The sequence below is a fragment of the Xenopus laevis genome, chromosome 7L (genome assembly GCF_017654675.1).
Source record: "Xenopus laevis strain J_2021 chromosome 7L, Xenopus_laevis_v10.1, whole genome shotgun sequence".
NCBI lineage: Eukaryota > Metazoa > Chordata > Amphibia > Anura > Pipidae > Xenopus > Xenopus laevis.
This window is the reverse complement of record NC_054383.1, coordinates 33,186,798-33,252,379: the sequence shown is the minus strand read 5'-3', so window position 1 is coordinate 33,252,379 and position 65,582 is coordinate 33,186,798. Positions and strand designations below refer to the sequence as shown.

General features: G+C 38.9%; 2 protein-coding genes across 2 annotated transcripts; one reads left to right on the top strand and one right to left on the bottom strand.

Annotated features, from left to right (window-relative positions):
- Window positions 1-29,871: 29,871 nt before the first annotated feature.
- On the top strand, window positions 29,872-39,867 carry ankrd1.L (ankyrin repeat domain 1 (cardiac muscle) L homeolog). Its single transcript, NM_001096167.1, is given in 9 exon segments — window positions 29,872-29,959; window positions 31,479-31,658; window positions 32,517-32,654; window positions 32,739-32,846; window positions 33,562-33,660; window positions 35,456-35,554; window positions 36,012-36,110; window positions 37,720-37,818; window positions 39,536-39,867. Coding segments are annotated over 9 exon segments (957 nt in total). The 5' UTR covers window positions 29,872-29,935; the 3' UTR covers window positions 39,647-39,867.
- Window positions 39,868-40,938: 1,071 nt separating this feature from the next.
- rpp30.L (ribonuclease P/MRP 30kDa subunit L homeolog) lies at window positions 40,939-63,428 on the bottom strand. The gene is given in 12 exon segments (NM_001094578.1): window positions 40,939-41,376; window positions 41,523-41,602; window positions 42,455-42,492; window positions 44,813-44,842; window positions 45,897-46,013; window positions 47,704-47,793; window positions 48,749-48,820; window positions 49,265-49,339; window positions 51,776-51,832; window positions 53,163-53,218; window positions 53,830-53,912; window positions 63,306-63,428. Coding segments are annotated over 11 exon segments (798 nt in total). The 5' UTR covers window position 53,912; window positions 63,306-63,428; the 3' UTR covers window positions 40,939-41,275.
- Between the last annotated feature and the right edge of the window lie 2,154 nt (window positions 63,429-65,582).

Sequence of the window (65,582 nt, the reverse complement as noted above, 5' to 3'; positions counted from 1 at the left end):
TTTTTGCATTCAGAGTTTAATAAATAACCCCCTAGGGGTCCACAGAGAATTTGGCTTTACTAATCTGCTGCTTCCACTGAACAATTCTGCTGGATAAGAATGGAGGCAACATCTTATTGCTGGACTTATGTTCAATTACTGTCCAGTGGAAACGATTTATAGAAAACAATGAATATAGGGCTCATTTATGAAAGTGCAATGTGGAAAGTCCAGTGGCATTGTGCATGATTTACTAATAATGCAGTATTTCCTCCCACAATTCTATTGTTGTTGCCACACCTGGGGGCAGATTTACTAAAGGGCGAATTGTCGCCATTGACTACTTCACGCCCATCACTACACTTCGCCAGTCGCAAATGCACTCAGACTATGCTAATACACTAAAATGCGGATTTTCATCATGGGCTCCAAACGCTGGCGACTTTTCTATGGCGTTACTTCGGCAATGCGAGCATTTGATAGTGAAGATACACTAGTGTTCATTTCTACCTATCGAAACTTCGCTAGGGATCTTGCGCTGAGGTCAATTTGCATAGGGTGGGAAATTTTACATTGTATGGACGTCTTTATGTTAAATGTTGGTGCATATACTTACAAATTACACTTTTAAAAACACACATCCAGTGAACGGTAACAACGGTAACAATTAGTAAAATCCGCATTTAGTGACACAGACAGAGTAGTGTCCGTCCACCAGAGCGAAAACTCGTCTAGAGTGTGAATGAGCGCTAGCGCCAGTCTCTTTCGCTAGTGTATTGGTGCCTGGGGTAGCTCCAGGGTTCCCAAGCATTAACAATTGCACAACATTATAGTATAATAAAGTAACCCCTACAACTGCATTCAGGTTTTTAAATACCCCCCCATATGTTAAATACTGCACAGATGCACACTTGCTGGCTATGAACCGACAACAGTTTGTTTGAAAGGTTAAAAAAGCTAAGGGAATCATAAAGTTTACTATTCTTTAACATTAATTTTGGTATTTCTGCTGCAGCCCTGAATTGTATGGCTATGACAATGTACACTTAGGGGCCCAATTACTATGGGTTGAAGTGAATTATTGGATTCAAAAACTTTGAATTTCGAAGTAATTTTTGGGTACTTCGACCATCAAATAGGCTAAAATTCGATGCGAATTGGAAAAACTTCAAAAATGCGGCCATTCGAAAATCGAGTGATGTCTCTTTAAAAAACTTCGACTTCAACACTTCGCCACCTTAAACCTGCCAAATTGCTGTTTAGCCTATGGGGGACCTCCTAGAACCTCTCTGAGTTTTTGGCTAAGTTTTTAGAAGTCGACGTTTTTTTTGTACGATCCTTCGAAATTCGACCCTTAGTAAATGTGCCCCTTAATTAATAGGTATGGCCAACTTCTCTGATTGCTTTTAAGTTAAGATGGTAGGGGTTATGTTGGTTTTAAATATGTGACAGCAGTGATGTTGGCCTATAATTAAGTACCGGAGGGTACGAAACGCATAAGGTGGGTCGTCATGATGTCAGTATAAAAAATGTTTTTAATATGGAATTTTTATGAAGTTTGAACTACAGGATGACTTTTATTATAAGTGGTGATTTGTTCCCTAGGAACAAGGGTGTCTGGCCCTTTTTGGACTGGCAGCTATATTCCCCTAAGAGATAATATTTGTTAGCTAATTTGTGTGCCATGTTCAACCTGCTTGGAAAAGTTTAGCCTTGGACAGGTAGTAATGACTAGTGACTTGTCAAACTGGATCCTGTACATTATGTAGAGAGTATGATTACCACTTTCCACCTTCCCTATTTCACAAAAGTTGTTGTTTGCTGAAACTGCAGCCAGTCACTTGCCTAACTGTATATATAAATACAATTTGTTGCTCTGACTGCTCTTCAATATGAAACAAGATCTGTGTGAGGCTTAAATAATGGAGGAAAAATTTGCCAAAAGTGGTTAAAGGTACTGCAGCCAAGTTCTTGAATGCTGAAGAAGCAGTGGGGGAGCTAGGAATATACAAATAATTATAGAATATGTATACCAACATGGAGGAGCACTCCCACCAATGAATGTTAAAGGAAAACTATACCTCCAAAATGAATACTTAAGCAACAGTTTATATCATATTAAGTGACATATTAAAGAATCTTACCAAACTGGCATATACATATAAGTAAATATTGCCCATTTACATCTCTTGTCTTGAACCACCATTTCTTGATGGTCTGTGTGCTGCCTCAGAGATCACCTGACCAGAAATACTGCAACTCGAAGGCGCAGATTTATCAAGGGTCGAATTTCGAAGTGGAAAATACTTCGAAATTCGACCATCGAATAGAATCCTCCAACATTCAAATTCGGAGGATTTTATTCATCATACCCATCGTATTCCGATCGTACAATCGTACTCCGTTCGTACTTCGAACCGTACAATTCTAACGATTTTATGGTACAATTTTCCTTCGAATATGAAAAACTTAGAAAATTACTCTGTAAGGTCGAAGTATTGAAGTCGAAGTTTTTTTTAAGAGATTATCGAATGGTCGAATAGTCGAACGATTTTTACTTCGAATCGAAGTCGAAGTAAATTCAAAGTCGTAGTATCCTATTCGATGGTCGAAGTATACAAAAAATTACTTCGAATTTTTTAACTTCGAAAATTCCCTCGAATTCACTTCGACCCTTGATAAATCTGCCCCTAACTGTAACAGGAAGAAGTGTGGAAGCAAAAGACAGAACGCAGTCTGTTAATTGGCTCATGTGACCTAACAAATATAGTTTGTTTGGTATGTTTGTGTGCACAGTGAATCGTATGATCCCAGGGGGCGGCCCTTATTTTTTAAAATGGCAATTTTCTATTTATGATTACCCAATAGCACATACTACTAAAAAAGTATATTATTATGAAAATGTTTATTTACATGAAACAGGGTTTTACATATCAGCTGTTTTATGCAATATCTTTTTATAGAGACCTACATTGTTTGAGGGTATAGTTTTCCTTTAATTCACCAGGGGGAATAGGACTATACAACAATATGAAAATACATTTATTTAAAGAAAACAAAAAAAACAGTTCCATCATTTTGGTCAGATTTCAAAAACAAACATCGGAAATGTTTTTATGAATGCCTTTATGTGCTACTGCATGTTATGAGCTTTATCGTATTATAATACTGTAGAGCCATGAATATCTTGTAAATTATATCCTTATAAACGGTGACTAGTGATGTCATCAGTTATAAACGGTGAGTAGTGATGTCATTTTTGTCACATGACTCACTAAAACTTGTGTATTATAATAAATAAAGTACCCCTTGTTGGAAAATATGAGGATATTAGAAGTTACCTATGACCTGTATTCATATATTAGGGATGCACCGAATCCACTATTTGGGATTCGGCCGAATCCCCGAATCCTTGGTGAAAGATTCGGCCGAATACCGAACCGAATCCTAATTTGCATATGCAAATTAGGGTCAGAAAAGGAAAAAGTGGAAAAAAATCGTATTTTGTGATGAAAATTCACGTGAATTCCCTACCCATCCCTAATTTATATATGCAAATTAGGTTCGACCAGGCAGAAGGATCGGCCGAATCCGAATTCTGCTGAAAAAGGCCGAATACTGGCCGAATCCTGAATCGAATCCTGGATTCGGTGCATCTCTATTTTAAATGGTCATGGAACTCCTTGGTGACTTATAATATCCTTATATTTTACAATAGGGGATACTTTATTCACTATAATACGAGTACTACAGTCAATATTTTCTATTTATTGCTCTGCTTTTTGTATGTAGCTGCTTTAACTGGAACAGAGAATCACAGGATGACAACAGGGTCTATATTCAAGGACCAGTTTATTCGTAAACTGTAATAAACAGGATACAAACCCTACAAAGCACAAAAATATTAATTGATGGTACAAAAGTAGTTGGTTTCAGGTCAAAAACAGGCTCTGTGCTGAATGCCTTTAAATTCCATTGTTGAAAAGTGTGTATTAGATTCCTATTCAACCCACTGTGAAGAATGCACAATGACTCCCTTGTGACTTGGAAATGGAGACATGAGCACAAGATGTAATTCTGGAAATTAGACATCCATTATGAATATCTAACAGCTGGAGCTACAAATAACTTCAAGCGTTACATCTCTACATTCTCATTCCTTACTTCATACATGGGATAGAGTTGCAGCAATTTATATGAGGTCTCTTACACATAGGCTTTTCTGTCTTGCAAGTAGACAGATTGTTTTTTGCACCTGGTGGCCTCTTCAATGTTTTACTCAACCCGCCGCATGATTATACTGTTTGATCTTTTTCCTAGAAATAAGCCTGGTCACACAGATAATAACTGGAAGCAATTATCAATGATTAACACTCTAGCTCTTATAGGAACAGGTGAAAAACAACACGAAATACCTGAAGCAGCTCTTAAACTTTAACATGCTAACTAGGTTTCTTCAGATTCAAGGAAACATGTTGTATTGCCCTTTTTATATTCTACAGAAAATGACTTCTGCATCACATCTAAATGTCAATCAGCTGCCACACCAAACACCAGTACAAGTATCAGACCTGTTATCCAGAATGCTTGGGACCTGGGGTCATTTGGATCACCGCACTTCTACTAGTCTACTAAAATAATTTAATAATAATTGAATGATTGATTATATCTTAGTTAGCATAAAATACATGGTATTGTTCTATTAGTACTGAGAGAAAGGAAATAATGTTTAAAATGTGTAATTATTTGATCAAAATGAAGTCTATGGGGCAGATTTACTAAATGGTGAATTGTCGCCAGCGACTGATTTGCACACTTAGCAGCACTTTGCAGGGCACAAATTTATCCCCTCTACGCTAATTCACTAAAATGCGAAGTTGCGTCCTGGGTGCCGAGCGCTGACGACTTTACCCTAGCTATACTTCTTCAGTGCGAGCATTCCATAGCGAAGATTCGCTAGCGTCCATTTATGCCTAGCGAAAAGTCGCTTGTGATCTTACGGTTGGGCCGATTTGAATAGGGCAAGTACATTAAAGTTGTATGGACGTCTTTATTCGAGATGTTGGTGCAAATGCTTGAAGTGGCCACTTTTTACTACAAATGTCCAAGGAACCTGAATAAAGACAAAAGAGATCCTCTAATGCCCTACCCATGAACCCATGCCCCTCAAATGTCTGGGGAAAAATGCTAAGCCAAAAAAGTTTAATAAATAGGACATTTGCAGGCAATTCCGCTTAAAAAAAGGTCAAGTTTCCAGCGTTTTTACAACTTTAACGCATTTCCGGCAGACAGGATATGATGTCACTGATATAAGATTGAGGAAGATCAAGCTTTGTTTTAGCAGTTTGCCTGGTCTGGTCAAAACAAGGAAGTAAAAAATGTTTTCCCCTTGCCACCCCTAATTTGCATATGAAAATTAGGATTCGGTTTGATATTCGGCCAAATCTTTCACGAAGGATTCGGCGGTTCGGCCGAATCCAAAATAGTGGATTCGGTGCATCCCTAGTTTAGGCATCATTACATCTCTTCCTACCACCTCCCATTGTGTTCAGAGTGAATTGCCTGATACTTTTCAGGAGATTATCACCTAATAATTTGCATTGCAGTGGTTTCAGGTGACAAATAATGTACCTAAAATTGTCAGTGGTGGTGCTGCTGCATTGCACTAAATGAGAGGCAGCAGGGGGAAAATATGTTGATTTCAAACACATAAGGCCCATCGCTCAAAGGGCATTTAGATTGTTTATGTCTTTGGATCACCGACCTCCACATACCTTAACAATGCCTGAACATCAACAACACATTTGAAATTAAAGTCAATGGAAGGTGGCTGTTGGCAGAGAAGGTCATTTTAAAAACTAAAGTGGAACGTTTGTAAAGTTCAAAGTAATTTAAACCAATGCAAGTCACATGGCTCTATGTTCAAACCTTAAATACCTGCCACCGTAAAAATAAACCAAGTTTACTGGAACATGTAGTTTAGAATCCAGAGAACCACCAAGTCATTCCACCTTTCATACCCTTTTATTGAGCTCACATTTTGCACTCTTGTTTCAGATGATTATGCAACTAAAAATGTTTCCAAATCATAATAACTGTAACCAAAATATATGACAAATTGTGTTAAAAGAGAACTAAAGCTTTCCTAAAGAAGTAGGCTAGACATGTTGTTGTCTGGGGGCCTACCGGCTCCCAGCGGAGTAGTCAGGACCAAGGAGGAAGCTATATTGTTAAAGTCCAAAATCGTATTACAAAAGAGTTCAGGCAAAATCGTATACAAGTCCAAGCAAGAGTTCAAAGGCAAGCAGAATGGTTACAGAAACAAAGTCCAGGCAGGGATCAAAGTCCAATAATCAATCAATAGGAATTATAGAGCACCCAGGAACGTTATGAAACAAATCCTATATTTGGGCATTGAATCGGCGTCCTGGGCGTCCTCTTATTCGAATTTGGAGCCGGTTCGTGATGTCATTGCACCAGTGCTGCTACCCACGTGGGACTGAAGGCCACCGCCTTCAGGATGCGTTGCCTGGCGCTCCTGACAGTACCCCCCATGGAGGCCACTGGACCACTAAGCCTAGGTTTCAGAGGAAACAGATGGTAAAACCAAGCGAGTAGCATGTACATCAGAGTGTTTTTCACAAGAATATTCTCCGGGACCGAAGCCCTTCCATTGGATCAGAAATTGTAGAGACCCTCTGGAGATTGAGTCAAGGATTTTTTCCACTTGGTTCTCTTGTTGTTCATCCACGGAGAAAGAAGCGGGAGGAGATTGTTCCAAAGAGAAGCGATTAGCAATTGTCGATTTCACCAGAGATACGTGGAATACATTGGGAATTCGAATCTCACGGGGAAGCTGAAGTCTAACAGCTACGGGATTAACAATCTCCACAATGGAGAATGGACCAACAAATTTTGGACCCAACTCTTAAGCGAATGTTCCTAGTGGACAACCACACCTTATCACCAACATTGTATGGAGCGAAGGACCTGCGTCTCCGATCAGCAAAAGTCTTGTGCACAAGAGCACTCTTTTCCAAACTTGATTTGATCACAGCCCAAATAGCAGACATGTAGGCTGCATGATGAAGAGTGATACCTAAGTCTTTACATAAGGAACGCCAGAACTTAGCTGTAAATTGAGATCCCCTCTCTGAGACTATCTCAGCTGGGAAGCCATGCAACTGGAAAATAAATTGGATGAAGAGCTGGGATAGTTCCACCGCTGAGGGAAGTTTTCGCAAAGGGATGAAATGTGTCATTTTGCTGAAGCGGTCAATAACTACCCAGATCACAGTGTTCCCTCTTGAGGGCAGAAGCTCTACAATGAAGTCCATTGCTAAGTGAGTCCATGGACGAGAGGGGGTGGGTAGAGGTTGTAATAACCCGCTAGGGCGAGTATGGCTAGCTTTGGAAGTGGCACAAATAGTACAGGCAGCAACAACGTTTTTGACGTCTTTACAGATAGTTGGCCACCAGACTAGGCATTGTAACAGCTCAAGAGTCTTTTCAGGACCAGGATGTCCAGCTTGCTTGGAACAATGAGTCTGGTGTAGGATGGGCAGGCGAAGCTCAGAGGGTACAAACGCCATCCCAATGGGGGTATTGGTAGGAGTGGAAAACTGGCCAGCCAGGATTTGTTCGGCTAATTGAGGGAAAAGTGATGCAATAATTTTGGCAGGAGGAATAATTGGTTCTTGCCTTTCAGGGAGACGATCCACCAGAGTGAAACTTTGGGATAGTGCATCAGCTTTCCGATTCTTGGAGCCAGGGCGATAAGTCAAGACGGAGTTAAAGCGGAAAAAGAAGAGAGCCCACCATCTCCTGTCGGGGATTCAGCCTCTTGAGAGATTGTATGAATTCTAAGTTTTTATAGTCAGTATAGATAGTGACCGGAATCGAAGATCCTTCTAGAAGGTGACGCCACTCTTTGAGAGCTAGCTTTACTGCCAAGAGTTCACGATTCCCAACGTCGTAATTCTGCTCTGCAGGAGAGATTTTTTTTGGAGAAGTAAGCACATGGATGTAATTTCCCATCAGCAGGATGTCTTTGGGACAAGATAGCACCGACTCCAACCTCGGATGCATCCACCTCAATGAAGAAGGGTAACGCAAGATTAGGATATCGGAGGACAGAGGCGGAGGTGAAAGCATCCTTCAGGGACTGGAATGCTTCAATAGCTATGAGCTAGGTTTACCCCGTTGTTGGATGAGAGTAAGGATGGGGGCAATGCGGGAGGAGATCCCCTTGATGAACTGTCGGTAGTAATTTGCAAACCAGATAAATCTTTGTATTGCCTTGGTGCTAAAAAGAATGGGCCACTGGATCGTGGACACTTTGGCAGGATCCATCTCAAAACCCTCTGGGGAGATGAAATAGTCGGGGAAAGGAATCTTGGCCACTTCGAAGACACATTTCTCAAGCTTGGCAAAGAGAGAGTTCCTCCTCAGACGAGAGAGTACCTCCTTCACCTGGGAGTGATGACTTTCCAAGTCCTTGGAGAAAATCAAGATGTCATTGAGGTACACCACCATGAATCTACCTAAGAGGTCCTGAAAAATGTTGTTCACAAACTCCTGGAAGATGGGGGGGGGCATTGCAAAGGCCAAAAGGCATCACAAGGTATTCGTAATGCCCATCCCGAGTGTTGAATGCCGACAATCGTAGCGACGATGAGAAGGAAGGAATTCTGCAGACTTTTTACAGAAGACATCAGAGAACTCCTTGTAGAAGGATGGCAGTGCTTTCAGATCTGTCCAAGAGATAGTCACCTGGTGGAGGGGAGTAGCAGAAAGACAATGCTCTTGACAGAATGGACTCCAACAAGAGATCTGCCCAGAAGACCAATCGATGGAGGGGTTACGTAGGCAAAGCCAGGGCAGACCCAAAACGACAGGAACGGAAGGGCAGGAAATAATCAGGAACGACAACTTTTCTTTATGTAATGTCCCAACCTGCACAGGCAATTCCCCTGTCGTTATGGAGATTATCTCAGACGTTAGTGGCCTGTTGTCAATTGCCGTCACCCGTAGAGGAGAAGTCAATGGATACAGGGGAATCTCCATATATTTGGCAAAAAGAGCGTCCATGAAATTCCCGGCAGTGCCGGAATCAATGAAGGCAAAGCTGACAATAGTCTTAGTGGCCAGACGAATCTGTAATGGCAGAAGAAACCGGTGAGAGTTCTCAGAAGATTTAGGAGTAACGCCCCCAACATGTGTCACCCTGGATTTACCTTGAGGGAGAGAACTCTTTGGCTTCACAGGACGGGAATTGGCAAAGTGGAATTGTCCGTCACAGTACAGACACAGACCTGTCACACACCTTCAAAGTTTCTCTTGCTCGGAGAGACGAGCCCTTCCAACTTGCATGGGCTCCTCCGGAGGAATAACAGAAGGCTGCTGGGAAGGTGAATGCAACAGAGGTCTTTGGAAGCATGGTGCCAGTGGAGGTAAGAATTTCTTATTGCGCTCCTTGACAGCTTGGTGCTCACTAAGACGAGTGCCCACTTTAAGTGTGAGAGCAATCAAATCCTCCAGTAGTTCAGGTAAATCCCTGGAGACTAGATCATCTTTAAGCCGAGTCGACTGGCCTTGGTAAAACACTGCCTTGTATGCTTCGTCATTCCAAGAAGTCTCCACCATTAAGGTTCTAAAGTCAATAGAGTACTCACTGGCACTGAGACTTTCCTCATGGATTTGCAGAAGGCAAGATGAGGCATAAGTGACCCGACCTGGGGCATCAAATACAGTTCGGAAACGCCTGGAGGAATTCTTTAACTTCAAACAGCACAAAGAATTCTTCTCCCAGAGAGGTGTTGCCCACTCAAGCGGTTTACCCTCCAAATGTGACATCACATAACCCACTTTTGCCTGCTCAGAAGTGTATTGTGAGGGTTGAAATTCAAATTGAATAAGATACAGTAGACATAGAATATAAATGTCACAATATGAAGTTGATTAGTAATTAATACAGATAATTACTACAGCAGCACAGAAACCAGTGCAATTAGCATCAGAATTTAATAATCAGCCTGTAGCATCAGCTTATATTACAGGCCAAACTCATTTTCTGATTGATAATTTGTGACGACCCCTAAGCTTAGCTTCTCAACAGCTGCTCAGAGCCCACTGAGTATGTGAGTGTCACAGACACTTTCCAAGATGGTGACCCCCTGTGACTTCCCCTCCTCATAAACATAAACGTAGAAAGAAAAGTAGATCTGATTTCCTGCAAAAGACTTCTTGGCCCATAGAAAACACATTTTTCCAGCCAGCTGCATCTAATGTAGCAGATACTAATCTCATTGTGTGACATTACCTACAACATATAATAAAAAAAAAAAAAATCATTGTGAATTTCCTAACAATCAGTATTGCCCAACTAACACCTCCCATCTAGATTTACTCCTTTCAGCTTTATTGAAACGGAAACCCCCATACTCATTGTGAAATTTCGAGGTAACTTTTACCGCCCCCACTTATCGGATAATCTTGTGTGCATGAATCAACTGGAATGTCTCATTCTTATGTACAATATAACCACAATACTTCCCATCAACTCAAACCAGATGTCAGATTCCATGCTTTGATAACAGGATGATGGAACACAAACGTATTTATGAGACCATATTAAACCATATTAAAAAGTGAGTTATTTATGAGTACTCAAGATACAAGATACGGGCACATAATAAACCCTCTTAGGCTACTGTCACACTGGGCAGAAATGCTCATCTAAGCCTGTTTTGGTGTCTGTATTAACAGGCACTACAAAGCACAGATGAGAAACAATCCAATATGCCTTAGCCTTAGGGGCAGATTTATTAAAAGGCAAAGTGACTAACGTTAGCGAAAATTCACCAGCGTGACGTAATTTTGTTACTTCGTCGATTAACTAATGGGCGCAGGCATAACTTCACTAGCGAAGGAGATAGACTCTAGTGGTAATTCGCTCCCTTACACCTGGCGAAGTTGCGCTCTGGCGAAGGGACATAACTACGCAAATTCACTAAGGTGCGGATTTTACTGAACGTTACCTCTTGCGCCAGACTTGCCTTCACCACCTCACACCAGGCGAAGTGCAATAGAGTAGATAGGACTTCCTCAAAAAATTGTTGAAAATTTCCCAAAAACGCTGGCGACTTTTCATTTTTCAGGGTGATAGGCTGCAAAAGATCATAAATTTTTTTCTGGGGTACCCGGTTTCCCTCCCCTACATTTCCTAACATATGGCACATAAACTATACACTGGGATCATGTGCAGGGCAATATAACAATTCTATTTTCTTTTATTAAGGTTCCCTGGGCTTGTGTAATGTAATGTATTTGCTGCAACATATACGTCCATTCAACTTTAACTTCCCATGGTATGTAAATTAGACAAAGCTAGCACAACTTCAATTCGCTTGACGCAGTAACGCTATCGCTACTTCATCAGCGTTCGGCACCCTGGACGTAACTTCGGATTTTAGTGAATTAGCATTGTCTTGGCAAATTTAGGTGAATTGTTGCGATGTGAGCGAAGCCGTCGCTGGCGAATTTTGGAGGTTAGTGAATTTGCCCCTAGTGATCATTTACCTTGCACTTGCATCTGGGTAATTGTTGCAGCTCAAATGGGATTAAAGACCTAGTCCAAGGGGAAGAGTATCATCTGCAGGCACAAACAGCAGCAGTCCTACATCAGGGGGTCCCGGGTCCCGTAGATTTCTATTTTTAAGGGGGGCCAGGCTGTGCTGAATTTCCTTGGATTATCTTGCCCCCCTTTACCACCTTCTTACCTATTACCATGTTTGAATTCCTTGGTGGCCTTTGGCTAATCCAATTGGTTGTGTTCCATGCCTACATATGAGGTCAGTGCACATAGGTAGTAACCTTATAAGACTGTCCGTGGCCTGCCACATGCAGAAAGGCATTTTGTCATCGTTGGAGCAGAACATCACTGACAGGGAGGAAGAAGCCACCTCCGTTGAGCAGGATGAAGAAGCCGCTGCTCAACAGGACAAAAAAAAAAATCACCTCTGAAGTGGAAGAAACGGCCATTGACAAGGAGGAAGCTGCCTCCCGCCCAGTTTTAAAGTCCCACTAAATCATTCTCTCTCTCTATAAACCTGTTCCACCTGTTTATTTTAGGTTTAGTATATATTTGGATGAGTTAAAAATGGATACTGAAAAGGATACAAATATACCGTACCATAAAGCAAGAGCTAAGAGAACTCAAATGTTGACCGTCCTTGGAAGGCTTCAAACTCATTTTTAAAACACAGGTGTGTGTTGAATATATTCAAGCGGGGATCCTAAATAAAGTCATTTGCTAATCGTATGAAATAAAATAAACTTTTGTCTAGCATGCTCATGAACAAATCCTTTCTATAAAGTATTCCATGACTTCATTTCTCAAAAATGAGTGTCCTCTACTGTATCTCGACTGCTAGACAAACAAGTGCATTAGCAAAACTTTTGCCAAAGGAACAATCAAAGGAAACCCAAAACCCAGGATTAATCTTTTTTTCCTGTTAGAATGATTTGGTGTGCTGTAAAAGTCTTTTTTTTTTTTTTTTGCACAAGAGAGACTTATTTGAAAGTCCCAAAAAAGGAAGCCTTTGGAAATATTGTCTGGAAACAGAATTACTGTTCTTAGCATACAGCAGTTATTATTTGATAGAAGGTTTAAGAACTGGAAACTTATACCAGATGATAAAATGTAATATTCAGCCTGTCAGTGGCCTACAGAAGCAAAAGGATAATGCAATGTTTAAGCACCACTTACTGGAAAAATAAGGGACTTAAAGACACTGGTGAGATGTGTGATATGTTTCCAGGCCAATAGGGGTAACCCGAATTTCTGTGACATATTTATTATACAGAGCAGACAGCTCACATTACCTGCTGGAAAGGACTATGCATAGAGGCTTTTAAAAGGGGGAAGTGTAGAACTCCTAAAAGAAAACACAAAAAGGAAAGTAGACATCAGTAGTTTAAAATACATACAGGTTTTCAACTCATAATTCACTGGTTTAAGCATCTGGTCTAGATCAGGCTAGTACAGCATCAATAACAATTTCAGTGCAAGTAAAATTAACACATTCATTCATAAAGATACATCTCTCTCTCTCTCTCTCTCTCTCTCTCTCTCTCTCTCTCTCTCTCTCTCTCTCTCTCTCTCTCTATATATTTGCCTTCAACTATTTGTTGCTCCTGAATTCATGGCTCCCATTTTCCCTTTAGTGCAGAGGACACAGTGCAAAGGAAACATGCTGGTGCTATAAACAATGATAATAATGAATCTTGACATTGTATCTATGCTGTATACAGTGCAGACTAAAAATAAGCAGATATCACAATGTAATATAATATTATAATAGGGCAAGACAACCCCAGATCAATCAATCATCCCTGAATTTTCCTTTTCTAAAAATTTTCAGTTGCGTTCTTTACTACTTGTAATTAGTCTGGGCTGTGTTCTGATATTGTATTTATCTAGTTTTAGATATCTAGTTTAGGAGTTTTAGTTTCCTGGAAATCGCCTCTTCTTCGGGCGACTTATCTCCACGAACTGCCTCCCGCCGGCGATTTAGATTCTAGCACTCGGATCGATTCGTTTTCCGAAGACGGCCGAAGTTTCCTCATGAGACCACTTCGGGCGACTTCGGAAAATGAAGCGCACCGATTGCCATCCCGCTGGAGATTACGGTTCTAGCCGGCGGGAGGCAGTTCGGGGATTAGTCGCCCTGAAGAAGAGGAGATTTGTCGCTGGGCGACTAATCTCCCCGAATCTGATCGTGTATCCCTGCCCTAAGGGTTCACAAGTGATGTAAACAATGGATATTAGACAGCGTCGGTGACCACTATGGTCTTAATGCTCCAAAGATATTATAGATAATATCTCATCTGAAAAGCATCAGAACTGCTGCTTTGTATGAAAATTAAGTAAACATTTAGGGGTCCGTTTACTAAAAAGCGGTAAAAATATGCACACAAAATATAGACAAATTTGTTGCCAAATATGTTTTCGCCAGTTTGCTAACCTGCGGTAAATATAAATTTGCGAATTTTCTTGTGCAAAAATATGTTTTCGTCAGTTATCGCTGAAAATAACGCTACGTACACATTAACGCATGGTTTACTAAACAGCGAAATGTGCAAAAGACAAAATTTACGCAAGAATATTCGCAAAATTTTACCGCCACCTATGTAGTGGCATAAAAGTATTTTTTCGCCAGAAAATTCTCAAGGGGCAGGAAACATCCCATAATACTTTTTTTTTTTACCCATCATTCTTTGCTGACAGGAGAGAGATCTGTAGCTATTGCTGGCAGGATGTTTTGGCTTCTGCTTCTATCTGGTGCAACAGCAGCAGTTTCAGCTCAGAGTCGTATTATTGGCAGCGGCATCACAGTCCAACGATTCGTCAGCCTCTACGCTTTTTTGGTTTCATTGTGATTGGCTACATTAAACTGTGCATTTCTATGAAGCAAAGAGATTGACTGGTATCATTTCTTGTTCATATGATTCTATTGGCAGAAAAGTTTATATGATGCAGACATGTTTGATTGGTGTTACTCTGGTGATGTTGTTGGATGGTATAATCATCAGTCAATAAAGTTTATGAGTTTTGAAGATGCATTTCTGGCCATAAATGTCACCGTAAAAAGTGCCATAATAACCGCCATAAAACAAGACTGTTTTATAGCATAAATATTCTCAAAAACGTAATTTGTCGCCAGAAAATTTGCAACTCGCTAACGTAGTTACCACAAGTGATCGCAATGACTTCTGAGCGTATCGCTGTTTAGTAAACTTAGTCGCTGCGAATATTCTGGCGGAAAAAGATTCTCATCTATAACATGCCGAAACTTAAAGTAAAATTTACCGCACTTTAGTAAACGGAACCCTTCATTACATTTCCCTACAGGAGAAGAGTGAGTTTCCAACCCCAGACTTTTCAACTTTACTAAACGCTGCACATAGTTTTATACAAAACATTTTTTGTTTTCAGAAGCTTCGAGAACAGGATATGCCATTACGTCAACTGACAAAGGAAATTCAGGCACATAAGGGAAATAAAAAAGCTGGAGTAATGTATTATATCCACAGTTGCACTGGGGGCCCAGGGCCAACCAGGGCTACTGTCTCAGCCCCCCCCCTCTGCCCTCCATGTGCACATGCAAAAATACTCCATCTAAAACCTGTCAAGGTCATGAAGGAGTCAATGGCAGAGGTCCCTTGAACCATTTGAACATGTTTGTAGCCTTCATGATGTTCAAGTTTTTTTATGAGGGTTTTGCAATTCGAGTAATTCAAGTTTTTTGTTAAATTAGAAACCATTCGAGTTTTGATTCGAAGTCTAAAACAGCTCACATAACTCTAAAATTCCACCTTTAATAAATAACCCCCCTAATGTGTCTAAAAATGAGCACAGGCTGTAGGTGCATTAATTCTGGGGGAAAAAAAAAACAACATTTGATTTGAGGTTCTTAATAAAGACTCATGAAATAAAAATATAAACAAGGTTTAGATCTAGGATGTATTGGTGCAGTTGCATCCATTCCAAATCATATTAAAGACATTATGGAGAAGAAATGTTAACGTACTTTAGTAAATATTTTCAAATATTCTCGAATGAGGGTGGAAGAAGCAAATAAAAAGATATAAATATATTATTTTTTGGAAATAAAGAGTATAGCCAGGGCTGGGTTTCCCAGGGCTGGAACCTCTAAATATTTGCCAAAGTTCAAAGTGATTTAGAGCGGCCCATAAAAATCAGCGCAGCTCCCATTGATTACTATAGGAGCTCAACAACTTTTACCTGTCAAAGTTTTGTATTAGTGATTTTTGTGGTTTTTACACTTCATAAATCTCAATTTTTTTGTGCTTTTTATAATAATGATAAAACCTAGAATTTTTAGAGATTCTTGGAAAAAATCAAAATCCAATTGTTAGTAAATGACCCCCTTAGAGGCTTATTTAATAACAATCTAATTTCTATTTTTTCCATCTTTTAATCTCTAAAAATTTGTGTTTTTTTTATGAAGCTCTAAAACCCCCCAACAAAAACCTCTAATACAAAACATTGCCAAAAGTTGTTGAGGTCCTTTAGAAGTCAGTGGGGGCTGTGCTGATCCTACTGTACTGTTTTATATCAATTCGGACTTATAGAGGTTTTTGGATGTCATTTGGTGGTCGTACGTTTTTATTCTGATCTTTTAATAAATGTAGTGACATTCGTGGTTTTAGAGAAAGTGAGTATAGTTCAAAAAACACAAAAATTCAACCTCCATAAACAGGCCTCCACATATGTGTTAAATGCCAACTGATTTTTTAATAAACTTTAGGAACACTTGCCTGGGGGAGACTCTATGAAAACTATATGTACACATTAAAGGAACAGTAACACCAAAAAATTAAAGTGTAGCAAAGTAATTTAAAGGAGAAGGAAAGGTTAAAACTAAGTAAGTCTTATCAGAAAGGTCCATCTAAATATACCAGTAAACCCTCAAAGTAATGCTGCTCTGAGTCCCCTGTGAAAAGAAACACTGCATTTCTTTCCTTCTATTGTGTACTCATGGGCTTCTGTATCAGACTTCCTGCCTTCAGCTTAAACCTCATTGCCCTGGGCAAGAGCATGCTCAGTTTGCTCCTCTCCCCCCACCCCTCCCTTCTCTACTGTAATCTGAGCCCAGAGCAGGGAGAGACTCAGGCAGGAAGTGATGTCACACCATGTTAATACTGCAGCTCCTATTCTAAACAAACAGAGAGTTTCTAGAGCTTTTTACTCAGGTATGGTAAAACATTCTACAGAATAAATATAGCATTCTAGCTTGCACTATTGTGGCTAATCTATTGGCAATAAAATGCCTCTGTAGCTTTCCTTCTCCTTTAAAATATTATGTATTGTTGACCTGTACTGGTAAAAGAACGGTAGTTTTACTACTTTGTTTCTATTTGTAAAGTAGGATAAGAACAGAAACGGCTTCCCCTGTCAGCTGAGGCTTCACCTCATTACCAATAAAGACAGTACAAGTGAGTTCTGTCTAGTAAATATACATGTATGTTCTTCCTAAATGACAAAAACAACATAATGGCAGCAATGGTCCTCACTCACTTTCTGGCTCAGAGAGCAAGGGAAACATAATTAGGCACCTGACATTTGCACAGATATCCATAACAGGGCAGGCCGCAGGGGCAGCCTCTTGCATGTACTTCAAAATCTGCTCAACAGCTGCAAGAAATATTTACACTTGACATAATAACAAACCCAGTAGCTGCTTCTAATTCTTTAGTGTGCCAACTGTAGAGCATCGCCAAGCAAAGAAATGTGCTCCCTATGGAATATTCAATGGGACAGACATTCTATAAGTGCCCTTGTTATTCTACTCCTGAAATATAAACCCAAAAATCTAGCAAATTTTGTGGTCACAGCCTCATTGCACCCCCCTTAATGTAGTGAGCACAACTTCCCCTTGTTTGTTAGAGTTTATACACTAGCAGTGACCAGCTCCATGTTGCAGCTCCCACCCTTTCAGCTATAGTCAGGTGATCCCACTGGTGTCTAATAAAAGGGCAACCAAGTTTGGGAGTTTTACTTTGAAAGCAGCTAGTAAGTTGCAGGTAAAACTTTGTCCCTGTGTAAAATGTATAATGAAGCAATAACATGACCGGACCAGCTGGGAAACTGACAATATGTCTAGCTCCATGTCAGATTTCAAAATTAAATATAAAAAAATGTGTTCTTTTATTCCATAATATGATTGTTCATATATTTAATTCATTGTATTTTCATGAAAATTCAATAAAAAGAATTTAAAAAAAATAAAAAAAAATAAAAATAAAATGTGTTTGCTCTTTTGAGAAATGGATTTCAGTGCAGAATTCTGCTGGAGCAGCACTACTAACTGATTCATTTTGGAAAAAAACTGGCCAGACCAGGGATGATTTTTACATAGTTTGCCAGCTTAAATATATTTCAATATATGGACAAACAATCCTTGTTTTGTTTAAAGGGTAAGGCATTTTTTTTAATAACTTAAGGCACACATGTTTCAATGTCTTTAATATATTGATAATGGGTGAGAGCAGAGGATCTTTTGCATTTGTCTATGTCATTCCTGTTGGTGTGTGTGCCCTATATGTTACAGCAGTTGATTCAGGAAACCATTTAGCTTTCACCTGGTTGAAAAGTAGTGGTTGTTCCAGAGTTTATCCTACATCAATAGGCACAAATGTGCACAATTCGTAACAGGAGGCTGGAGAAGGGTGGTGGAGCTGCATGTCCCCAGTGCTCCCGAGAAAGCGGATGGAACAGCATGCCACCCCTAATACTTTGCCACCCTAGGCCCGGGCCTTTGTGGCCTCGCCATAAATCCAGGACTGAGTATGCTTGTGAATCTGCCCATTATATTGCAGCCCAAGTTAAGAACCTCTGTATAGCTGAACCTCTGTATAGCTTTCTTATGGTAACCCTACCACTTTGGTCTTTTGCCACCAAAACTCTAATATTTGTACATGTTGCACTGAATCGCAACCCATTGCAAGAAATAAAGAAGCAAAGATTTCATAATAGTCTAGCTCTGACAGATGGAACAAGAATATCCGGCTGAAACACAGGTGCACATTAGTAACATAATTCTCAGGTTAGCAAAGTGTCAAAAATATGTTTGATCGACACGAAGGCTGAGAACAGGGAGGGATATACTGTACTGAAATAAAACATTTACAGGTCATTGTCTCTCTTAATCTTGTAAACACAAAACTCACTACGGCTTCTGGAACTTGTTTTGTGCCCCAGTTTAGTAAAGGAGTAGGGCAATTCCGGATCGCTGAGCAGCAAAGGCTTTGTTTAGATGATTTATAATTATACAATATGTTGATGTACATTAATTTGCATTTATACTCTAAATTCTCCGGCCGCTCCCATAATCCTTACGAAAGAATGAAAGCCATCCACGCGTCTATAATAACCTGAAGAATTTATATAAATACCAGAACGCCCAGTCTCGATGGTAGCAGAATGTTGTACAGTCTTAGCCATTGCTTTGAACAGGAAAATGTAGCGTGTTACTCTTTATCAACGTTTGTAAATTCTAAAATGCAAGCACTCATTTTCGCCACTTTTTCGAGCTCTATGTCAGAGATAGATACGATGTTTGAGAAGGAGACCTTAGCAGAGACCTAAGTAGTCCAAAACACTTGAATTTCAACTAATGTAACCAATAATATGTTTCAATTACTCTAAATTTTTCCTATGGGAATTTTCTCTATGGGATTCATTAATTGAAGGAGAATCTGAGTGGCCAGCCCTAGATAGTCAGATAAATTATTTTATTAAAGGGGATATATAGCTGCATTATAACATTGTAAACCTGCTCTTCTGAGCACTTTTGCAGTATACAATTAGGCCAATAAATCTTTGGACAGAGACAACTTTTTTTTTCTAATTTTGGTTCTTTACATTACCACAATGAATTTTAAATTAATACTAATAGGCCCAGGTGTCAATTTGTTAGCGAAAGAGACCATCCCTAGCGTTCACACTCTATCGCCAGGCAACTTTTCGCTCTGGCGAAAGGTCCTTACTCTGCAAATTCAATAAAGTGTGGATTTTACTGAACGTTACCTCTTTTGCCAGATTTGACTTTGCCACCTCAGTGCTTAAAAGAAGCTACATCTTCCTCAATCTGTCACTTTCGTCGTATCCTGTGTGACAAAAATGCATTAAAATTCAAAAAAACGTTGGTGACTTTTCCTTTTTTTAAGTGGGATTGCCTGCAAAAGTCCTAACAAACTTTTTTTGGGTAACCGGTTTTCTCCAGGCATTTCATAACATATGAACCATTCATTTTACAGTGGGCTCATGTGTAGGGCATTATATCATTTCTTGTGTCTTTATTAAGGTTCCCTGGACATGTGTAATAAAAAGTCACTTCAAGCATTTACACTAACATTTATAGACCTCCATACAACTTTAAATTATCCGCCCTATGCAAATTGACCTAAACGCAAGATCACTAGCGAATTTTCACTAGGCACAAACGAACGCTAGTGCATCTTCGAAATGCTCGCACTGCCGAAGTAACGCGAAAAGTCACCAGCGTTTGGCACCCAGGACGAAACTCTGCATATTAGTGAATTGGTGTAGTTGTAGCGCAATTGCTCCTGGCAATTTGGTGCGAGCTGTGCCAAGCTGATGCTGCCGAAAATTTGCCTGTTAGTAAATCTACCCCTTTGGCTCCTTGCTTTCCTGCACACACACTACAGGCCATCCTTCTTGGATAAACTCCCACCTCCGATACCACCATAACTTAAGATCTGACAGCTTAAAGGGGAAGGAAACCTAGTCGGCGCAAACACCCCACCCCCCCTCCCGTTTGTTGCCCACCCTCCCTCCTCCCCCCTGGCCTAACCGTCCCGCTGGGCAAATGCCCCTAACTTGTTACTTACCCTTCTGCGCAGGTCCAGTCCAGGGAGTTCACCGACGACATCTTCTTCCACGGGATCTTCTTCCTGCTGTGAATGGCGTTTTGGCGCATGCGCAGTAGGATCATTTCGCCGGTACGGATCTACTGCACATGCGCCAAAAGTCATGCGCATGCGCAGTAGATCGTACCGGTGAAATGCTCCTACTGCGCATGTGCCGTTCACAGCAGGAAGAAGATCGCTTGGAAGAAGATGTCGTCTGTGAACTCCGTAGACTGGACCTGTGCAGAAGGGTAAGTAACAAGTTAGGGGCATTTGCCCAGCGGGACGGGTAGGCCAGGGGGGAGGAGGGAGGGTGGGCAACAAACGGGAGGGGGGGTGGGGGGGTTTGCACCAACTAGGTTTCCTTCCCCTTTAAGGGACATTGGTTTATCTGTGATTTTATATATCAATCTACGGAAAGGAATTAACATTGGCATGGAGAAATTATTGAGATCTGGGCCACAATCTTTACAATTACAGTCTCTTTAGCAAGCTGTGCACACACACAAAAGGTCCATTCAATCTAACAGAATATGGAGTATATCTTTGGTATGGTACAGGATATTTTTAGCATGCCTGGAGAAGTAATTAAGTAAGTATTTATTTTTGTACTTTGGCACATTACCCTACAGTGCATTACTGCTTGAGGGCCAAAAGTGAGGTGAATGACAAGTGCTTTAGCAAGGTTGTAGGCATTCGGCTTGATGTGAAACACTCTTTAATTTTGTTTAGAATGACTGCAATAGATACGTCACTTAAATCTGCCAGATATTGAATGTAGAACAGAACTGGCCATACACAGGCTTATAGACATCCATCTGGTGTGTTTCATGGGGGTACTTTTTATGTAACGTTTTGAAATAATCACAATAAAGATTATTAGTTTATTTCCCATTATGGTACATAATATGGCATATTTATAATTATTTTTAACAGGTCAAGATATCTAAGTTTTCATTCAATAATATCTTATCTGTATATATACTGTTAGGACCTGTTATAAGACCTGTTATCCAGAATGCTCGGGACCTGGCTTTTTCCGGATAACGGATCTTTCCATAATTTGGATCTTCACACCTTAAGTCTACTAGAAAATCATGTAAACATTAATTAAACTCAATTGGCTGGTTTTGCTTCCAATAAGGATTAATTATATCTTAGTTGGGATCAAGTACAAGCTACTGTTTTATTATTACAGAGAAAAAAGAAAATCAATTTTTAAAATTTGGATTATTTCATTATAATGGAGTCTATGGGAGACGGCCATTCTGTAATTCAGAGCTTTTTGGATAGCGGGTTTCCGGATAACAGATCTCATACCTGTGTGTGTGTGTGTGTGTGTGTGTATATATATATATATATATATATATATATATATATATATATATATATAGTATCGTATATGTAGGAGTGGGACCACAGAGTTGTGTGATTTATGGAGAGAGAAAAAGGTAATGGTTTGTGTCAATTAACAAAATATTGGAAGGGGAGTGAATCCGCATAGTGTACAATGAGTTTTTCGATATCCATGAAGAATATTTGAGGGTTTCTTATAAATCTCTTTGTTGCAAGGCTAGACTTGTTAAGGTGATGGTTCCACGTGACAAGGTCTTAATACACTGTGAGGACACGAGCTAGAAATCCTGTTGATATTTTGGCTATATTTAAAATACAAGAAAAATACAAATGAAAAATACAAATGAAAGAGTTCCATGGACAGATAAAAGCACAAGTCTATGGGCAAAGAGTACATTATTTATTATAATAAAGTATGGGATCTGTTATCCGGAAACAAGTTATCCAGAAAGTTCCCGAATTACAGAATGGCCGTCTCCCATAGACGCCATTTTATCCACATTTTTAAAAATTATTTCCTTATAACAAAACCGTACCTTGTACTTCATCCCAACTAAGATAGAATTAATCCTTATTGAAAGCAGAACCAGCCTATTGGGTTTATTTAATGTTTTCATGATTTTCTATTAGATTAAAGGTATGAAGATCCAAATATCAGAAAGATTTGTTATCTGGAAAGCCCCAGGTTTAGAGCATTCTGGATAAAAAGGTCCCTGTATGCAAGTTTTAGTGTGCTGTGACAAATAACCCCACTAAGCACAGACTATATTTGATGACATTCTAATGCTTTAAAATATGCCGGCTTGAACAAACTCAACCCCCAACATAACGGATCGGGTAGAGACGCATGGAAACAACTGCTAAGTGCCCATTTTGCATGTTTTTTAATCTACGATTATTGATTAAAAAACTTTTTTACACTATATGAAGCCCATCTCTCATAGCATATCCGGATTGAACCTTGCATAACAAGGATAAAAGAATCCCTAGATAGGCGCAAAATAATCTTAAACGTTTGTGAGTACCCACCTTGCCCTGATGGTGACCCCTTAGAAACTATGGTGAACGCTGGAGTGGGTTTCACAAATAATTGACTACTCACACAAAGAGGTGGCTAAATTCGATATAACCTATTACACTATATTCCTATCTTCTTTTCTTTCTGTTGTCTTTCCCTGGGCTTCCTTGCGAAGCGCTGTTTCACAGATTTTTAAAGTGTTAGAATTTTACACCGGTTGGAGAACGGGATAGAAACGGCCAAACTTCTGGAAACCTTAAAGGTATACTGTCATGGGAAAAAACATTTTCTTCAAATTGAATCAGTTAATAGTGCTGCTCCAGCAGAATTCTGCAATGAAATCCATTTCTCAAAAGCGCAAACAGATTTTTTTACATTCAATTTTGAAATCTGACATGGGGCTAGACATATTGTCAATTTCCCAGATGCCCCAAGTCAGGTGACACGCTCTGAGTGATATCACCTCCTCCCTCCCCCCCCCCAGCAGCCAAACAAAAGAACAATGGGAAGGTAACCAGATAACAGCTCCCTAACACAAGATAACAACTGTCTGGTAGATCTAAGAACAACACTCAATAGTAAAAACCCATGTCCCACTGAGACACATTCAGTTAGGGATAGGCCACACAGGAAGATTTCAGGGAGATTAATCTCCGCGTCTAATCTCCCTGAATGGCTTGCTGGTATCTCGCACCCGCTAGTACTAAAGTTGCCTGCGCCTATTCACACGCGGCGACACATTTTTCAAAGTCGCTCTAAATTGCCTCGTGACTTTAGCGCTAGCAGGTGCGAGATACCAGCAAGCCATTCAGGGAGATTAGTCGCCTCAAAGACGCGGCAATTAGTCGCCAGGCCACCAATCTCCCTGAATCTTCCCGTGTGGACCTAGCCTAACATTGAGAAGGAAAAACAGCAGCCTGCCAGAAAGCATTTCTCTCCTAAAGTGCAGGCACAAGTCACATGACCAGGGGCAGCTGGGAAATTGACAATATGTCTAGCCCCATGTCAGATTTCAAAATTGAATATAAAAAAATCTGTTTGCTCTTTTGAGAAATGGATTTCAGTGCAGAATTCTGCTGGAGCAGCACTATTAACTGATTCATTTTGAAAAAAAAAAATTTTTTCCCCATGACAGTATCCCTTTAACTTTTTCTTTCTTCATAAGCTATATTTGATGACATCACTAAGTACTTGATTAGTGATATTAATTAATATGATATCAATTGTTTTTGTGTTTTATATAGTGAATCAAGTACCCCCTCTTTAAGGGAGGCGATCCAAGACCATATAAAAACACAAGACTGAAGGCATCAGAATTTCCCCCAGGCGGGACATGTTTTTAGACTTTGATAAATACGCCCCATTGTGATTTGCAGTCTCCACCCTTTGAAATATACAGACCTGCCATAGGGAAGAAAGTGAGCCCTTGCAATCCTTTGAAAAGCAATAATATCCTTTAAAAAGCAATAATATGCCATGCGGAAAAGAGAGACCGATGAACTCTGTACACATTCAGCCATCTGTAAAATAATGTTTTTCATCATTACTTTTCCTTTTATCAACCTTTTTTGGAGCAGGAAGAATAAATATCTTAATGCAGCTGCCACTGTAAAACAGCTTTCATTGTAAGGGAAGGTGGGGTTGCTTTGCATTTCTGATTTGCCTAAGCAAATTCCATGAAAATGAAATCCTAGCCTTTATTACACAATCACCACTGTGAGAATGAAGCAACAGGTGAACTCCTTACAACCCCGCACTGGGGGAACACAGTAAGGCACAAATACAGAGGGAAAGGGTTACGGCAATATACAGATGTAGGACTTCTGCAAATGGAATGTTTGATGATGTGGAAGCTTGGAAACAAGAGACGTCCCCTGTGTGTTTTTCTTCTTTGGTGCTTAATAATCTGTAGTGTAATTAGCTTCCTAATTGACAGAGTAAATGAGATGTGTAGAAACATTCCACTGACAGACTTTCACACAAATTACCCAGCTCTGAAGTGGCACCAATATGTTAATATAGTGACCTATGAAGTAGGATAGAAGGGAATATTACTAAATGCCACTTACAGGGGTTTCCAACATACAATTGATTGGGCCACATGAAGAGCTGTAAGTAGTCAGCATAACAAACTTTCGAATTTAGATGTAGTGCAGGTTTCCCCAGAAGCCACATTCACTGGTATAAACAGCATTCAATATGGAACAACACTACTCAATATCTTGAAATTAAAAGTGCCTTTATTGCATTATTTTCCGGGCATTACAACTATGTTTTGGGCGCTTCCTTGGCTTGATAAAGTGCCAAGGAAGCGCCTAAAAAGTAGCTGTGGAGATTATTTAGCTTGACTAACATTGTAAAACTGAATTTGGAATAATTAATTTAATTCGAATATACTCACAATTCGACTGGGAGGTTATTTAAGAAAAAATTCAAATGTCCAATATTCGATCGAATGGTTCCGACCAGAAAATTCGAATCGCATTCGATTCATATGAATCGAGTTTTTCTCCAGAAAAAAACTTGAATGTCAGGAAGGCTATTAACATCTCCAAATGGCTCAATGGACCTCTGCCATTGACTTGTACTTGGCAGATTTTAGGTGGCGAATATTCGAATTAGGACGGTTTCCATGGTCGAGGTGTGATGGATAATTTACATTCAAATAGGGGGATTAAAATTCGAATGTGTGAATTTTGAAAACTAGAAAATTCAAATTTACCATTTGACCCTTGATAAATCTGCCCCCAACAGTCAGGATGGCACACTTAAAAGTGAATTTAGTGCTCGCTGTAGGGGCTAACTGAAAGCCTCCATATCTATAGATAATTTTCTTTAATAAAACTACTTGAAAAATGATATCAAAATATATTAGTGGTATACATAAAAAACCCCAACGAGTTTCAGCCCTCAAAGCCAGGGACCTTCGTCTGACACATGCAAAAAAGTACCATTATGTTTGCCACTAAAACATTTTGATATAATTTTTCAAGGAGTGCCCTGTTTCTTAAATATTACCCCATGTCTCAGTAATAATTATATCTCAGACTTGGGGTCAAATTTACTTTCCTTCGAAGTTGCGCCAGCGTTGGCTTTGCCGCACTTCGACAGGGCGCCGCTAATTTACTAAAATCCGAAGTTGCGCTCAGGGAGGCGAAAGGTAGCGAAGTTGCACTAGCGTTAATTTGTCAAGCAATGCGAAGTTACGCTAGCGATGCCTAATTTGCATACGGCGCCAAGTTAAAGTACAATGGACGTATATGTAGCAGCAAATACATTACATTACACAAGGCAGGGAAAGCTTCATAAAATAAAATAGAGTTGTTATTTTGCCCTATACATGTGCCCAGTGTATAGTTTAGGTGCCATATGTTAGGAAATGTAGGGGGGAAGGAGGGTACCCCCAAAACAATTTAAGATCTTTTTCTGCCTTTGACCCTTAAAAAAGTAAAAGACGCCAGCGTTTGTTGGGACTTAGAAAAAATGAAAACTTTTTTTGAAGCAAGTCCTATCTACTCTATTGCACTTCTCCTGGTCTGAGGTGGCGAAGGCAAGTCTGGCGCAAGAGGTAATGTTCAGTAAAATGCGCAAGTTAGTTTATTAGCATAGTTATGTCCCTTCGCCATAGAGCAACTTCGCCTGGCGTAAGGGTGCGAAGTAGCGCTAGAGTAGGTCCACTTCGCTAGCGAATTTACTCCAGCACCCGTTAGTAAATCGGCGAAGTAACGAAATGACGTCATGCTGGCAAAATTTCACTAGCGTTAGCCCCTTTAGTAAATTTCCCCTTGGAATTGCCCAGTCTGTTTGGAAAACATATGAAATTAATCATCCTGATATTGTGGAGTTATCAGCACCTTCAGGTCCATCTCATTTTAATCCTACCATGTCTACTGTAAAATGGAAGACAGTTGTTTTCTACACACACTTTGCATTCCAATATTCTTAAGTAGTCCTGTAACTGGGATCCTTGTGAGAGCTTGTCAACTACTTGGCATTAAAGAGGCAAGATGCGAGAATACAGTAAGTATTTCTTTTCAGTTATGTTGCACTTCTCCACTGATCTGCCATGGCTAGCTGAGAAGCAAAGGCACCGATCCAAGACCAGCAGCTGCAGTATCCATGGCTCTGTATGGCATGTTAATTTTCAGCCTTGGTGGAATTAGTATTTTGGTTGAAAAGAAAAAAGCAAGATTAAATTTATCCTGGCTTGCGTTACACTACTCCCACATGCAACACGCTTATTAATCAACACCACAGCTACCATTCCTCAAATAACCAGAAGGGATTCAGATAAAATCTATAGACTCTAAAAGTGAAGTTACTTTTGGAGAACCAATAAAATACAGTTTGCTCATTAAGATCTTTCAAGTCTTCAATATACTTCACTATGGAACATAATGTTAAAGCATTTTAATAACCTGGAGACTCCTAAGTTTTAATGAAGTGCCTTAATAGTACCTAAAAATGGACCATAAAATGTACATACGGAGGCCCATTTATCAAAGGTCAAATTTCGAATTTATGATTTTTTTTAATTCGAATATACTCACAATTCGACTGGTGGGTTATTTAAGGATGAAATTCAAATGTCTAATATTGGATCGGATGGTTCCGACCAGAAAATTTGAATTGTATTCGATTCAAATGAATCGAGTTTTTCTCCAGAAAAAAAACTTGAATGTCAGGAAGGCTATTTACATCTCCAAATAGCTCAACGGACCTCTGCCATTGACTTGAATTTGGCAGATTTTCGGTGGGGAATATTCGAATTAGGACGGTTTCAATGGTCGAGGTGTGATTTATATTCGAATAGGGGGCTTAAAATTTGAATGTGTGAATTTTGAATACAGAAAATTCTAATTCAAATAAAATACAGTTTGCTCATTAAGATCTTTCAAGTCTTCAATATACTTCACAATGGAACATAATGTTTAAGGTACTGATTGCTCCGTTACACCTGCCTGTCCAATTGTCATGTTTACAAGATGGGTGACTATTTTAGAACCAACAAGAGTTAGGGGTTAGTTCACATGAGGAGATTCGAGGAGATTTTGTCGCCTGGCGACTAATTACCTGGGCGACAATCTCCCCGAACTGTCTCCTTGTGTCTTTCCATCTGCTATAATGAAAAGTTGCTAAAGCATGTGCAACATTTTCTGAAGTCGCCCAAAATTTCATCGTGAGGCAACTTCAGGCGACTTCTGAAAATGCAGCGCCGCGTGTGCTTTAGTGCAGGCGACTTTTCATTATAGCGGTGAAAGGTTCTACTGAATCCGAACCATAATTTGCATATTCAAACTAGGGTCAGGAAAGGCCAAAGTGAGCCCCGCAAACAGCGCTCCGTTATGAATTTTTTAACATCCTTGTTTGTGTGATGAAAAGACACATGATATTAAGGATATGTATTTGGTTGGGCCAAAACCCAAATTTGGTGAATCCTGCTGAAAAGGGCTGAATCCCGAACCGAATCCTGGACTCCCTAGTTTTTAGAGAAATGTTGATTTCCAGCACAAATTTCCTTTATATATTTGGATGGTTATGTTTCATCATCTTTCTATTAATGCTGGGATGTACCTATTGAAGGGGAAGTATCACCTCTTGTTGTAAAGATCGTGTAGCTGTTTGACTGCCATTACTGGGAAATATATATTATTTTATTTATTGAAAAAAGAAATTAAGACATTGTTAGTTACAGTACCAAGATCATTTACCAGATTGTAATCCAGCCATTTTCCCCATAGGGCTTCTGTAGAGCAGCCACAATGCTTTTGTCTAATTGGTGCTGCAGGTAAGATGATTTTTTTGGCTACTTCGACCATCGAATTGGCTACTTAAACCACGACTTTGAATCGAACGATTTGAACTAAAAATCGTTTGACTATTCGACCATTTGATAGTCAAAGTACTGTCTCTTTAAAAAAAACTTTGACCCCCTACTTCGCCACCTAAAACCTACCGAGGTGCCATGTTAGCCTATGAGGAAGTTCCCATAGGCTTTCTAACAATTTTTAGGTCGAAGAAAAATCATTTGATCGATGGATTAAAATCCTTCAAATCGTTTGATTTTTCGTTCGATCGAACTATTTGCGGTAAATCCTTAGACTTCTATATTCGAAGTCAAAGGATTTACATTCGCCAGTCGAATATCGAGGGTTAATTAACCCTCGATATTCGACCCTATGTAAATCTGCCCCCAAGAGACTGAGATAAACACTTTTAAACCAAGCATCTCCCAGGAACCCCTCAGCATCAGAACCCTTGTTTCATCCATACATAAATGTCAAATACTATTAGGGCTCGTTACTTTTGGGAGCATAAACATTTTAAGAAGGTTATATTCTCCTTGAAGGTTCAGGTGTAAAAAAAATATATTAACGCGTTACATGCAAATTTACTTTGCTCATATAATGTTTTTATCTTCTTTCAAATTGTTAATTGTATTTTAAATGAACTTTTTTAAAAATGATTTTTTCAAATTGTTAAAATTCCCAAAATATTACATATCAGGCTTTCCGGGTATTCCGAGTATATGTGTTTGCTACAGCTGCTTGGTCAATTATCAGACGAATGACAAATCCTAGGATATTGTTATAACCAGGAAAAGAAATAAGTACAATTCCCAGACAGGAGTGATCGTAACCCTTCTTCACAGAGATAACCACAGCTCCTGCCTCCCTTCTAGCATCTTTTAGTCATTTCAATGTCAGCAGATAAATGCGGTGCATGCCCAACACACAGCTGTCATACTGGTTCAGATAGAATGACTAGCATTGCTGAGCTCTTCAGTCATTGCCAGTGGAATGGCTAGCTCATGTTTCATACCAATTGGGATATGCAATGTGGTTAGCCTATGGGATATTTTTTATCATAGGGCCCATGCTGCCCTCCCTTTCTAGCTCCTCACATGACACAAGATCTGGCTAGTTAACATGTCTGGAATGACAACGCACCTATCTCTGTCTTTGAGCTAGGTCCATAGATGTTGCTGTCCCAGGTTGGAATATTACCTCATTCTCCTTTCTCCGGACACACTATATAAGCTAACCTGAAGTGGAGTTCTGAGAGCAACAACTTGTCTACCTAAGGTTAACATCTGAAAGGATACTGCAACTTCTCACTGGCAAAATGTTGCTGAAAATGGAAGAAATGGTAGGTTCCATTTTTTTTTCTTAAAATAAAGACATTATGGAAGTCTATAAAACATATTACTCCAAGGGTTACATTACAAGGTTATTCTAACCAAATGTCTGTTAATTTTACTAACCACATGGTTGTGGGACTTTGCTATGTAACAAACGTATCACCATCTAACTTTATTGCACTGAAAATGTATCATGACGGATGAGAAGGTGTGAGCTACAAATCCCTCATTAAGAAAAATTATTCTTGCCTGGCACATTCCTTCATTTACATATTTTAACTTTCAAGTTTTCTAAATTACATTTTTAAAACATTTTTACAAGGATCTCTTTAAGAAAAATTATTCTTGCCTGGTACATTCCTAAATTTACATTTTTTAACGTTCAAGTTTTCTAAATTAAATTTTTTATTTTTTTTTATAAGGATCTCTTTAAGAAAAATTAAATTGACTTACATTTTTATAAAATTGTTTGTTTAATTTATAAAAAAAACTTTAAGTAGACCGGTAATCCGAAATGTAATTTGTTACTTGTGACAGAAAGTTTTAGTTCTGTTCGCACCCTTCCAGTAATTTCAGTTATCAAAATTATTTCCACTTGGAATCCAATCTCTTTGGGAACAAATGGCAGCCTGTATTACTCGTGCTAGCTGATGCAACAGGAACATCTGTCACACAGTTTGGGTTCGGGAGTTCAGCGCTTTAATACGTTATTATTTCCTGCGTTTGAAATTTGTTTTCCAGAAACGTTCGAATTTTTAATCACTGAAGTAGATTAAACCAATCGCCGTTCATTCTAAGCAATGCTTAACAATGGGGTTTATAACAAGGCAAGGTGCAGCTGGTCCTGTTACTGTCCACTGGTGCTCCGTCCTGGCACCCACTGTATTTCGCTTGTGTCGGACACTTGAAAAAGGGCAGATGGTGCCTGAAACATGTCGTGTGGACTACAATAAATTTGCACATTAGCAGTAAACCTGCGATTTTGTCCTTCTGTCCTCCACTCATTCTAAGCAATGTTCTAGTTCTCTGGCAAACTCATAAAAGGTTGGGAGACTTGTTAAAGGGTAGTCCCAAATTCATCTAAATTGTGCAATATTTTCATTTAAATGGATGTTGATGTTTTACCGTCTAGGTGATCTTTTATTTTTTCCAATTGATTCTCTGGACAGTCCTCATTTTTTTAGGATTTTGTCTTCATAAGGATGTTGGGAGTATGTGAATTTCTCAAGGGTTGATTTAGGCAGAAGCCATTGCTATCACTGTGAATCTGAGGGACATGAGTTTAAACTTCACTTGTAGATCTGAAGGTTAATGAAAGCCTGTTTTGGGGAACTGGATTCTTTATGGAAAACACTCATGCCTATATATTATTGTTTCATGTACAATGACTGATGCCAGAAGCAACTGTTAATCTATACATTCAAGCACAAAGTCTGAATCCACCTCCTTGTGGTTCATTTTAACTGTTTTAAATGACAACATTGGTGAATTGGAACTTTAGTCACTAATACATTTATTTAACAACAGGTGATTGAAAAGAAGAATGAAATGAAGCAGACTGGTGATTTTGTATCTGGCGTCTCAAAAAATGGAGAATATGAAACAGCTGTAGCTCTAGAGAAACAGGAGGATCTGAAAACCACATCGAAATCCCTAATTGAGCTGGAAGAAGAGAAACAATCAAAGGAAAAACAGCTCAAATCAGAGGTGTGTCTTCAGAATCCCACAGTTTAGTGAAATCATTGTATTGCATAATAGTAAGTAGGGATGGGCGAATTTGACCTGTTTCGTTTCGCCAAAAACTCGCCGTCGCCGATGCCCATTAAAGTATATGGGAGTCAATTTTTTTTTGACGCACGCCGCCATACAAGTCTATGGGCGTTATTTTTTGCAGCGAAACAAGGCGAAAAAATTCGCCCATCCCTAATAGTAAGGTATATCTCAATTAACAAGCGTTACCACATCATTGAAAAAATGGTATTAAGATAGACAGCACATTACCTTGCTTATCCATCCATTCCATTCAACATAAAAGTCTTATAAATAAAGGGCACAGTTATTCTCAAGTAAGAACATGGGGAATAGTGCAAAAACCTTTAATTACAGCCCTCCACAACTTGTTTTCCTTTATGAATCACTAATCCCATGGAGATGGAGAACAGATTACACAAACCAAAGAACAGTTAAGAAATAACCCATTGAACTAAGCAAACACAATTGGAAAACCAGCCTTTAAATTTCAAATGCAAACTGTACATGTGACCGTCTAACCTCAACACAAATACAGCTCTTTTCCTAGACCTTGGAGATAATTCTAGACATTTAACCAATAATTGTCTCAAGAAATTTCTCAGTAACAGAACCTTGAGTAGGTTATTGCTCTAAATGTTGTACGGCTTTATTTACCCAAAGGTGAAAAGCTTACCCTTGATATATTTAATTTCCCCCCAATAATATTTGGTAAATAATCCTGTCTAGTCTTCTAATCTGTCTAAATCTCATATATATGGTTGTAAATATAAAGAAATAAGAGATTTCCAATATTAAATATTTATTTGTCTACAGCTCCTTAAGAAGAAACTAGAGGAACGGCCAAAGTTGGATAATTTGGAAGATCTACAAACAATTATTAATCTGAAAAAAAGAAAACGAGTCAAAAAAGTGAAAGTTCCTGTTGTCAAGGAACCAGAGCCAGAAGAAACTGTGAGTTTGTTAAGGAACTATGCCATATTAAAAGCTATGAAGAAGAGCATACGCATCTAAAATAAAAATCTTGTTTTCTTTCAGATTGAAGATGTGGATCAGATGACGTTCTTCAAAGCAGCATTGGATAATAAAATGTCAATCATTGAAAAATATTTAGCAGATGGAGGTGATCCAAACACATGTGACGAGGTAGCCATCAGTTTTGCCTTATAACGGAAAAAATATGTTGTTTGTGAACTTAAAGGCTAATCTACATAATAACTTATAACGGACTACTTGTAATCAGGTAAAATGGGTTCCATGGGGGAGTATAAACTCACTCAATATTTGTTTAAGTCTATGTAGCTTGGCCAAAGTAAACTATTGTATCTGTTATCAAGAAAACCCCAAAAAATACTGGAAAGCCATCTCCCATAGATGCCATTTTAATAAACTTATTCAAAGTTTTAAAACATATTTCCATTTTCTCTGTAATAATAATACAGTACCTTGTACTTGATTTAATTAATATATAATTATTGGAGGCAAAACAAACCTATTGGATTTAATATTTTAATGATTTTTAGTAGACAAAGTATGGCAATCCAAATTACAGAAAGATCCCTTATCTGGAAAACCTCCGGTCCCGAGCATTCTTAATAACAGGTCCCATATCTGTATATCTATATTTAGCCTCCTTCAGTGAAGTGTAGCCATTCATGTTGTATTAAATATAAATTATATATTTCCGTAATGGTAAATAAAATACTATATTCTACCATTGCTTAGTATTTCTGAAAACCTGCATAAAAAAACGTGTCAGAAATTACTTTCTGAGAGTTCTTTACATGTTGCCTAAGGTTTGAATCAACCGTTCAATACCAAACAGGTACATTATCAGTTCTATGTCCCATTTCTCTTTCAGTATAAACGCACAGCTCTGCACAGAGCCTGCTCAGAAGGACACACTGCCATCGTAGAGAAATTAATTGAAGCTGGTGCCAATATTGAATTTAAAGATATGGTAGGTTGGAATTTCCTGTTATTGAATTATAACTCAAGGGATACAGGTAACTTTAAGATTCATTGTAACATTCATGAATGGGGCTGATTCACTATGGGTCGAATATCGAGGGTTAATTAACCCTCGATATTCGACTAGGAATTGAAATCCTTCGACTTCGAATATCGAAGGATTTAGCGCAGAAAATTCGATCGAACGATAGAAGGAATATTCCTTAGATCGAACGATTAAATCCTTCGAATCGAACGATTCGAAGGATTTTAATCCAACGATCGAAGGAATATCCTTCGATCAAAAAAACTTAGGCAAGCCTATGGGGACCTTCCCCATAGGCTAACATTGACTTCGGTAGCTTTTATCTGCCGAACTAGGGGGTCGATTTTTTTTTTAAAGAGACAGTACTTCGACTATCGAATGGTCGAATAGTCGAACGAATTCTACTTCGAATCCTTCGATTCGAAGTCGTAGGTCGAAGTAGCCCATTCGATGGTCGAAGTAGCCCAAAAAAACCTTCGAAATTCGAAGTTTTTTTACTTCGAATCCTTCACTCGAATTTAGTGAATCAGCCCCTCAGTACAACCCTGTGTATCCTTTCCTGTTAAAAAAATAACAAACAGTACCTTTTTCAAGATGAATATAATGACGCTGTGGTGTATTCTGGTATATGTCCATCTCTGTGTGAGGTGTTAAAGTCATATGCACAGGGACATGCATGAGACAAACAGATAAGGTACAAAATAATGTGGATCAAAGCAGCTGAATATAAATTAGGGCTAAATTAATGGAGTGTGACATAAAAAGAATTCCATATCAGCAGTTAAGCTGGCCATTCACATGGAGATCCATACATATGGCGAGGTCACCAAATGAGTGATATGCCCACCTTTCTGAAATGGCAAACTGATTAAAAAGTTAAATAACTCAAACACCAGAAATAATAAAAAATGAAAAGCAATTGCAAATTGTCGCAGAATATCACTCTCTACATCATACTAAAGGTGAACTCAAAGATGAATAACCCCTTTAAATCATATTCTTAGATAAAAAAAAACATCTAGCAAAAGCACACAACCAACTGTTGAAAGGCTATACTGCCCCATTTTATCAGCCAAACCAGTTGTGACCAAAGAATGTTTCGGTGGGGATATAATCTCTTGAATCTCCCTTCATGAAATAAAGAACAGCAGAGGCATTAAGAATCGATAAAAAAACATGGCCTTATTTATCCTGGTAGAGTCAACAATAATGGCCCATCAGCATGACCCATAATGATCAGTTTTTACTGGTCTAGTGCAGTTGTAATAATGACAAAAATGAATTTGACTAGTTACTACTGGAATTTTTTCATTATGTAGTAGGTACACATATTAAAACCCACCCTCCTACCTAAACAAGGGCCAATATTAATTACTGTAGGTATTTGTCTCCTTCCAACTGTACAAAGGTTTTCCAGAGAACTAGTTGGAAACTAGTCATAAAAACAATTCCAATTGACACATCACTGCCAAATTTTACAAAGCTGAAAAAACATTCTAAAATCAGTATGGAAAATAAAAGAATAGAGGAGTGCCGCCTAAGACTTCCTGCTTGTGTGGAATTAGAGCCAATACTTCATCTAGTATTCTGTCTTCATGACCACTTTCCAAGCTACACATATTTTAGGGCTCCTGCTCTGGAGATACACACTGCCAGCACAGATAATAGTTGTACAACTAAAAACATTGCGAGCCTGTCCATTTTTCTAGTAGGAAATGGCTTCCTTGCTAATGTGTTTTGGCATCTGTCTTGGTAACAGCTGGAATCCACTGCCCTACACTGGACATGTCGTGGTGGGAGCGTTGAGACGTTGAAGTTGTTGCTGAACAAAGGAGCGGCTATTAATGCTAGAGACAAGGTATTTTGTGGCACTGATTGCAAACTAGCCCTTCCTGCTAGGCTCGGTTAAGTCAACTTTCATTGCAGATGTAAATGATTAGCAAAAGGTGCAACTAAACTCTGCAATCCGTTGTGGATTTGGGCCCATCTGGAAAGCTGTGTAAATAGTTCTGCACATTGTGATTCTAAATTGACTCTGACAAGGACCCGCACATGTAGAGTGTTGATTTCTGTGTGTGTGCATGAAAGAGTGTATACTGAACTCACCATGTGCTGGTTTGCTTTCTGGCACTGGCAGCACTATGCTCATTATAGTTGTAACATCCAAGGGCAATGTGTTTGGTTTGCAAATAGAAAGTTTATGGATGGAAAGAGGTCAGTCCTTTTTTAACCGGTGCTGCCTGTACAGATTTAACCAAATCTGTGAACATCCAAACACAATAACTACACAAATGTTTCTTTTTTGTTTCGTTCAGTTGCTCAGTACCCCACTACATGTGGCAGTCAGGACAGGGCACTATGAATGCGGCGAACACCTCATTGCTTGTGAGGCAGACTTGAATGCCAAAGACAGAGTAAGTATATTTCATCAGGTTACTCTTTATTAGGCAGCAGTGTGTCCCTTATATAACAGAACATTCAAATGTATTACAACCTTTTACGACAAGACACTAACGGGGGAATGTAATAAAAATCGCTAACGGAAAAACTATTCGCAATGCGAAAAGTTATGCCTTTGCGCGAACAAATTTTGCTTTGTGCGAATTTAATATAGCTTTTGCGAGCCCGGAAACTGTTTAGCGACCACTTCCGACAGTGAAAGACCGTTTGCGAATTTTATAGTTTGCGCCAATGCGCAGTCAATGTAATAAATCTTCTTACTGAAAAAGTCGATGTTTGCTCCAAAAGATTACGACACCTTCAAGCACTTCTTATGAGTGCGCAATTAAAATTTGCAATGCACAATTAAAATTCGCAATGTAATAACAGTTTAAAGGAGAAGGAAAGGTTAAAACTAAGTAAGCCTCATCAGAAAGGTCCATCTAAATATACCAGTAAACCCCCAAAGTAGTGCTGCTCTGATTCCCCTGTCAAAATAAACACTGCATTTCTTTCCTTCTATTGTGTACACATGGGCTTCTGTATCAGACTTCCTGCCTTCAGTTTAAACCTCATTGCCCTGGGCAAGAGCATGCTCAGTTTGCTCCTCTCCCCCCACCCCTCCCTTCTCTACTGTAATCTGAGCCCAGAGCAGGGAGAGACTCAGGCAGGAAGTGATGTCACACCACGTTGATACTGCAGCTCCTATCCTAAACAAACAGAGCTTTTAGGGTTTTTTTTACTCAGGTATGGTAAAACATTCTACAGAATAAATATACCAATCTAGCTTGCACTATTGCAGCTAATCTATTGGCAATAAAATGCCTCTGTAGCTTTCCTTCTCCTTTAAGGAACAATATTACATTGCGAGATGTGGATTTTTAGTCTTATTGGTGCGAATTGTTTTGCTCTTTGCGACTTTTATTACATTCCCCTGTAAGTGGCTATAAATATATTGCAACCATCTTATTCTCTACTTTACTGGCCATTCACCATATCCATTCTTGTGTATGACAACTTTCCATCTTACCGCTCGTTAGGCCAAGTAAAGTTGAGTAGTTGCTTATGCTTCTGGGTAACTGTAATACTAATATGTAGCAGCTTACAATCCCTTTATGTTATATCAACATTCTGTAAAAAAAAAAAGTTTAGTATGTTGTTTTATCAATATTCCCACTTCGAAACAGTTCAGGAAATTAGCAAATAATTTCAAACCCTGACTGATACACGTGTCCCAAAATCAGAACAAGATCCATACCTGGTCCTTGTGCAACCATATATAGATACAGTATATTCCTAAATCAAATCCTAGAATACCTCTCAAGCACCTACAACTGTACACCAGGAGCACAGGAAGGAGAAATTAAACCTTTCCAGTTGTTACGTTCAGCTTCCACTACCCCTAGCCTGGCAGCAGCACAGGAGAGCTGTAATTAGTAATCTGAAGATAAACAATTTCAGCGTTGTTATTCTCAAGCAGGACTGTCTGCAGAATATCACAATAGTTACAGAATTTAACCCACATTCGCACAATACAGCTGTGGATTTATTTTTTAATCAACTGATGTATTTTTTTTATTACAGGAAGGAGACACACCAATGCACGATGGGGTGAGATTAAATCGCTACAAAATGATAAGACTCCTGATTCTATATGGAGTGAATCTAAACATCAAGAACTGCGTAAGTTTTCAGATAAATTACGAATGAGGTTCAGCCATAAATTTTATACACACGTTATATATATATATATATATATATATATATATATATATATATATATATACAGTGTATATATATATATACTGTATATATATATATATATATATATAAAAAAACATGTGTATAAAATTATATATAATTATATACAGCAGGACTACACTCATCAGGCAAAAAGTCCCACTGCTATTTCATAAACTTTTTATCTGCCCCCAGACAAGCTGTCGGACTGGTTATGTGACTGCTCCCCTTTGCATATATATATATATATATATATATATATATATATATATATATATATATATATATATATATATATATATATATATATATATATATATATATATATATATATATATATATATATATATATATATATATATACACACACAGACGCGTTTTGAACCTTCAATTTGAAAAAGTTGAGGCTGTTTTTTTTACCTAAATTTACTCCCATCGCAGAAAAAAAAAAACAAGGGTCTCAATTTTAATAAATTCACCACTTAGTGTTACCAACCTTCTACCAGGTAGACTAAAAATTTTAAATACAGGTATGAGGTAGGCATATTGGGCGATCCTCACTCAACGGTATTTTTAAGCATCTGATTTTCACCCAGATATTGGCTGGGAAGACCTATCAGAGGGCCCCATACAAGGTCCACTAAGCAGCTGACCCTCTCTGTATGATCACCATTAATTTTTAAACTGGAGCTGTCCAAAAGCCAATGAGGGATCTAATGCCTAATTATTTGTCCATATCCATAAGGTGTTTAAGAGTTTCCATTAATTCCTCTAGCCCATTTTCATTTGTAACGGGTCAAGCACACGGACAGATTCACCAGGCGACTAAATCTCCCTGAATCTGCCTGTGTGCTTAAACCCTAAATGTGCCCTATGCTTATAGATCAGACTTAGAAATAGGACCTCCAGTCAGTCACGATGGAGCAGGCAAATAAGCCCACAGCAGCAAGCACAGACACAACAGCCAGTAAGCCTCAGCATCATGTTTCTGCTCTGTGCATAGTGATACAGTGACAGCACTTGTTTTAGGATATAGAACAACATCAACACCCAGTAGGGAGAAGACTCCCAACTCAGTTTTGCTGGAAAAAAACAAAACCCTGTGGATGTCCCTTTTTGCAAAGCAAACACCAAGGTCTACATTAAACAAGAATTTCTAGTGTCCATGGAAAAATACCTAAATACTACATTACAGAATAATGAAACATATTTAAAGGAGAACTAAACCCCCCCACAAATGCAATCCTCCATCAGCCCCCCCCTCAGAGTCTTTTACAAGGAAATGTGTCCCCTGTTTGTAAAGCTGATCCACAGATGCAGAGTAGTTTAGTGGAGTTCACAGATGCCAGCACGAAGATACAGAAGATGGCGCCTCTGACTGCCACTGCCCTACTCTTTATCTATAGGTCAGCTTTCAAAACAGGGACACTTTTCCTTGTAATAGACTCTGCTGGGAGGGGGGGGGCAATGAATAGTGCCTTGTGTTTGTGGGGGGTTTAGTTAGCATATGAAAAATATTATGCAGATATACTAAACACAAGAACGTATGTTTAATATCCCTAGAGCATAAAGAGAATTCAAACTTCTCATTAAACCGCCACACTCATACCCAAATATATGAGCTGAATGACTGATCTCCATTACTCTATTCCATTCACAGGCTGGGAAGACACCGATGGAGCTGGTAATGCAGTGGCAGAATGGTGCAAAAGAGATATTTAATGGGCTCCAGAATAAATCGTACAAAAACTCGCACATTTCTAAGTTCTGATGAAGGATATTTCCATCAACATCACTGACGCATTCAAAGGAAAAAGGAAGCTCTGAAAGGCATTAACGTGCACATAGGTTTCCTGCTATAATGAACCTATTCCAAATGTTTTGTAATTAATTTATTGCACTTTCCTTTTTTTTTATCTGTATTTAATGTTTGCAAAAACACTTTGCAATTTCCGCTTCATACTACTATAAAAGTATATATATATTTATTGCTAAAATGAAGTAGATATTTGTTAGTATAAATTTACAGACAAAGCTTACGCACATATTTATACTTGGCTGTCTGTTAAGTAGATGTTTTATCGCAATACTTTGACCATTGAGGATATTGCCAGAAGTAGACCTGGCTGGATGTGATCTTTCATGATAATGCTCATTGGCTTTCAAATGAGCAGAGATGGATAAAGGAGAACGTTTAGCAATGAAAGGATATTGAGAAACTAGATTCACAGTCCAATTGGCTTTTTCCAGGTCTGGCAAAAAGTTCCAACTTACTGGACTGCAGTCGATTTCTTGAAAAAAAAATCTGTATGACTGTACCTCTCATTGATACACACCTGTAAGAGGATAGTGTATGCTGTAGAGGTCAGGGCGCTGGAATATTGTTATGTATGTTCACAAGGCGTTGATGGGCAGGTTGTGAACTGAAGATTTTAGACAGGACATGAGGAATGTTAGAACAAACGACACAAGAAGAGAATTTGCAATGTCAAATGAGAATGTAGAACAATGTGATGTTCATTTTTTTGTATATTTGTATTGCATTTTCTGTACATTTTTGTATGATGACGAACATCGATATATAGGAAAACATTGTACACTTTATTGTAACATATTGTACCAAAGCAATAGCTGATGAACGTGAACAGTTATGAAAGCTTTGAGATACAGTCCAAAGAGTTAAAATGAGGAGCTCTCATACTGTGCTTTTCTATACGAAGCTCAAAGCAGTGTATCTCAAGCGTTAAAATGAATTCTGACTGACTTACTGGCTAAATCACAAATGCAAGTCATGGCCCTGCATGGCACTGGGCATCTCTTGACTTAAGTGTTTGGAACTAAGTGTTAACGTCACGCTAAAAGGTGACATTTGTAAGACTAACAAGAGACCAATAATGATTATTGTAATTGTTTCTGCTGGTCATTCTTTGCCCTCTAGTGGTATATGGTGTAAATGCACTGCTCTTTAACGTACTCAAGCACCAACTAGTCTAATCTTCTCTGTATAAAGACATGACAAGTTGAGGATAAAAAGTAAGCAAGACACGTGTATACACCACATGCGCCGGCATATTAACATATTTAATGCAGAGTAAAACAGAATACGGAAACGGTTTCCAGAGACTAAAGAGATCCTTAATTAATGGCTCTTTAATGGAAATACAACTCCCAAATGTTCTGCAGCAGACTTGCGTCTAAAGAAACAAAATACTCTGTATTTGATCTATGGTTTAACAATAAACGTTAAACTATTGCAAAGTTTTCTCCGTTGTTATTTATTGTTTTACAGAAATAGCTGCCCTAGATTGAAGCAGAAACAGGTTAATCTGCTATTGCTCTCATTTTAAATAAAAAAAGCAACACATCAAAGAATGACAAAAATAATTAGAAATATGTGGAACTAAGATTTTTTGGCTTTTTTACAAACTGGTTCCGCTTCTTCCTCTTCCAAGCAAGTCTTCTTCACAGTGTATACGACGCCAAAAGCAGTCTTTCTTGTTTCTGCACGGAGAACATGGAAAAGAAAATATAAGATTCATATACTGGTACAGATCAGTTATTCTAGGCTTGCCAGATGCTATGACTCTGAATATTCTTTAGAATGCCATCTGCTGACCCACTGATATATTTGCTAAATACAGGCTTACCTCCATGCAGAACAGCAGAACGGCAGTTTGTAGATATGGCAGCCTTGGCAATTCCTTCTGTCAGTCCAAACAACAAACCTCTGTTAATCATTTAAGGGTTTTAACTAAGGACAGGATGGAAACCTTTCAACTCTCATGTCCTACCCAGCAGATTAGAACTCATTAATTACCAACATTAAACATTTAACCTATTAGTTTACTTTGTATTTGTTAGAATGTTGGCAATTAGTGCATGATGCATCTCCCCTTTCTAAAATGTCTGCCTTCCCTCTTTCCCAATACCCTCTCCTGTTATAGTCACAAATTCCCTTTTGGGATGATAGAGAACTTTATCTTATCTATGCTTTTAATTGCAGAATAAATTGTCCTTTATTCTTAAAAGGACAATGCTCTTTCCATTAAGAGTATTTCCCACTTCTTCATTGTATTTATCCTTTCACTTTTCCATTTGTACTACACTCACTTGCCCCTCTGTCATCAGGGTGCCATTTATCTTCTTCATTCAGTGACTTTATGCTGACAATTCAATAATAACCCCATCTCCAATCCCTCAGTTTGTATTGTATCTTACCTGTCACCTCTATCTATGTCGATGAATTGTAACAAGAACAGTGTCTGGACCACTTCCCATACGCAAGCCACTCGAATAATTCAGCTAATGACGGATTCATAATGAAAGTGTCTGTGCAATGTTAGCCAACAAGATGGCAAGGAGCTTGAGACATGCTTGAAAATATGCTGTTCTGACTCTTTCCACAACCATTTTCAGTTCTTATTTCTCTTTCAAAATATTCTTTTTTGCCTCTATTTAACAAACGATGTTCTTTCGTCCGTTACATAATCAGGAATGTATTTACTATTTTTGCAGGAGAAAGGTTTCACAGAAATACTTATATTAGGTTACATAACAAGTAAATGTTGGAAAAGGATACAGTGTTGCAATATCATAGGGGCCTCTCATTTCCAGTGCCTATTTAAGAAAGAAAAAGTACAGAAGGCATATGATGATGCAACTGTTATAAATCTGAGAATGTTTCTGTAAGTGAAGAATAACAAGTGAGGGAAGCCTGATACAATTCAATGTGGCTTCTCCAATAATACAAATAAAATGAATCGTCACTTTATCTTGTAAATTTACAAGATGTGAAAAATAGAGAGGTTTTACTGCACCTCATAGCGAGTTTGCAAGTTAAAGAGATGCTTCTTCTATAAACTATAGTGTGTACAGATTTCACATTTCGTTATATCATCTTATGTCCACAACAACATATAAACTATTCTTTTAAGGTGATGATGCCTATAGTAGCAATGGGGATAATAGTCTCTGGGAAGGGACTGTGGCTGTGGGATAGCAGGTATAGTAGGGAGAGATGGTGCCTATAGTAACAGTGGATAATAGTCTCTGGGAAGGGAGTGTGGCTGTGGGATAGCAGGTATAGTAGGGAGAGATGGTGCCTATAGTAACAGTGGATAATAGTCTCTGGGAAGGGAGTGTGACTGTGGGATAGCAGGTATAGTAGGGAGAGATGGTGCCTATAGTAGCAGTGGGATAATAGTCTCTGGGAAGGGAGTGTGGCTGTGGGATAGCAGGTATAGTAGGGAGAGATGGTGCCTATAGTAACAGTGGATAATAGTCTCTGGGAAGGGAGTGTGGCTGTGGGATAGCAGGTATAGTAGGGAGAGATGGTGCCTATAGTAACAGTGGATAATAGTCTCTGGGAAGGGAGTGTGGCTGTGGGATAGCAGGTATAGTAGGGAGAGATGGTGCCTATAGTAACAGTGGATAATAGTCTCTGGGAAGGGAGTGTGACTGTGGGATAGCAGGTATAGTAGGGAGAGATGGTGCCTATAGTAACAGTGGGATAATAGTCTCTGGGAAGGGAGTGTGACTGTGGGATAGCAGGTATAGTAGGGAGAGATGGTGCCTATAGTAACAGTGGGATAATAGTCTCTGGGAAGGGAGTGTGACTGTGGGATAGCAGGTATAGTAGGGAGAGATGGTGCCTATAGTAACAGTGGGATAATAGTCTCTGGGAAGGGAGTGTGTCTGTGGGATAGCAGGTATATAAGGGAGAGATGGTGTCTATAGTAACAGTGGAATAATAGTCTCTGGGAAGGGAGTCTGACTGTGGGATATCAGGTGTAGTAGGGAGAGATGATGCATATAGTAACAGTGGGATAATAGTCTCTGGGAAGGAACTGTGGCTGGGGGATAGCAGGTATAGCAGGGAGAGGTGGTGTGTATATAGTAGCAGTAAGGATAATAGTCTCTGGGAAAAGAATGTGAGATAGCAGGTAAAGAAGTGAGAGCAACAATAGCTTTTTGCCATTTAGTTGATAAAATTCAACTCCCATCACTTAAGCTGGCCATAGATGTGCAGATATAGCCTTAATATCGGACAAATGATCATGCAGTGCAATCTACCGACCTCAAAAATTTCTCCAACACATGCTATTAAAGTAAAAAAATATATATTTTATTCACATCAGTAGTTAAAAAACATGTATAGTATTCCCTCTAACGCCTAACGCGTTTCATGCTTACCCAGCACTTAGTCATAGGCAGGATTCTGCCTATGACTAAGTGCTGGGTAAGCATGAAACGCGTTAGGCGTTAGAGGGAATACTATACATGTTTTTTAACTACTGATGTGAATAAAATATATATTTTTTTACTTTAATAGCATGTGTTGGAGAAATTTTTGAGATTGTGGTTTTACCTCTGTTTGGTCACTAGAGGTCTCCGACATGCTTACTAATAGTATTTACTGTTTCTGCTCCCAATTTGATTTAAATAGCAATCTACCGACCTACCACAAACCATTTAGATAATTCTGCCGTGACAGCAATCGTACGAAAGTTATGACCGACAAATGCTAGTGACAAGCTCCTATTGATGTTGTCAGATGTAATACATGCAGAGAAATTATCATAAGCCAACAGACATCTTTTAACCTGTCCAATCAACTAAATGACTTTAAGGCCCCCCGTTGGGCTTTCGCGATCGATATCTGGCAGAAAGTTGATTTTCATTGACGCAGTCCCACAATCCGACAACCCGTTTGGACTCCATTCTGAACTGATCTTTGGGCCCTAGGGATCAGACTGACATCGTCCACTTCAATGTGGGCATATCGGGGAGAGATTCGCTTGTTTGGCGACATTGCCAAACTAGCGGATCTGCCTGTGTGTGGCCACCTTTAGTGACAGCCAGGACTTGGGTGTTGTAATTAACAGCTGAAGGACTACAATTTTGCAGTCTGCCAAATATTCCAATATTACGGACTTACCCTCTCTGCTCCACTTGATATAATAATGTTCTGAAAGAAAAGGTTAGAATTAGAATGTTATTAAAATCAAGGGCACAGTAAAACTGGGTGGGGGAGTGAGCTCATATCTACTAGCTTGGACCTTAGGGTTTCTTTGTAATCTTACTGGCAGAACCTGCCACAAGAAGCTCCACAGACCAGAAAAACAAAGACATTAAACTCTTAAAAGGTTTTCCCAATTATCAGAGTGCATACAATATATTTTAAATAAAGAGAAAAAATATTTATTTGAAAGTATAGGCAGGAACAGCAACGCTGTGCATCAGTCACAGCTAACCATACATATGATTTAAGAACTGCAAGAGACATCATGCCAGGCCTATAAGTAGCATATAAACTGTGACACTCAATCTGACAATATTACACAATGATTTCACTTAGTTTATGTATATGTCAATCGGGGATAACTTGCAAGGGTACAGTGACATAAAAGACACAGTTTAATGTAAACAGATATTATAGATGCAGATATCTTGCACTGCAAGTTCCAAACTCTCAATCACAATTTCCTTAAAGTAGACCTGTCACCCAGACACAAAAATCTGTATAATAAACGTCCTTTTCAAATTAAACATGAAATCCAATTTCAATTTTTTATTAAAGCATTCATAGCTGTTGTAAGCTCATTTAAAAAATTTCCGCTGTCAATTAAATATTGTCTGCCCCTCCTAGATGTCACTGCTCTCCACACATTCCCCCTGTTCTCTTTACCATTTAATTGTGTAGCCAGGGCATGGGGATGGACATCAGGTCCCCCATTCTGGTGCACAAACAAGATTCTGAGATGATACAAGGCTTGTCTCAATGACAAGTGTCCAGAAAATGGCTCCTGCCTGCGTGCTATATTTTATGAATTCCCAGAATGAAGGAAACAAGGTTCAAATAATTTATATAATGTAATCAAAGTTTATTTTGTGATAATAATGTGATAAAATAGGATTTTGAATAATTTTTTTGGGTGACGGGTCCCCTTTAAAACACCTTGTTAGGAAAAGTCTTGGAAATATTTGTATGGTAGCTTGAACCATGCTGCTGAGAAACGTACCTTTCCTTTGCAGACCTGCATTAGGCTGAGTGCATTGGAAATGGTGTATCTCCTTAAAGTTGAATCTTTGATTGCAGGGGTATAAACAAGTTCAAAAAAGATGCCCCGTTGTATTGCCTGCAAATTAGAAATAGGGATGTTAGAAAGAAATATGTGCCAGTTACACATAGTATTGGGAATGAGGTACGAGGGTGCTGAGACTATGGAGATCTGCTCCTTAAAGAAGAAGGAAACGCTTCTACAAAAAAACCCGTACCCCCCACCCCACGTAGACCCCCCCCAGGCTAACAACCCCCGGGGAGATGCCCCATACTCCACATTTACCCCATAGCGCAGATTCTTCCAGCAAAGTTCCACGCATCCATCTTCCACATCCTCGGTAAGCTGACTGAGAGATCGATATTTCTGCGCATGCGCAGTTGGAGCAGTTTGCCTGTTTGCAACTACTGCGCATGCCTGGAATTACATGGAAATTGCCGATCTCAGCTTACAGAGGACACAAAAGATGGACGCGTGCAACTCCGCTGGAAGAATCTGAGCCGAGGGGTAAGTATGGAGTATGGGGCATTTACCCGGGGGGGTACGGGGTTTTTTTGCAAAAGGGTTTCCTTCTCCTTTAACACTTGCCCTGACCTAGAAGTAAATGAGTGAAAGTACATGTGAATGAACACCTGCTTGTGTGCCAACCCATGTCACGGGCAGAAATTGTGACATACAATTACCTTCATAACATTTTGCACCTACATCATTGGTTTGAGGTGCACACAATTACACTGGAATTTTGGGAAAAACAAAGCACAGTGGCAGATTATAGTTATAAGAACATATCATACACAGAAATCTATTTAGGTCATGGACAGGTTGGAGGGTCCACAGAAGTACCACGAAGGGCATACATGACTTTGGGCCTGAAGCTCCATAGTGCTGCCCTAGACAGTTACTGTGATCCACATGTTTGTGCTTAAAAAATATTTGTTTTGTTTACCAGAATTTGGCATTTTGTATGCAGTCAACTACTCTTAAAACAGTTTTTCAGCTTCTTAATAGAGGAATTTAAAAGTACAGGTATGGGAGCTGTTATCCAGAATGCTCAACACCTGGCGTTTTCCGGATAACGGATCTTTCCGTAATTTGGATCTTTATACCTTAAGTCTACTAGAAATTCCTTAAACATAAAATAAACTCAATAAGCTTATTTTGCTTTCAATAAGAATTAATTATATCTTAGTTTGGATCAAGTACAAGGTACTGTTTTATTATTGCATAAAAAAAGGAATCATTATTAAAATTAGGGATGCACCGAATCCACTATTTTGGATTCGGCCGAACCCCCGAATCCTTTGCGAAAGATTCAGCCGAATACCGTACCGAACCATAATTTGCATATGCAAATTAGGGATGGGAAGGGGAAAACATTTTTACTTCCTTGTTTTGTGACAAAAAGTCATGCAATTTCCCTCCCCGTCCCTAATTTACATATGCAAATTAGGATTCGGTTCGGCCGGGCAGAAGGATTCGGCCGAATCCGAATCCTGCTGAAAAAAGCCGAATCCTGGCCAAATACCGAACCGAATCCTGGATTCGGTGCATCCCTAATTAAGATTTGCATTATTTGATTAAATGGAGTCTATGGAAGACGGGATTTCCACAATTCAGAGCTTTCTGGATAATGGGTTTCTGGATAACGGAATATCCTTGTGTAGAACACTTTTACTAATTTTTACTTGTCCAAAATCTAATTTACTTGTCTCAACCTAAAGAGATACACCACAATAGAATACTTTGTGCACAAAATGCCAAACCTTACAGCATTAATAGGCGGCCTTCGGAAGAAGAAAGGCGATTTTTCTGTTACGTTGATGCATATGAGATCCACATCAATACTGGTGCAAGCAGCCTGACAGAATAAAAACAAACAGTGGTAAAAAGTTGATTTATGTAAATTATATCTCACTGCAATTCTCCAGCTATTACAGAAGTATAATTCCCTGCATTCTCGTGCAGCCATTACATGCAATAATGATTAGGGATGCACCGAATCCAAGATTCGGTTCTGTATTTGGCCAGGATTCGGCCGAATCCTTGTGCCTGGCTTAACCGAATCCTTAAAATCATGACTTTTCATCCCAATACAAGGAAGTAAAAATTTTTTTAGCCGCGCACTTCGTGAGTGCCTCTCTTTTCCCCTCCCCCTTACTGATTTGCATACGCAAATTAGAGTTCGGATTCGGTATTCGGCCGAATCTTTCACAAAGGATTTGGGGGTTCGGCCGAATCCAAAATAGTGGATTTGGTGCATCCCTATAAGTTCAACTACGGGGAGAATCAGTGTAACTCGTTTCATTTATTTAGCAGCCCATTGCCAAAGGGATACAATTTTGACTCAAGAGAGACAACATGAAAATGTTTATACCCAAAACCAAAGTGGGGTTGCTTGAGCCGTCATAAGTTATAATATACATAGTGGGTTAGTACGTGCACCCAGTACAGGTAAAGAACACATTAAGAATATGTTGCTTACAACAAACGGAGTGGATAATTAATTGCATAATTAGCTCTGCCTCAATATGAAGTCTTTACTTAGCCTCAATATGAAGACTTATTTAGCCCCCACAAAACGTAGATATATTCATTTTGTAGAAGAAAACAAAAAACGAAGGTGCCTTACAAAGAGAACAAGAATAACGGACCACGAGAGATAAATTGCATTGAGAGCAGCCAAAGGCATGATGGGAGTTGCAATGTGACAGCAGCTGGTGAGGCCCAGGTTAATGTTCACTAGTGTATAACGCGCCTGTGATTATCCCTCTGGAATCGCAATGGTATAAATCTTCACAAAATGCCCTACTTACATGAAACAACTTCTCTGTCTTTGGGAAAACAGCCACAATATCGTACAGCCGAGTAGATGGCGAGGTTGATCTCTGTCAAACACAAAGCAGTGATAATTTAAACACATTTAAAAATATTAGAATATCGAAATTTATCATGTACTGTCTCGAATTCGACCATTCTCCAACTAAAACCTGCTAAATTGCGGTTTTAGCCTATTTGGAGTCAATTGGTGGACTTTGAAAAAGTTATTTGGAAAAAACTTTGAATCGGATTCGATCGAATGCGTTATTCCTATTAGATCGAAAACTGACCTATTTGACCAAAAAAAACCTTTGACTTAATTTTGGTTGGTCTTTTTGAATTGGTCTTTTTTCAACTCAAAATTCAACCCTAGATAAATATGCCCCTTAGATTTGAAATGTATTTGTTATGTTTCATATGTACTGTACACACAGCTGCACATTTCTTATAATACATTTTAATGGCAAACAAAAATATTTGAAGAACACGCATGAAGTAAACAAGTGACCTACCAGCACGTTGCAGTGAGAGGGGTCTGATGCAATTATCGTTAGTCTGGTGAGGATTTTGATGGGTCTGCATTTTCCCTGCAGATATGAAAAGGAATTAATAATCTACTGAAATATCTTTAACAAACATGTTAACATTATTTCATGTTGCTTTAACCTTTAAAATAATAAAAGTCCTATAAACATTCCTTAATATTGGGTCAGATGGAAAAATTCCAAAAGCCAACCATTTACATACAATGCTCTGCAGGATGTAGGCAACTCACCTCCCACTCACTGACTTGCTCATCATTCAGACTGAATAGAAGTGTTCTTTAATGGGATTCTGTCATAATTTTTATGCTATCGTTTTTATTACTAAATTAGCCTGTGTACATTACTACCAGGTGCTGTTCTCATATCTACCACTAAGTACCACATGGGAGCATTTTTAGCAAAGCAGGTGCCAAGGAGCTGTTATCTTGTTACCTTCCCAATGTGCTGCTGATGGGCTGCTGGGGGTAGGGAGGGAGGTAGGGGGTGATCAACTTGCAAAGCAGCAGTAAAGAACAAACTGAAGTTTATCAGAGCACAAGTCAAATGGCTGGGGACACCTGGGAAATTAACAACATGTAGAAGTGTTCTTGAACTTCCATCTGGCATCTACTCAAATCTAAGGTGCAGTAATAAATATGTTTGCTTTTAAACAAAAGACAAATGTGGTCTGCTGACTGGTTGCTATGTGTTACTGTGCCTAGGGGCTGATTTATTATTCATTGAGGGCCAGGATAGGGTAAAACACGAGTGAGCTCTCTATCTCATTTTTTGCCTAACTTGTTTTCTAAATAAGAATATTTTGTTGATTTTGGAAAAAAATAAATAAATAGAAATCTTGTTTTTGAAGGAGATCAAGAGTAATTGTAGATGGAATAAACAGCTTCAAAGGCAGTGGTTTCAAACTGCAAGTGCTTTCTTTATGTAGCAGTGTCGAACACTACATGTTTCAGGTCAGAGCCCTTTTTCAAGTGTACAAGGTGCAAAGGATTATGGGATTATATACCCTCCTTCTTCCTTCCAGGAACCTCCCCCAATTAACCCATTGTAATGAAAGAGAAAGAATGAATCTGACTCTTGATAAATAATATATTAGCCCCTTAGTCTCTTATTATATAACTTCATAAAAATGTTTAGAACAAGTCCAGTTATGAAAGTAGTAAGCATCCAGCTCCAGCTTTTTAATCATTTGCCTTCTTCTTCTGCATCTTACCAGCTTTCAAATGGGGGTCACTGACCCCATCTAAAACAAATGCTCTGTACGCCTACAAATGTATTGTTATTGGTACTTTTTATTAATCATCTTTCTATTCAGACCCTCCCCTATTCATATTTCAGTCTCTTATTCAAATCAATGCAAGGTCGCCAGGGTAATTTGGAGCCTAGCAAACCGGATTGTTAAAACTGCAAACTGGAGAGCTGCTAAATAAAATGCTAAATAACTCAAAAAACACAAATAATAAAAAATTAAAACCAAATGCAAATTGTTTCAGAATATCACTCTCTACATCATACTAAAAGTTAATTTAAAGATGAACAACCCCTTTAAATGACATTTTTATAAAATTCACACACTGTAAATTTGTACACTAGTAGAAGGGGCCTTGCTCTATTTATTTTAATTTCACTACTGAATCTATTTATGAAAAGGATTAAGCTATTCTAGTGGGAGAAAGTCAGAAGGGTTATGTACAAGCTATGTCAAGAATGAGACTTCTTGAGATAATTAAACACAGCAAGGACAGGCAAATATAATATTTAGAAAGTCTCATGATTTATTGTCCTTTCATCTGGTCTTTGACCTCATTTAAGTCAATAGATGTTGAATAACTTGCATGATACTGACCTAAATTCTCATTCCATATCATGCACAACGATATACTTTCACTTATAATGATTTAATTTCTTAAAAATGTGCTGTTTTCCTTAGGGATGTCGCAAAGGTGAAAACTAAGGGATGTCCAACAGAGTGGTAGGACTTTGTACGTAAAGAAAATTACCCAATATAATAATTTATAATATCATTTATATATTACAATAAAGATTCAGTGATCAGTAGCAGGACGAGAGCATCATTGTGGGTAGAGCAGTGCCATGCCAGAGTTGTCATTCCTTTTTTCTGTCATCCAGTTGGCTGTCAATGAGATGGAGCAGGCAATTCCTAACCCTCTGCTGTCTTCATTCCCCACTGACTATACACGTGTGTCTGTAGTGGAAGTGGAAGTCAATGGCCTCCTCCTCCAGAGTGATAACCCATCAGGACGGATCAGGAAGGAGCACATTTAAACAAATTAAAATTAGAGTAATTGGGTAATGTTCTTGTTTCACAAAGTCCTACCGCTCTAAGACTGTGCAAATGCCTTTTATATCAGCTCTGCAAAGAAGAACAGTTTTAAGTGTACAAACTAAATATAACATTAATAACAGCAACAGATGCATATGGTAACTATGCTTTAAGAAATTGTTTAATATCATATCAACCTGGACTGTAGGTGGAGTTGAAAATAATTCTTTTGTGGATATTGGTTTTCCAATTTCCTGAAATGATAAAAAACGGTGCCAGAAATCAAAATGATGCAAAAAGTATCACAAAGATCAAGTCAAATGCACGCGAGCAGAATTTTTTCATCATCCTGAAATTAACACATTTGAAGGACCAACAAAAATTCCCTACAATTTCCGTGTGCTTTCTACAGGTCTTCTCAAATGTTATGTGTTAAAGTGATACTGACACTAAGAATTTTATTTCAAAATATTAATCTACATTTAGGGGCAGATTTACTTAGGGTCAAATATCGAGGGTTAATTAACCCTCGATATTCGACTGTTGAAGTTAAATCCTTCGACTTCGAATACTGAAGTTGAAGGATTTACAGCAAATAGTTCGATCAAACGAAAAAATCGTTTGATCGAAAGATTCGAAGGATTTTAATCCATCGATCGAACAATTTTTCTACGACCAGAAATTTGTTAGAAAGCCTAGGGGGACCTTCCCCTTTGCAAATATTCTCTCTCACTACACAGGTTGCTAGCCTTTATTCACTACCACCACCCATCTTTTACTAAATGCAAATATTCTCAGCCATGTTACAGTTTTCTCCACTTTTTCAGCAGATCCCATTCAATTTAAGGGATACAGTATATACATTTTTATACCATTGCAGGGTACAAATAGAATTTTAGAATATTCCACAATCCCATTTGTTGGTGCAGATCTCACTGACCCAGGTGGCTGGAAGTGGAGCAGGTCTGCAGTCAATTAAGTCTACACCAATAAATGAGACTGCAGAGTCGTTGATGGTCTTTGGACCCCCTGGAACTTACCTTCTATGTGATTCTGCTGTGGTATTATTGGGTACTTATACATTTGTTTTATAGGTTGTTTTATACATTAGTTTCCTTCATTTTTTGGGGTTTGCTGACCCATGGTCTTTTGGAAAGTGTCCCAAGGTATTTAATATTTACTTAACTGGGTGTTTGGCATCATTAACCCTGACATACAAGGACGTGTTTGAATAAAATAAAGAATGAACAGGAGACTGCTTGAAGATAAAGATAAGCAATACACTAATAAGTAAAGTCTAGCAAAACAAGCAGTCTCAGTTTCTGGCTGCTAAGAACCAGACAGAACTCTACCTGTCACTATGATAAAAGGCAAATAATCATTCCACCCCCCCCACCCCCAAAACAAAACTACATATATGGAACAAAAACTGATGACTTGAGCTACAGCTTACGTAACCTTAAAACAAAGAAGAATTTCCTCTTTAATTTAAGCTAACATTTCACACAAAGTATCAAATATTATAAAATTCAAGTATATATATAAAAAAAAAAAAAATATGTAACGAGAACTTTAATATCTTACCATTTTCTTACTTTCAAATTCATAAACATGATTTACGGCAACAGTAGAATATCCAACTAAAAAGATAAAAACAATGGAACATGGTCTTTATATGTAGCTCTCTCAAACTTTTAAATTTTTTACATTCTGTTTTTAAATTAGATGTTGAAAATCACTATTTGTTACTATTTATATGTACCTGAATAAAGCAAGATTTTACTTTCACTGCACATATAAAATTTGAGTCAAGCTAAATACATGTGGGAACTAAAAGCTTCAATCGCGCCAAACTTGGTTGCCCTTTTATTAAGCCACCGATTTGAGTGTAGGACTGGCCAGATATGGGATGACTTTGACGTAGTTGGCCAGCTTAAATATATTGCAATATATGGACAAACAATCCCTGTGTTGTTTAAAGGGTAAGGCATTTTTTAGTAGCTGTATGCACAAAATGTCTTAAATATATTGATAATGGGTTGAGTGCAGAGGACCTTTTGTATTTGCATAAATGAAGATTGTGACACAGGAAATGCATTTACAAGTAAAGTAGTTGTAGAAAAAAGAAAAATTGGTGGAGAAGAAATGTGCAGAGCAGAAAGGTGGGTAAAATCTTGTGTGTTTATGGGGAAAGAGAATTGCCAAGGGACAATAATATTTTGCAATGAAAAAAATCCAGTCAGATACTCACGGTGCGCTGCCATCTCTATCATACTCTGCAGCTTCTTCACATCTTTACAATTTGTAACGTTCAGATCTACAAACGCGGCCATGCTGCAAGTCAAGGACAAGGAAACCCGGTTTTTACTATAATTTTTTTACAGGTTTTTACTATCATTTGAATTGTCACATTCCCCTCTCCCAGATTGCTACCTTTTTTTATTGAAATACCCTGGGTAAAGTCAATAAACTTCCGTGCAGTGTTTCTCTCCATTAGAAGATCGCGTCCACCATTTTCTAATCCGTAATTAATTCCCAGGAATGAAGGCACAGAACCACCCCATTTGCCAGTGATCTACCATGCCAATAATTTAAACAGCTTAAAGGCAACTTTTAAAACATATCTGGTTTCTCTTTCAATTCATATAAACCAATACATTCAAATCTTCAACCTAATTTGGGGAGGTTAAAAAAGGTTAAAGAAGAACTATAGCCTAAAAATTCATGTGGCTAAAAATATTTTATATACTGAACTTATTGCACCAGCCTAAAGTTTCAGCTTGTCAATAGCAGCAATGATCCCGGACTTCAAAGTTGTCACAGGGGATCACCATCTTGGAAAGTGTCTGCGACACTCACATGCTCAGTTGGCTCTGAGCAGCTGTTGAGAAGCTGAGCTTAGGGGTTGTCATAAATTATCAAGCAGAAAATTAGGTTAGGTCTGGAATATAAGATGATGCTACAAGGCTGATTATTAAATTCTGATGCTAGTTGCACTAGACTGCCATGTAATAATTAGCTGCATAAAATTTCTAATCAGCCTTATATTGTGACATTTCTATTCTATGTGTACTGTATATTGTGAGTGGGTCCCTAAGCTCAGTAAGTGACAGCAGCACAGAGCACGTGCAGTGAATCAGCAGATAAGAAGATGGGGAGCTACTGGGGCTTAATTGGAGATACAAATCTTCCCTGCTAAAGGACTGTGGTTGCCTTGGGCCAGTACAGAAGATGAAAAACAAAGTGTAAATTTCTAGCCTACTTCTTTAGATAGGCTTTAGTTCTCCTTTAAAGATGTGTGGCCACGATTCTGAACACAGCACAGTCACCATAATGACTTAAAACTTCAGTAGTGAGCCCCTTATAGGGAGGTTTAATTTTTAATGCAGTATAGGATCTATCATCCAGAACGGGACCTGGGCTTTTGCAAATAAAAGGTCTTTCTGTAATTTAGATCTCCATACATTAAGGGGCCCATTTATTAAACCTCGATTTTTTTCTGGTCAAAGTTTTTTTGTGGAAAAATAAAAACTCGAATTTTTAGATATTTATTATACCCCAAAGCTGCTAAAAATTTTAATCTAAAAATATGCCATCTCAAACCTGTCACGGTCATGTAGAAGTCAATGGCAGATGTCCCTTTTACAATTTGAAGATATAGTGAACTGCGCTGATTTTCGTATGATAATCCAAATATATTTTGGGTTTTCTGGTGACAACTCGAAAAAACGATTTTGGCATCAAATCCGAAAAAAAAAGTGATTCGGATTGTTGCTCAATATTATCAAGGCTTTTTCCGAACACAAATTTCTTGAGCTGATTAATTGATAAAGTAGTTAAATTCATGGATGGGAGTTAGGTTGAATTAGTTTTAATTTAATAAAAAAAATAGCTAAATTCAAGTTTTAGTAAATGTGCCCATAAGTGTACTTAAAAAATAATTTTAAACAATTAAGCCTAACAAGATTGTTTTGCCCCCATTTAGAATTAATTATATCTTAGTCGGGATCAAGTACAAGGTTTTATAATTACAGAGAAAAATGAAATCAATCTAATTTTTTTTTTAAATTGTTTGATTAAAATGGACTCCATGGGAGATGGCCTTCCTGTAATTCAAAACTTTCTGGATAATGGGTTTACAGATAATGGATCCCATACCTGTACTTCTAAAGCCTACATTATTTTTACAACTTCAGCTCTTATTCTTATCTGTGTGAAACCTCTTACACACACCAACTGTTATAGTAAGAAACCTCTATAAATGTTGTTGGTTTAGTGGATATATTTAGTAATGATGTTGGATGTTTATTTATTTCTGGGTGTTAATATAATAAATGAGACCTGACAAGGAAGCCTGCATTATAGAGTGATTGCATGAACGGTTTATTTTACAGGTGGAAACTCTTGTTTGATCAAATAATTTTTCTGCATGGTTCCACTGAACCATAAACCATATATTTGCAGAAAAACAAGTTTGATATCAAAATGTTGACAGATAGGTCTGCAAGTCCACCACTATATATATATATATATATATATATCCACAAAAATAGCTCTAAGCCACCAGGACGCCCAATCATATCCTCTAACGGATCTCTCAATGAGAATATCGCCGAATATGTGGATTTTCTACTGCAACCCTGTGTACAAAACATCGGGAGTTACTTAAAAGACTCCAATGATTTTTTAAGGGTGGTAGAAAGTATTAATTGTACATTGGAGAATCTGACCTTAGTCACGATGGATGTACAAAGCCTCTACACCTGCATCCCACACAGAGCAGGTGTAGAGGCTGTACGCAATTTGATCACAGGCAACGAGCTATATGTTGGGCCCCCATTGAATTTACTGTATCTCTCCTCGAATTCATTTTACATAATAATTACTTCAAATTTGAAAATAATTACTATATACAGCACACTGGGACAGCTATGGGGTCAAAGGTCGCGCCTGTATACGCCAATGCATTTATGCACGTCTATGAAAGCACTCACATACTGAGCCATCCCATGTTTAAAAAATTTGGGGCATTCTACAGACGCTTTATAGACGATATCTTCTTTGTGTGGCTAGGACCGACGGCAGAGTTGACCAATTTTGTAAAATGCCTCAATGAACTTGATAGTCCTGTGCGCTTTACTTTAAAACATGACAGTAATGAAATTGAATTTTTGGATGTGAAGATATATAAAATGGGGGACAAGTTACAAACCTGTTTGTATGTAAAACCTACCGATAGAAACACCATTGTCCACTACCATAGCAACCATCCACGACATTTACTAAACTCACTGCCTAAGTCCCAAATGCTGAGAGTGGTGAGGATTAACAGCGATGCCAGCAAACGAGCCCAAGACTTAGAAACCATGGGAGACAAGTTCCTAGAGAGAGGCTACCCCCCCAAACTGATTGCGGATATTAAGCAATGGGCATTAAACCTAGATCGCAAAATTGTTCTTAGCAATAATAGCAAAATAGAGAAAATGGACAGGGGTGTGTCTAAGGAGGTGTACTATGTGAGCCAGTATGGGGTACAGTCCAACTACATGAACCAATGCCTAAACAAATATTGGCCGAAAAAGTGATGAGGGCCTGAACAAAAAATTACCCAACAAACCGAGATTGAGCTACAGGAGGGCGAGGAACCTAAGGGAAAGCTTAAGCCCTTCAGACCCCTTAGAGAAATATATAAAACCACAAAAACATCACTTTCTCACGCAGAAACCAGGTGTCTACAAATGCAGTGGCTGCGTAATGTGCAGCAGCCTGATAACAGGAAATGATTTTCATCATCCCCAAACAGGCAAGAGATATAAAATAAAGCAAAGGATGACGTGCACCACGACAATGGTGGTGTACATCATCAAATGCCCCTGCGGTCTAATTTATTGTGGCAAGACAATTAGACAACTGAAAGAACGCATTGGGATGCACAGATCAAGCATCAGAGCAGCTTTAGACACAGCCACGAGTGAGAAAGACAAAAAGGAAAAGAAACAAGACATATCGCAACAGCTAGTTGCCAAACATTGGGCAGAAGCTAGGCACAGCCCCTCTTCCTTTAGATGCATGCCAATAGACCATGTACCTATGAGACCGAGAGGGGGTGACTACAATAAGGCCCTATTGAGAAGAGAGGCGTACTGGATATATGAGCTAGACTGCGTGGCTCCACGGGGGTTAAATGGCCAATTGGTGCTGAATTGCTTTCTGTAATAACATCTGACTTTCACGCAAGTGGTCTGGCAAATCAAGAAACGACACAAAAATTACAAAGTAGAAAACGTTGATTCAAGGCCAATTTATTGTAACATTTTTTAACAAAGGACTGAGCCACATTATTTCTTTTTCAATGTCGTTAAATTGATACTATGTATATTATTTGTATACACTTCTGCAGATAACAGCACTAACTTGACACGTCATGGACTTTACACACAGAGCACCGATGCCACCTAGTGGTGAAAAAGTATATACGTGGAATATACAAGTTAAAGGACTATGGTGATGGGAAAACATTCTTTTGGGGTTAATGACGTCACTTTTGGCGCCAGATTCAAATGGGGGAGTGGTATAAAAGCACCATTTTGTTGTACATGCATTATCCTTGAAAAAGGCCCTAATGTGGGCCGAAACGTCGGATCTATGTACTGAATAAAGCACTGAATTTTGATGAAAGAATTTTGGTGTGCGGATCCTTATGAGCTAATCTACATATACATTTTTGGACCCTGCACCCACAGGAATTATACTAAGTCCGGTCTACAGAGTGCGGTCGTTTTACACAGACTATATATATATATATATATATATATATATATATATATATATATATATATATATATATATATATATATATATATATATATATATATATATATATATATATATATATATATATATATATATATATGTATCTACCTCCAGAAAGAAAAACACTGGCAAGAGGCAAGTCTTTCTTCTCTATTACCTAGATCCAAACCCCTTATAAAACCAGCAATTTTTAGAATTATAAGGGCAGATAGCATTTACATTCAATTTACAAATAATTTCTACTTTATCTTTCAAAGCAAGATGTTGGCCTATGCACAATTAATTTTTTTCCTGGCATTAGCAAGGAGCAATACTAGAGGATATGGTAAATGGTTTTAATAATGGAAGTACATGGTGTTTTGCTTTATATAAATCCTACCTGAAAACTATTTATATTGTTTGTTGAAAGGTACCATCTGCTTTCCTCCAGTGCTGTAAATTTTTTTTTGCATAACTGGCAGTGATCTAATATATTTGTTCTCCTAGATCAGTGCTGTCCAACTTCTATGGTACCGAGGGCCGGAATTTTTCCAATCTACATAGTGGAGGGCCGATAACGGAAGCCAGTGTTAGCCACTCCCTGTTTTTAGACCACACCCATGTTACCGCAAGACCATGTCCACGTTAATAGCACACCAAAAAACCAAATGGTTGGTGCTCACTGCAGGGATCAGGGCCGAAACTAGAGGTAGGCAGAGTAGGCGGCTGTCTAGGGCACCATCATTGAGGGGCGCACTTTTTTCAAGAATTTGTTTAACAATTTGTTTCAGTAATCATGGTCACCCAGTTGGGTGGAATCCATCTCCTTCACCTTCTCCCTCTTGCCGGCAAGTAATAGCTCCTTCTGTGCGGTGCACCGCAATGTGCATACACGCGTCAATGACATCACTGATGTGTTGGGTGACAGAGAGAGGCAGAGAGCTGGCGGCCTGCTTGGTGTGGCTCTCGCTGCTCTCAGCCTTGCACAGTTGCACTGAACTGAAGACATTCTTTCTATTACTGTAAAGTGTAAAGCTTCCTGCTGGCACAGCCAGGTACAGATTTGAGGAGCCATATGTTTGCTGTTGCTGATTGAGGGCAATATGATGGCTGCAGGAGGGCTGTATGATGGATGGCTGCTGGTGCAGGTACAGGGGGCTGTAATATAAATGAAAGTGTTGTACACTTTCTTGCTTTCTTTATTTAAAAACCATCATGGTAAGGGTAAGGAGGGAAATGGTAATGCAGGACAGGGGGGCACTGATTGAAGCTCTTGCCTAGGGTGCCAAACTACCTTGTGTCTGCCCTGGCAAGGATGTCACTCATATGTGAAAAAAGCTAAGTCATATTAAGACATACCCATAAATCCATATGCCTCCTCCTCCCCTGTGTATAATACAGTACCCCAGCATATGATTAAACACTTTAGGGGCCATTTACAATAATTTTCAAATGCTAACAAACCCCCAGAACAAATACCAAAGTATGACACACAGGTAGCAGGACCAGTCTAATATGTACTACATACAGTGACACAGTGCTGGTAGCCATTAGCATTTTGTATAAAGTGTGAACAGGTGAACAATGTGGGCAGTTTCAGTCTGGGACTCAGGTGTGAACAGTACAGGCTTTAGGGGTATGAACCATAGAAGTGTCACAAGTGTGAACAATACAGGGAATTAGTCTGAATTTGAGGTTTAGACAATGCAGGGGCCAGTTAATCTCTGTAGTGATACCTTTTAAATCTTACATATGGTAAGCAGACACAGCAGACAGACTTTGATGTGGAGGGCCACATGAGGGGGGGTCGCAGGCCGCCAGTTGGACAGCCCTGTCCTAGATCACAAGATTGCACCACAAGGCTAATGTCACATGGGCGATATTGCTTTTGCATCCAACTGTTACTAAGCAAACAAGGAAGATTTTAGCCACAAAAAATACATGATTCAGTGCTAACGGCACAATATTTCTACTCCTGTGGAAAACTGCTGGTATATGCTCTGCCTTAATGGCAAACATGGTGGAAAGGGTGCTGGCAGCCGGGAAATGATGAGCTGTTTTCTATCACAAAATTAAGAGTCAGTTTACCATCCATCCCTTAATTCTTTGCTGCCCACTGATTTTCAACAAACACGTTTAACTGCCGAGCAATTTGGCAATATTTTACACTTTAACTTATGAAGGCATTTCCTGGGGGAAACTTTTACATTGTGATAAACTGATTCCTTCCTGGTAAAATCAACCTACTACATAATGCAAATTTAGCAGATTTTATGGGATTTAGACAATTGACTCAAGGCATGGGGCTGAACTCCATGGGATGATCTGTGCGATGCGTTGTGCAGTGACAAAACGGATACGACAAGTCGGGAGGCGCAGAATATAAAAGAAGTGAAAAACATTGCAGGTACAAACTACATGTATCCGACACAACACGACTGTTGGATGTGAACTCCGCGTCTTCATCTGACAGTCGCGTTGTGTGTAGTTTGTACCTGCGATGTTTCTATCACTCCCATTATATTCGGTGCCTCCGACTTGTCGCTGTGCGATGCATCGTACCGGATCGTCCCGTGGAGTTCAGCCCATGAACCAGCTCCTTATTTCCCACATGTCCTTTGGTACACAAAGACAAAACATCATAGCTACCACAGGTCTTCTGATTTGATACTCAATATTTTTCAGTTTACCCAACTAGTAGCACATAAAGATTCCATAGTCCATACCAACTTCATGACTGACACTTCAGCCCCTACAAAAACACACTGCATAATCTGTCTATTGCGAGTAATGCTGCATTAATAACAAACTTTTCTTAAATTTTCAGCTTGGTATATGTTCCCTTTTGTGGCACTGGTCTATTCTGAAGGCCACAAGGTTCAAAGTATTTATTTAAACTGTCAGAGACAGGATATCAAGTGAATTTGGAATGAACCACTATGCCCTTAAAATAAACAAAGTTGTCCTTTAACCACTAAATCCTCACTGCACACATTGAGCCTCTTTCAATGGTCATTAAAACTTTAATACAAATGTTTTTAACAAGCTTCAATTTCTGAAAAGAAGCAGAAAATTCTGAACCTTTTGGCATGCTGAACAGAGGATATGGCAGACAACAGCTTTCATGGCGGTGCAAGTGGCTTAGCAACTGGCAGCTATGGCTATAGATACAGGCGCTGCATGGAAATCAAAAAGTCAGACTCAGCAGCTAAAGGTAACCCACCAAACTTTGTCTCTCATGGGTAATGAAATACTTGAATTACAACGATTTCAAGATCATAGATCCCATATCTGTTTTCTAAAGAGTTCCCCCATACTCAATAACAGAAAGTTGCAGACCCTTTTCACATAAAGGGTAACCCTAGCCAGAGGAGAACTTTGGCAGCGAGTTTTCTCCCTGAGACAGGACCATTGTCATGAAATCCAAAGGGCTTTTTAATCCCACTGATGAAGACTTTGCTTGAGAACTGAAAGAGCATTGCTTTAGTTTGCATTGTTTCATAAGTATTGTAAATAAATGGGTCAAATTGCCTTTTAGCTTCTGTATTATTAGAGCTTTGGGACTTAAAGTCTCAGGGATATCTTCCCATAGCTCTGGTAATGATTGTATGAGCCCTGTGCCGATGGGGTGTGTTAAAAATAGAAATGAGTAACATAAATCATATGCTTTCATTGTGGCTCCCTATTAAAGAAGACATATAGCATAAGTTAAAATCCCCCCAATCTTGTAGGCAGTAATGAATACTATACGCAACTCTGGGCTAAAAATGATCTTTACAAATATCTCCTTTATTGGAGTTACCTGTAGATGTTCTATAGTGCCTCTCTGTGTTTGAGGAGGGGTGGGTGTGTTCTAACAGTCCCTGCAAGAAGTACAGTAGGAAAGGACCAGCCAATCACAGCCCTGCAGTCACACAAGCAAAGTTAGGATTCAGTTCCCTATTAGGTTATCAGCCTAGCTGTTGATTTGTTCCTATTCCTACAGTACAGAGTGCCCGGCTCCCCCGCAACTCCATAGAATTCAGTATATTCTGGTATACCTGCCTTGCTTTGTAGCTGATCAGCGGCAGGGCTGTAGAAAAGTATGATACACTACGCTATACATCTCATTTGTGATTATTTAGTCAACATCCCATGGCAGTCAATGTCAGCAATGCCTTATTCACTATAACAATATTTAATACACAAAAGCCATGAATATCTTGTAAATTATATCCTTATAAACAGTGAGTTCTGATGTCATCAGTTATAAATGGTGACTTCTGATGTAATTTCTGTCACATGACTCACTGAAACTTGTGTATTATAATAAATAAAGTACCCCCAGTTGCAAAATATGAGGCTATTAGAAGTTACCTTCAGCCTCGTGTTTTTATATGGTCATGAAACTCCTCGGTAACTTATAATATCCTTATATTTAAAAAGAGGGGGTACTTTATTCACTATATAAATTGTGACTAGTGTCATCAGTTATAAATGGTGAGTCCTGGTGTCATTTTTATGACTCACTAAAACATGTGTATTATAATAAATAAAGTACCCCTTGTAGGAAAATATGAGGATATTAGAAGTAACACTCGTCCTTGTGCTTTTATATCGTCGTGGAACGCCTCAGTGACTTATAATATCCTTATATTTCACAATGGGGGGTACTTTATTTATTATATATTTTGTAGCACAACTTGACAGTCAGTGGAGCACAGCAGAACAGAAGCCGAGGTTACATTCATAAAATGAACCTTTTAATCCACAGATTCAGTCAGTAACTGAAACACTACTAAAACCAGATTCAAACTATCGTAATATAGAAGCAAATCTCATACAGGAAGTTGCACATGTGACAAAGGTGCTACAGCACGTGAATCTTATCGGAGCTTTACATTAATCATGCTGCCTCTTAAATGTGTGCACGGCAAGGCTGCATAAAATACATACTTAGCTTCCGGTCACAAGACTGCTGTGTCAGACTGCCCGACAGTTCCAATTCTCTTAAAAATCCCGCAGTACCAATCACGTGCAGCTTCTTGACTTCTGAAGGTACAACAAATCCCAGACGTCACATCTCGCGAGACTAGCACGCCACACTGCGTGTATACGAGCGCCGTGATGGAGCGTGTAGCCGTCGGGGGGGGCGGGGTTACGCACAAATACGTCATTCGTCAGCGTGGTAGACGTCTGCGTTGGTAGCTGGTAGCGCTTTCTACAGTCCCTGCTTTTAATGTCTGGCCAAAACTAAATTTATAGTTTCTACTTGAACTGGGGAAGAAAGCGAAAAACGTTTTTCCTGCTGGTTATCATCAATACCGGCAATGGTTACTAGCAGAATTGGCTGCCACGAGAGCATCTGCTCTTTAACCAAAAGTACCATTCATGGAAGTGTTTCACCTTGTTCAAAAGAACAAAAAGATTTATTTCTTGCTGCCTTCAACTGCCTGCCACCTTCAGACCCTCCCCCCCCAATTCCACCAAAAAGGAAAGAGTTTTTTTGTACAAATGGGCAGGATGAAATAAGCCATCTTTATCAGTTTCTTTTTTTGTCTGAGGGTCCCAGTGTTTTTGTGTTAGCAATTAAAGGATAAATATACCCCCCAAACTGTACTTCTCTAAAAAAGATATTGCGTATATAGCGCTGTAATAAACTGACTTTACTGTTGTCAATTTTAGCTACTTTCAGTGTAGGGCAATACCACAAATGAGGCCCTCTCTCGGGTAAGCCCTCGCAACGGGGTGGAGGAAGGGTGTAGTGCAACTGTAACCAGGTGCAATCGCACAATAAATGGGCGCCAGTAGTTCTTTAATGCTTAACCAGAATAGTATATTTATTTAAACATAGCACAGATCCACAAATAGCATAAAGGAAGCAAATCCCCACAGCACCATGCATTGGGCTGGATCCCTACAGGCAAGGGTTCGTGTCAGCAGAGGTAGCAGTAATGTGAAAGGTACAGTTTGCTTTCAGGATCTCTTTAGTTGGCATCTAGGGGAATTCCTATCATCCCTAGTCTCGACACATTGTCCCTACTTCTAGGCTATTCGTACCCGGGATCTTAATCCCTCTAATGTCTCCTCGTCGGAGCTTTGAGCTGCTCAACTACCTAAGCTATCTATCACTCCTAGAGTGATCTATGACAGAGTATGCAAATCTATTTACTAGGGCCAGTGCTCCTAGGATCACAATACCCATTCCCTTCCAGCCTGCTTGGTTGGGCTAAAGTAATGGACCCAGACCTCATGGTTCCCAAAACCTTTAAACTACTGCACAGTGCCGTCTAGTGTCCACTGTGAGAACTACAGGAGTTACATAAGCACAAGGTCCCCATCAGGACCCACTTAAGTGTCCATATTACTAGGGATGTGCTTGTCAATAATATGTGAGGGTGTCTAAATTTTCACATCCCTACACGTATAACAGCTCATATGTAAAACCCTGCTTCATGTAAATAAACCATTTTCATAACAATATACTTTTCTAATAGTATGTGCCATTAGGTAATCATAAATAGAAAATTGCCATTTTAAAAAATAAATGCCGCCCCCGGGGATCGTACGATTCACTGTGCACATAAACATCCCAAACAAACTATACATGTTAGGTCAAATGAGCCAATTTACAGACAGAGTTGTGTCTTTTGCTTCAACACTTCTTCCTGTTACAGTTAGGGGCAGATTTATCAAGGGTCGAATGTTGAAGTGAAAAATACTTCGAAATTCGACCATCGAACTGGATTACTTCGAATGTCAACGTTTTTTTAATCAAATTTGGCCAAATTTGGTCGAATGAAAATCGTTTGATCGTACGATGAAATCCTTCGATTCGAACGTTCTGAACAATTTCATTGATCGAACGAACAAACGATTTTCCTTCGACTTCTAAAGACTTAGCCAAATGTTGCCTATGGGTTGTAGGAGGTCCCCATAGGCTAACATAGCAATTCGGCAGGTTTAAGATGGCGAAGTGTCCAAGTCGAACTTTTTTAAAGAGACAGTACTTAGATTTTCAAAGTCAAACTTTTGTACTTCGAGTCGTAGCCGAATTTAGGCCTATTCAATGGTCGAAGTACCCAAAAAATAGTTCAAAATTCGAGGTTTTTAACTTCGAAAATTCACTTCGAACCTTAGTAAATCTGCCCTTGGTCAGGTGATCTCTGAGGCAGCACACAGACCATCATGAAATGGTGGTTCAAGGCAAGACATGTAAAAGGGCAAGATTGA